We start from the raw sequence: 72,089 nt of genomic DNA, 5'->3' as shown, positions 1-72,089 counted from the left end.
ATTCAAAATGTTAAATGCATCTTGGAGTATTATCTTCCCAATGCATACAAATTGTCACAATTCAAAGCAAGTTTGGATTATGTAGCAGCCTTTTAATGTTGCAGCTGGTTGAAGGAGAATAAATGTTAAACTTTTGGGTTGTTGAGTGCTGTGGTGGGAGAAGTACTTTGATCTTTTAACTAAGTAAAAGTACCACAGTGAAGAAATACTGTTTGTCCTGCATTAAATATCTACAAATACACACACAGTACAAGAAAAAGTCACACATTCAATATTATTGCTTAAATAAAGGTATGAAAGTATTAATAATAAAATATACCAGAAGTAAAAGTATCAGAATATTTGTATTTCTATGGAAAGTTGTTTGGTTAATAGTATTACTAATTTTAGTGCATATTAACTGGTAGACTAACTAATAAAAATAAATGCAGTGGAGTAGAAGTATAATGTATGATAGGTAAAATACAAGTACCTGAATATTGTACAGTACGTAGGAGGAGGTACTCGTTACATTCAACCACTGAGGCTCTAATAGCCTGTGAAGTGTAATCTGCCCGTTGACCGGTAGGGGGCAGCAGCGCTGCAACACGTTCGTTGGAGCTCACACTTAAGAAGTAGAAGTAGAACCACTTCCTGGGCAGAACAAAAATAAACAAGAGAAATGGACGCCGTAGACGAAATAAAACGTCTCGAGTATTTATCGTTGGTGTCTAAGGTGTGCACGGAGTTGGAGAATCATCTGGGAATAAGCGAGAAAGATCTGGGTAACGTTACGACACTTAATGATGTGCTAGTGTAGCAGTGAGTTAGCGCGAGTAACGTTAACTTAACACCAGTTGATGTTTTACAGCTGAATTCATCATCAGTTTGGCCGAAAAACACCCAACATTTGAGGGGTTCAAAGCGACTCTGTTCAAAAATGGAGCAGACTTCACAGTAAGTGACGAAAAAAATCCTTAACAAATGTATATCTGTCTATCTAACTGTCTATCTAACTGCCTGTCCTCTCTCTGTCTCTGTCTCTGTCTCTCTGCCTCTCTGCTGTTGCTTTGTGTTAAAATCCACGTGTCTTGTTTCAGGACACCTTTATTGGTAATCTACTACGACTTATTCATACGATGCGACCCTCACCATCCACAAGTACAGGTACAGAACCTTTCTAAAGTATTTGATGTAGTAGTACCTCGTGTTTTACAGCTATATGAATACTGTTAAACTACATCTTCTCTGTTGTGAATGACAGGTCCTCAGTCAGACGTGAAGGCAAAGAGTGATGAGGACAACCTGAAGGTGAAATACCCAGCTTTATGTAAACCAGATGCTGCTGTGTGGATAGTAAGGCTCTTTATCTCTATAAAGGAAAATTAAACTCTTTCCAGCACGAATAACACATTTCAGAGGCAGCTGCGGTTTATAATATTTAAGTTCTGAACCCTCCTTCAGATTCCACCACGTCACGCAGTCAAAGATGACGAGCAGGTGGCAGAAGCGGCCATGAAGGAGCTAGAGATGCTCATGCCTAACTTCTGTGGAACAAGCTCTGATACTGGGTAAACGCTTTGGACTAAGAGTGTGACTGTCATTTGGAAAAGGAGCTGATAAAACATGACATGAAGTTAAAAAAAAATGTGTTCCCGTCTTTCTTTCTCATTTGCTCCTCAGGTCAGTCGGGAACACAGACGGACAAATCAGACGTCAGAGGAGTCCAGGCCGTGACGGAGACGCAAACCCCAAGCGCAAAAGGAAACGGGTGTGGAGCGACCATCCGCCGAGCCCCCTCAGAGACGACGAGGACAACAACAAGAAGAAGAAGGACGACGACAGAGACGCTGACCGCTGGCGTGATCGACTTGTGGATCGGCCTCCGCCTGAAGAGCCGGTTGTGGGCGACGTCTACAACGGCAAAATCAGCAGTTTAATGCAGTTTGGCTGTTTCGTGCAGCTGGAGGGCCTCAGGTCAGTCAGCTGAGTGGTGTCTTTACCGCCGTGCACACCAATACACTGACAGGTTCTCTTTGTTCTCCTGGATTTTACTGTTGCACGTTTGTGTTAGCCGACTTCTTCTTTGTGGCTTTATTAGTACAGCTGGATACTTCTGATGGATAAAGAGAGAGAGGGGGGGGACGACATGTTCTGTTGCATTCAGCGTCTGCCTGTAATGTTCTGTAACGGCCTCTTGGTCCTAACCTGTAGCGTGAAACTGTCTGCAGGAAACGCTTTGAGGGCCTCGTGCACATCTCTGAGTTACGCAAAGAAGGACGCATCGCCAACGTGGCTGACGTGGTCACCAAAGGCCAGAAGGTGAAGGTGAAAGTTCTGTCATTCACCGGAACCAAAGCCAGCCTCAGCATGAAGGTGAGTCACCTTTTAAAAGATCAGAAGAAGAGCTGGCGTGTACATTAAACCTTAAGGAGTCAGTAAACTATATTACATGACTGAGTGAAAACACCAGTACTGGTTTGAAGTATTGTAGCTGCTGTTGATTAGTTAGTAACCGTGTTGCCAGGATGTCGACCAGGAGACGGGGGAGGACCTGAACCCCAACCGGAGAAGAAACCTGGACACCGGAGTCGGAGACGAAGCCATGAGGAACCCGGACCGCCCGGTGGAAGCCAGCATGGTGGAAATGGAGGAGAACCCAACGGAACGCAAACGGCTCTCCAAGATAACTGACCTGGAAAAATGGGAAATCAAACAGGTATTCATCCGACACACTCGTGTGAAACAGAATAAGTGTTAAATCTGTCGTCGCTGGCTGTTTTTTAACCATCGAGTTAAACAAATCTGTTCAGATGATTGCCGCCAACGTACTTCCTAAAGAAGAGTTCCCAGAATTTGACGAGGAGACGGGAATCCTTCCCAAAATAGATGACGATGAAGGTAAAACTCTGCCTTTTGTTCTCTAGTTTTCGCTAAATGAAAGTCCTCCTGTGTAACAACGTCTCCTCTGTAACTGTTCCCTCCACAGATGAAGAATTAGAGATTGATCTGGTGGAAGAGGAACCACCATTCCTGAGGGGACAGACTAAATTTAGCACGAACCTGAGCCCAGTCAAGATAGTAAAGGTATGTTCCAGACTGTTTGTTTGTGGTTTAGTTAAATCTAGGCTGAGCATACTGAATATTCATCGTGTGTGTGTGTGGGTGGCATCACAGCAACTTCCAGTGGATATAAATACATATAAAGACTTATTATAGGAGCTACGGTTGAACTTCCAAAATACGAAAAAAACTTCAGTTTTGTTGGAATTGAAAATTATAATTTTATAAAAATAAAAATAAATAACGCCAACACAGCTAAAATGATCCAAACATGTCGCGAGTGATGCATTAGGTTTAAATAAAGTACCGTAGATATAGAAGAACATCTGTGCTGTAACTACGTAACTTCCACTCCGTCATCATTCCAACAACTGTTTTCACTTCGTCACATCAGAATCCAGACGGCTCCCTCTCCCAGGCAGCCATGATGCAGAGCGCTCTCTCCAAGGAGCGGAGGGAGCTGAAGCAGGCGGCTCGTGCTGCAGAGATGGACTCCATCCCTACCGGCATCCACAAGAACTGGATCGACCCGATGCCCGATTGTAAGGACCCGATCCGGCGAACTCTTTATGAGCGAGGCTGCAGATGTAAATGTGTGCAGCACTGACTCTGTGTGTGGGTTTCAAAGCATCAGTGGAACAAACTTTCAACCGGAAAAATCAATCTATGTTGCGTCTGTCTTGTGCCAGGCCTATTACACTGTTACATTGTTACCGTGGCATGGCTGGAGATGGTTATCTAGCTTCCCCATGAGTTGACTCATAATGCGCTGGGACTGTATCCTCCGCAGCCCGAGGGCGACATCAGAGGTTTAACAAGTTCCTTCCAGCCCCGGCCTCTACCTCTGACTCGCAGTTTAATACAAGAACAGCTTGTTAGGATATCGAGTTATCGTTGCAGTTCATCTTGATTAAACAAAAGAGTGGGATCTTGCCGGTGCTTAACGTTAGTCCTGTTCCTCTCCCGTGCAGATGAAGGAAGGCAGATCGCTGCCAACTTGAGGGGCATCGGCGCGATGCCCATCGATCTTCCAGCGTGGAAAAGATACGCCTTCGGAGGGAACCAGGTGTCGTACGGCAAGAAGACCGAGCTTTCCATCCTGCAGCAGAGAGAGGGTCTGCCCATCTTCAAGCTCAAGGAACAGCTTGTTCAGGTACAGTCAGTGCTGGGATGGGCACAGGGATTAAGGGGACACTGGTCAGTTTTGAAAATGTGGAATATTTTGCTTTCATAACGTGTCTTCTTTAAGACTAGTGTGGGGAAAAAGAACAGCCAAAATACACATTTAGGTGTTTACTGCTTTGTAGATTTATAGATAGATGACCCATGTTACAACATTTACATCGTCTCACATCCGTCAACATCTCTTTATTACCGTAGCCATGAATTATCTCTCTTCACAGGCGGTCCACGATAATCAGATCCTGATTGTCGTTGGAGAGACGGGGTCCGGTAAGACCACCCAGATCACTCAGTACCTGGCGGAGGCGGGCTACACCTCCAGGGGGAAGATCGGCTGTACGCAGCCCCGCCGCGTGGCCGCCATGTCCGTGGCCAAGAGGGTCTCTGAGGAGTACGGCTGTCGTCTGGGACAAGAGGCGAGCGATCTTCATCTGTTACAAGAAGAGTCATAGAGAGCCTCTCCTTCCTTCCTGTGTCATTCATCCCTGTCAATATGTATGTCACCTTAACTTTAGGTGGGTTACACCATTCGATTTGAGGACTGCACCAGCACAGAGACGGTGATCAAGTACATGACGCACGGTATGCTGCAGAGGGAGTGTCTGCTGGACGCAGACATGAGTCTGTATTCCCTCATCATGCTCGACGAGGCCCACGAGAGAACAATCCACACCGACGTGCTCTTCGGACTTCTCAAGAAGGTTTCTTTTTTTACATTCTGCAAACCACACAATAAAGAATACCAGCAGTGCTGTTTCACATGCATCCTCTGCCCCCTTTTTAGACGATAAAGAAGCGCAAAGACATGAAGCTGATCGTGTCCTCGGCCACACTGGACGCTGTCAAGTTCTCCCAGTATTTCTTTGAGGCGCCCATCTTCACCATCCCAGGAAGAACGTATCCGGTGGAGGTTCTCTACTGCAAAGAGCCCGAGACGGACTACCTGGACGCCGGCCTCATCACGGTCATGCAGATTCACCTGATGGAGCCTCCAGGTACGGTTGTGTCAGGAATTTAAAACTGCTCTGTATATAAGAAGCCTAACCGTGTCTCTGTGGGACACAAATGATTTGAATTATGAAAAAATGTGTCTGTCCAGGTGACGTCCTGGTGTTTCTGACCGGACAGGAGGAGATCGACACCGCCTGTGAGATCCTGTATGACAGGATGAAGTCTCTGGGGCCGGATGTTCCTGAACTGATTATTCTGCCGGTTTACTCTGCGCTGCCCAGTGAGATGCAGACCAGGATCTTTGACCCGGCACCGCTCGGCAGCAGAAAGGTGACACACACACTGCACTGGATACCATTAAAGCTGTGAGGTGATATGAAACAGAACACCTGTGTTTGCTGAAGAAGCACATTTTATTATGTGATAAAAAAGCCTTTCTTTGATAGAATTTGACTTTCAATTAGTTTGATTTTTATCTAAAGCTCAGCACAGAGTGATTCATCGCTGATCCTCTCCTTTCTATTTGCGTCCCACCAGGTCATCATCGCCACCAACATCGCTGAGACGTCTCTCACCATCGATGGAGTCTACTACGTGGTGGATCCCGGCTTTGTGAAACAGATCGTGTATAATTCAAAGTCGGGGATCGACCAGCTTGTGGTGACTCCCATATCACAGGTACAGCCAATGTTAACACGACCCTCATAATGTGGAAGTAAACATTTTACATTTGGCCCGACTTGGAAACCTCAGTGGTTTTTATCGTTTGCTGAAAACAAAAAGCGATTTGATGTCTTTGCTACAAGATAAGATAAGACAGGCTTTATTGTCTTAGACACAAGAAACAAGACAGTATCTGCTCTTTAGATGATACTATGTATCATAATGTATTCATACAACACATACACAGTACCTAAAATGTATGCATAGACTGCCATCAACCAACAAATTGCACACTGCCCATCGTACGACCCACCGGTAGTGATCATCATCCTAATGTGCGTACGTTTGCGGTTCCTCGCTCATCGTCTTTTTCAGGCCCAGGCCAAGCAGAGGGCCGGTCGAGCCGGCCGAACGGGCCCCGGGAAGTGTTACCGGCTCTACACAGAGAGAGCCTACAGAGACGAGATGCTCACCACCAACGTGCCCGAGATCCAGAGAACCAACTTGGCCAGCACTGTGCTGTCTCTGAAGGTGATGTTCTGACCTTTTCGTGAATCCCTTTCCATCTTTTTTTTTAACTGTTTTTTGGGGTTTTGATGATACAAAGCAAGGGCATCGCCCTGTGACATGATGCATGACATTAGAGATTTGAATCATGACTTTGTTGCTCAGTTATTGTCGTGTCTCAGGCGTTATCGTCAGTGTGATTTGTTTTTTTTATTTCCCAGGCGATGGGCATCAATGACCTGCTGTCTTTTGACTTCATGGACGCTCCTCCCATGGAGACTCTGATCACAGCCATGGAGCAGCTCTACACGCTGGGCGGTCTGGATGATGAAGGCTTACTCACCCGGCTGGGGAGACGGGTGAGTAGAAGAGAAAAGTCTACTGCATGTACTCAGTCACATTGTTGCATTATAACCGATGATACGGCTCTATTTACTTGTATAATCTGTGCAGGATGTGCTTGAATGACCAAGTGAGTAACACCTAGAATAGATTTGTCCTCTTTGTTCCATCTCAAATCTTCATTCTGCATCCTCTCCGTGTCTGATTTACACCCGTCTTCGTGCTTCTAGATGGCTGAGTTTCCTCTGGAGCCCATGTTGTGTAAGATGTTGATCATGTCCGTCCATCTGGGCTGCAGTGAAGAGATGCTCACCATCGTGTCCATGCTGTCTGTGCAGAACATCTTTTACAGACCGAAGGTTTGTGGCTAACACCCGACTCGTACTGACCGCATCAGACGTGACTTACTTCAATAACATGCACACACTTTACGTGTTTGTCTCAAATCTTTGATTGGAAAACACGAATAAAGCATTTTCAAGGCAACAACATGCTTAAAACCTTTGTGAAATAACACAAAATTCAATGCTTCCTTCCGTTTTCAGGACAAGCAGGCCTTGGCTGACCAGAAAAAGACAAAGTTCTTCCAGCTAGAGGGAGACCACCTGACCCTGCTGGCGGTCTACAACTCCTGGAAGAACAACAAGTTCTCCAACCCCTGGTGCTTCGAGAACTTCATCCAGGCCCGTTCCTTGAAGAGAGCTCAGGACATCCGCAAGCAGATGCTGAGCATCATGGACAGGTTGGTCAAACTGTGTTTCAATGATTAGTTTGAGTTATTGTATTTCAGGGTTTGTTGTATCGTTGAGAATGGAAACATCTGTAACACTGACCTCATTAGTGTGGAATGCAGAAATGACTGTAGACATACAAATATGCAGCGCTGTGTTTAAACAAGAGCTTAAAGAAAAACACACCCACAGCATTTAACGTAAATACAATTTGAATATAAGTAAACCATTTTGATTGCAGTATACAAATATTTAGCAACACTAAATATTCCTCAGACACAAGCTGGACGTGGTGTCTTGTGGAACTGCTACGATGCGAGTCCAGAAAGCCATCTGCAGCGGCTACTTCAGGAACTCTGCCAGGAAGCACCCCCATGATGGGTACCGTACCCTGATAGACCAGCAGGTGGTGTACCTCCACCCCTCCAGCACGCTCTTCAACCGCCAGCCAGAATGGTTAGTCCTCGTTGTCCTGCTGCAGGAACAGACTTATGTGACATTAGATTTGAATATTTACCACACAAACATGAGTTCAGCCTCACTCAGAGCTGCACAATGAGTGTTTGAATTGTATGGATTTCTATGGAGCAATCACTATTATTGCAAAAATAATTTGAGCATTAGATTTTATTTTTTATCATTGTAATTATAATATATTTGGGTTTTGGACTGTGAGGAACTTTTTACTATTTTATGATTTTTAAATTCGGGGGTCTCGGGATCACCTCTCTGCTATTTGCAGACGATGTGGTCCTGTTGGCCTCCTCGGATCGTGAGCTCCAGCATTCATTGGGGCGGTTTGCAGCCGAGTGTGAAGCGGCGGGGATGAGAGTTAGCACCTCCATCCGAGGCCATGGTGCTCTGCCGGAAACCGGTGGATTGCTCCCTCCAGGTGGGGACGGAGTGCCTACCTCAAGTGAAGGAGTTTAAGTATCTCGGGGTCTTGTTCACGAGTGAGGGTAAGATGGAGCGGGAGATCGACAGGCGGATCGGTGCGGCTGCAGCAGTAAAGCAGGCGCTGCACCGGACCGTCTTGGTGAAGAGAGAGCTGAGCCGGAAGGCAAAGCTCTCAATTTACTGGTCGGTCTAGGTTCCTACCCTCACCTATGGTCACGAACTTTGGGTCGTGACCGAAAGGACAAGGTCGCGGGTACAAGCGGCCGAAATGAGTTTCCTCCGTAGGGTGGCCGGGCTCAGCCTTAGAGAGAGGGTAAGGAGCTCGGACATCAGGAGGGAACTTGGAGTCGAGCCGCTACTCCTTTGCATCGAAAGGAGTCAGCTGAGGTGGTTCGGGCATCTAATTAGGATGCCTCCTGGACGCCTCCCATTGGAGGTTTTCCGGGCACGCCCAACTGGGAGGAGACCCCGGGGAAGACCCAGAACACGCTGGAGGGATTATATCTCCCAGCTGGCCTGGGAACGCCTCGGGATCCCCCAGTATGAGCTGGAACATGTTGCGGGCGAGAGGGAAGTCTGGGTCAGCCTGCTTGGCCTGCTGCCACCGCGACCCGACCCCGGATAAGCGGAGGAAAATGGATGGATGGATGGATGGATGGATTTTTAAATTATTAATCTGGAAAGTAATTTGTAACTAGTACTGCAACTACTGATTGTTTTAATTACTGATTATTCTAAATCAAATCATTGTTTTGTCTATACTTACTTTGTCTTACTTTTAAAGTTACTTTTTTAGTTACTTTACTTTTTTAGTTACTTTTAAAGTTACTTTACTTTTAAAGTTACTTTTTTAGTTACTTTACTTTTAAAGTTACTTTTTTAGTTACTTTACTTTTTTAGTTACTTTTAAAGTTACTTTACTTTTAAAGTTACTTTTTTAGTTACTTTACTTTTAAAGTTACTTTTTTAGTTACTTTACTTTTAAAGTTACTTTTTTAGTTACTTTACTTTTTAGTTACTTTTTTAGTTACTTTACTTTTAAAGTTACTTTTTTAGTTACTTTACTTTTAAAGTTACTTTTTTAGTTACTTTACTTTTAAAGTTACTTTTTTAGTTACTTTACTTTTTTAGTTACTTTTAAAGTTACTTTACTTTTAAAGTTACTTTTTTAGTTACTTTACTTTTAAAGTTACTTTTTTAGTTACTTTACTTTTTTAGTTACTTTTAAAGTTACTTTACTTTTAAAGTTACTTTTTTAGTTACTTTACTTTTAAAGTTACTTTTTTAGTTACTTTACTTTTAAAGTTACTTTTTTAGTTACTTTACTTTTTTAGTTACTTTTAAAGTTACTTTACTTTTAAAGTATTTTTTTTAGTTACTTTACTTTTAAAGTTACTTTTTTAGTTACTTTACTTTTAAAGTTACTTTTTTAGTTACTTTACTTTTAAAGTTACTTTTTTAGTTACTTTACTTTTAAAGTTACTTTTAAAGTTACTTTTTTAGTTACTTTACTTTTAAAGTTACTTTTTTAGTTACTTTACTTTTTTAGTTACTTTTAAAGTTACTTTACTTTTAAAGTTACTTACTTTTTACTGATTATTCTAAATCAAATCATTGTTTTGTCTATAAAAGAAAATACCAAAAAATGCAAAGATATTTAGTTTCATGTAGGACATAGAAAAGCTTAAAATGCTCACATTTTAGAAGCTGGAACCACCAAATTTTTGTCGCTCGTGCTTGAAAACCAGTTTCTGTGGAAGCCCATACCCGCCAGCAAAAAGAAATAAAAAATCCACCCAAAAAAAAAATTAAAAATAAAATATCCACCCAAAAAAAATAATAATATATATCCACCCAGAAAAAAAAAAAAAAAGATTGTTTTTTTTCTTTCTTTTTTTTTGTAGCCATACATGAAAACGACATGCAATTCTACATATTAATACTTATGATATATAACATCTAACATTTACAAAAGTCACCAGTAATAGTTACCTTGTGTAGAATTGCATGTCGTATTTTTTCCAGCAAAAAAAAAAAAAAAAAAAATCATAATCTTTTTTTTCTTCTTTTTTTCCGGAACAAATACGACATGCAAAAAAAAAAAAAGAAACCTTTTTTTTTCTGGGTGGATATATATATAATTTTTTTTGGGTGGATTTCTTATTTTAATTTGCTGGCGGAAATGGGCTTCCATAAGTTTCCTATTTGTTGAAGCTCTTTTAATGTCATTGGTTGCAAACAGCCCTGATCATCATTATTAACTGTCTTTTTGTCCTCGTCACGCTTCCTGCAGGCTCGTGTACCACGAGTTGGTGCTGACCACCAAGGAGTACATGCGGGAGGTGACCACCATCGACCCTCGCTGGCTGGTGGAGTTTGCACCGGCTTTCTACCGAGTCGGCGACCCGACGCGCCTCAGCCGGCAGAAGAGGCAACAGAAACTGGAACCTCTCTACAACCGCTACGAGGAACCGAACGCCTGGAGGATCTCGCGAGCGTTCAGACGCCGCTGATGAGCTGCTGTGCCTCGTGCTGGTGAACCTGGTGGACAGACTGTGAAGTGCAGAACAACTGAACCTGAGACATTTAGTTTAGTTCTTTGCCAAACCTGGACAGTCTGCTAAATAAATAAATGAATCAGTTGTAAACACGTTTGACAATATGTGATGGTCTATACATGTATACAGAATAATCCATATGTTTTGTAAAAAAATGTTTTTCGTAATTGCCGATAAACACTTGATGCACGTTTAGTCGTTGCTGCCTCTTAATCATCCGTCTTTTCTGCATGTTCTGGTTAAAGAAATAGTAATTTATGGGAAACATGCTTCTTTTCTATCAATCAAGTATCAATCTTCTCATTTAATTTAAGCCAGAAAGCAAATAAGCACATTTCCTAATAACTGTTCCTTTAAAAGGTGCTGAATTCAATATTCTGATTAGAATCTATTAGAAGAGGAATTATGAGCGGTTTTCCTTTACTTTTAAAGTTACTTTTTTAGTTACTTTACTTTTTTAGTTACTTTTAAAGTTACTTTACTTTTAAAGTTACTTTTTTAGTTACTTTACTTTTTTAGTTACTTTTAAAGTTACTTTACTTTTTTAGTTACTTTTTTAGTTACTTTACTTTTAGAGTTACTTCTTTAGTTACTTTACTTTTAAAGTTACTGTTTTAGTTACTTTACTTTTAAAGTTACTTTACTTTTAAAGTTACTTTTTTAGTTACTTTACTTTTAAAGTTACTTTTAAAGTTACTTTACTTTTTTAGTTACTTTTAAAGTTACTTTACTTTTAAAGTTACTTTTTTAGTTACTTTACTTTTTTAGTTACTTTTAAAGTTACTTTACTTTTAAAGTTACTTTTTTAGTTACTTTACTTTTAAAGTTACTTTTTTAGTTACTTTACTTTTTTAGTTACTTTTAAAGTTACTTTACTTTTAAAGTTACTTTTTTAGTTACTTTACTTTTAAAGTTACTTTTTTAGTTACTTTACTTTTAAAGTTACTTTTTTAGTTACTTTACTTTTAAAGTTACTTTTTTAGTTACTTTACTTTTAAAGTTACTTTTTTAGTTACTTTACTTTTTAGTTACTTTTTTAGTTACTTTACTTTTAAAGTTACTTTTTTAGTTACTTTACTTTTAAAGTTACTTTTTTAGTTACTTTACTTTTAAAGTTACTTTTTTAGTTACTTTACTTTTTTAGCTACTTTTAAAGTTACTTTACTTTTAAAGTTACTTTTTTAGTTACTTTACTTTTAAAGTTACTTTTTTAGTTACTTTACTTTTTTAGTTACTTTTAAAGTTACTTTACTTTTAAAGTTACTTTTTTAGTTACTTTACTTTTAAAGTTACTTTTTTAGTTACTTTACTTTTAAAGTTACTTTTTTAGTTACTTTACTTTTAAAGTTACTTTTTTAGTTACTTTACTTTTTTAGTTACTTTTAAAGTTACTTTACTTTTAAAGTATTTTTTTTAGTTACTTTACTTTTAAAGTTACTTTTTTAGTTACTTTACTTTTAAAGTTACTTTTTTAGTTACTTTACTTTTAAAGTTACTTTTTTAGTTACTTTACTTTTAAAGTTACTTTTTTAGTTACTTTACTTTTTTAGTTACTTTTAAAGTTACTTTACTTTTAAAGTTACTTACTTTTTACTGATTATTCTAAATCAAATCATTGTTTTGTCTATAAAAGAAAATACCAAAAAATGCAAAGATATTTAGTTTCATGTAGGACATAGAAAAGCTTAAAATGCTCACATTTTAGAAGCTGGAACCACCAAATTTTTGTCGCTCGTGCTTGAAAACCAGTTTCTGTGGAAGCCCATACCCGCCAGCAAAAAGAAATAAAAAATCCACCCAAAAAAAAAATTAAAAATAAAATATCCACCCAAAAAAAATAATAATATATATCCACCCAGAAAAAAAAAAAAAAGATTGTTTTTTTTCTTTCTTTTTTTTTGTAGCCATACATGAAAACGACATGCAATTCTACATATTAATACTTATGATATATAACATCTAACATTTACAAAAGTCACCAGTAATAGTTACCTTGTGTAGAATTGCATGTCGTATTTTTTCCAGCAAAAAAAAAAAAAAAAAAATCATAATCTTTTTTTTCTTCTTTTTTTCCGGAACAAATACGACATGCAAAAAAAAAAAAAGAAACCTTTTTTTTTCTGGGTGGATATATATATAATTTTTTTTGGGTGGATTTCTTATTTTAATTTGCTGGCGGAAATGGGCTTCCATAAGTTTCCTATTTGTTGAAGCTCTTTTAATGTCATTGGTTGCAAACAGCCCTGATCATCATTATTAACTGTCTTTTTGTCCTCGTCACGCTTCCTGCAGGCTCGTGTACCACGAGTTGGTGCTGACCACCAAGGAGTACATGCGGGAGGTGACCACCATCGACCCTCGCTGGCTGGTGGAGTTTGCACCGGCTTTCTACCGAGTCCGAGACCCGACGCGCCTCAGCCGGCAGAAGAGGCAACAGAAACTGGAACCTCTCTACAACCGCTACGAGGAACCGAACGCCTGGAGGATCTCGCGAGCGTTCAGACGCCGCTGATGAGCTGCTGTGCCTCGTGCTGGTGAACCTGGTGGACAGACTGTGAAGTGCAGAACGACTGAACCTGAGACATTTAGTTTAGTTCTTTGCCAAACCTGGACAGTCTGCTAAATAAATAAATGAATCAGTTGTAAACACGTTTGACAATATGTGATGGTCTATACATGTATACAGAATAATCCATATGTTTTGTAAAAAAATGTTTTTCGTAATTGCCGATAAACACTTGATGCACGTTTAGTCGTTGCTGCCTCTTAATCATCAGTCTTTTCTGCATGTTCTGGTTAAAGAAATAGTAATTTATGGGAAACATGCTTCTTTTCTATCAATCAAGTATCAATCTTCTCATTTAATTTAAGCCAGAAAGCAAATAAGCACATTTCCTAATAACTGTTCCTTTAAAAGGTGCTGAATTCAATATTCTGATTAGAATCTATTAGAAGAGGAATTATGAGCGGTTTTACTTTACTTTTAAAGTTACTTTTTTAGTTACTTTACTTTTTAGTTACTTTTAAAGTTACTTTACTTTTAAAGTTACTTTTTTAGTTACTCTTATTCCGTATCCCTGTAGTGTTGATTCAGAGTAAGCACTGCATTAATTACAACACCTTGCACATTTGGAAAACCAAAACTACACATATCTTTAATTTCAACCAACATATAAACAGTACAGTACACTACCTTACAGGTTTGGCGAATAGAAGTCTGTGTTCAGTGCATAATGTGCATGGCATGGGAGAAGATACATTCATCACCAGGTTGACCACAGCTGGCCGCTTCACTCCTCTGTGTCGGAGCTGTCTGCTGCGTCGGTGTTGTGGGTCAGCATGTAATTGTCGATGGAGGGACATTTGTGGATGGAGTAACGCAGATGCTCAGCGAGGATGGCCTGGCTCGTGTAAGGGGGCAGGCGAAACAGGAAGAAGCAGGTCTGTGCAGTAGGGAGGCCGTTGACGGGCTGTAGGACATGATAGGGGGAAAAAGTTTAGTAGTTTGTACTATTGATATGTTTGCCCTCGTCAACAGGCTCGTTATTTCCGTTAGCGATGACCTCACCCTATCATCCTTGATGATTTGGAACTTCTGTGTGATATCAGCTGGGTTGGAAGGCAACCTGGACCGGCCAGAGACGAAACGGAGGAAAAGCACTCGCTCCTCTAGGCTACCTAATGTTCATCAGGCCTTATCCCGCCTTTCTGTCCTGCTGAAAAACTGTCACCTTACTCTCCTGATATCAAAGCCTTTTTGTACTACTGCACCTGACCTGCATATAGTTTGATTTATTTTAGGTACTGAAGTTGTAAAAGTTCCTTTTAAAAGAAAAGGCCTTTTGTAAATAGTAATTACTGCAATTTAAATATTTTCCTTTATTGTTTTTATATTATGCATATAAGAACATGAAAGTGTATTTTATTACAGACGTATTGTTTTTACCTTGTTTTCATCGGTCAGTTTATGTATTGGATGCTTCTGGACTTCCGTGTGTTCAGTGAATTATGTGCAAATGCAGTAAAGAAAAGAATTTAATGATGAAACCCAATTGTGTTTTTTCAGTTTGTTCTACTGGGGTTAAAGTCGAAAAACAGTCCAAAAAGTCATTCAATCAGGAGAGACTTCATTAGAATTTCACAATAATTTATTACACATTGTACAAATGTGAATAGTGCAACGTCTTTGGCGATTGGACTCCATCCTGAAGGAAGACAATCGATGTTGATGAAGGGAGTTGCTGCAGAGTTATAAACAGCATAGTATAGGATGTCGAAAAAAGTCATGAAAAAGTCAGTGTACCATGTCGAAAAGTCATAACTTTACTTAAGTTACTTTACTTTTAAAGTTGCTTTTTTAGTTACTTTACTTTTAAAGTTACTTTTTTAGTTACTTTACTTTTAAAGTTGCTTTTTTAGTTACTTTACTTTTAAAGTTGCTTTTTTAGTTACTTTACTTTTAAAGTTACTTTTTTAGTTACTTTACTTTTTAGTTACTTTTAAAGTTACTTTACTTTTAAAGTTACTTTTTTAGTTACTTTACTTTTAAAGTTACTTTTTTAGTTACTTTACTTTTTTAGTTACTTTTAAAGTTACTTTACTTTTAAAGTTACTTTTTTAGTTACTTTACTTTTAAAGTTACTTTTTTAGTTACTTTACTTTTAAAGTTACTTTTTTAGTTACTTTACTTTTTTAGTTACTTTTAAAGTTACTTTACTTTTAAAGTTACTTTTTTAGTTACTTTACTTTTAAAGTTACTTTTTTAGTTACTTTACTTTTTTAGTTACTTTTAAAGTTACTTTACTTTTAAAGTTACTTTTTTAGTTACTTTACTTTTAAAGTTACTTTTTTAGTTACTTTACTTTTAAAGTTACTTTTTTAGTTACTTTACTTTTAAAGTTACTTTTTTAGTTACTTTACTTTTTAGTTACTTTTTTAGTTACTTTACTTTTAAAGTTACTTTTTTAGTTACTTTACTTTTAAAGTTACTTTTTTAGTTACTTTACTTTTAAAGTTACTTTTTTAGTTACTTTACTTTTAAAGTTACTTTTTTAGTTACTTTACTTTTAAAGTTACTTTTTTAGTTACTTTACTTTTAAAGTTACTTTTTTAGTTACTTTACTTTTAAAGTTACTTTTTTAGTTACTTTACTTTTTAGTTACTTTTAAAGTTACTTTACTTTTAAAGTTACTTTTTTAGTTACTTTACTTTTAAAGTTACTTTTTTAGTTACTTTACTTTTTTAGTTACTTTTAAAGTTACTTTACTTTTAAAGTTACTTTTTTAGTTACTTTACTTTTAAAGTTACTTTTTTAGTTACTTTACTTTTAAAGTTACTTTTTTAGTTACTTTACTTTTTTAGTTACTTACTTTTTACTGATTATTCTAAATCAAATCATTGTTTTGTCTATAAAAGAAAATACCAAAAAATGCAAAGATTTTTAGTTTCATGTAGGACATAGAAAAGCTTAAAATGCTCACATTTTAGAAGCTGGAACCACCAAATTTTTGTCGCTTGTGCTTGAAAACCAGTTTCTGTGGAAGCCCATTCCCGCCAGCAAAAAGAAATAAAATATCCACCCAAAAAAAAATAATAATATATATCCACCCAGAAAAAAAAAAAAAAGATTGTTTTTTTTCTTTCTTTTTTTTTGTAGCCATACATGAAAACGACATGCAATTCTACATATTAATACTTATGATATATAACATCTAACATTTACAAAAGTCACCAGTAATAGTTACCTTGTCTAGAATTGCATGTCGTATTTTTTCCAGCAAAAAAAAAAAAAAAAAAAAATCATAATCTTTTTTTTCTTCTTTTTTTCCGGAACAAATACGACATGCAAAAAAAAAAAAAAAAACTTTTTTTTTCTGGGTGGATATATATATAATTTTTTTTGGGTGGATTTCTTATTTTAATTTGCTGGCGGAAATGGGCTTCCATAAGTTTCCTATTCGTTGAAGCTCTTTTAATGTCATTGGTTGCAAACAGCCCTGATCATCATTATTAACTGTCTTTTTGTCCTCGTCACGCTTCCTGCAGGCTCGTGTACCACGAGTTGGTGCTGACCACCAAGGAGTACATGCGGGAGGTGACCACCATCGACCCTCGCTGGCTGGTGGAGTTTGCACCGGCTTTCTACCGAGTCCGAGACCCGACGCGCCTCAGCCGGCAGAAGAGGCAACAGAAACTGGAACCTCTCTACAACCGCGACGAGGAACCGAACGCCTGGAGGATCTCGCGAGCGTTCAGACGCTGCTGATGAGCTGCTGTGCCTCGTGCTGGTGAACCTGGTGGACAGACTGTGAAGTGCAGAACAACTGAACCTGAGACATTTAGTTTAGTTCTTTGCCAAACCTGGACAGTCTGCTAAATAAATAAATGAATCAGTTGTAAACACGTTTGACAATATGTGATGGTCTATACATATATACAGAATAATCCATATGTTTTGTAAAAAAATGTTTTTCGTAATTGCCGATAAACACTTGATGCACGTTTAGTCTTTGCTGCCTCTTAATCATCCGTCTTTTCTGCATGTTCTGGTTAAAGAAATAGTAATTTATGGGAAACATGCTTCTTTTCTATCAATCAAGTATCAATCTTCTCATTTAATTTAAGCCAGAAAGCAAATAAGCACATTTCCTAATAACTGTTCCTTTAAAAGGTGCTGAATTCAATATTCTGATTAGAATCTATTAGAAGAGGAATTATGAGCGGTTTTACTTTACTTTTAAAGTTACTTTTTTAGTTACTTTACTTTTTTAGTTACTTTTAAAGTTACTTTACTTTTTTAGTTACTTTTTTAGTTACTTTACTTTTAGAGTTACTTCTTTAGTTACTTTACTTTTAAAGTTACTGTTTTAGTTACTTTACTTTTAAAGTTACTTTACTTTTAAAGTTACTTTTTTAGTTACTTTACTTTTAAAGTTACTTTTAAAGTTACTTTACTTTTTTAGTTACTTTTAAAGTTACTTTACTTTTAAAGTTACTTTTTTAGTTACTTTACTTTTTTAGTTACTTTTTTAGTTACTTTACTTTTAAAGTTACTTTTTTAGTTAGGATGTCGAAAAAAGTCATGAAAAAGTCAGTGTACCATGTCGAAAAGTCATAACTTTACTTAAGCTACTTTATTTTCAGGGCCCGAGCACCGACAACGTCGGGTCCGCGAGGTCCCTATTGTATCTGTAGGAATTATTATTATACCCTATGATGAAAAACTGTTTAAGGGTATCTGACATGTCCCCAACCTCCCCATATTTGGCGAGCATATCAGGACTGCGGGAAATTTTGATATTTTATGGGTCCAATGCTCGAGCATACAAAATTACTCGCTAGCGCCACCTAGATAATGGAAAGGCAAGCCCCGACAGCCCGTATGTCCAAATTACTTAAGATTTTACAGACATGAGCAACTGAATGAGTTCTACAAAAAATCCTCTTGGGACCCTAAGCTCCGCCTACCAACATTTTCCACCATTTTGAATTTTGTAAAAAAAAAAAAAAAATCACTTCTCCTAGACCCTGGGTCTGATTGGTACCAAACTTGCAGCTTTAATTTTTTATTAATTTTTTCGAAATACTATAATATTACTTTTTTTCTACAAACTATACTATGACTTTTCTGAAATTTTCATAGCATGAAAAACAAAAACAGACACGTCATAGAATACCTCAATGTGCCTCATCACAAAAAAAAAAAACAGGAAAGAAAAGTCTCGACTTCAAATTGGGTATTATTATGGGTATTTATTACGCAATCTCTCCAACCACAGTCATGTTTATGGATTGAATAGGCCTCAGATGTGAGAAGAATGCAGCTCTTTAAAAACATAACAAAAAAAAAATCCCGAATGAGATTAATTTAAAACAAAAACGCCATAGCCTTATATACAAGTGGATGGGGTGGGCATGTGCAAGAGGTGCGTGGGATTTCGGGGGGGTGTGTATGATGATGGGTCAGTACAACAGGAAGATTTCTGAAGGTGGGGAGAAAGGAGGGGAGGGTGTGGGCTGGCTTTAGTACATGTAGCCTTTGGAGTAGGGCTGTGGGCCCATGTTTTGGGGGGCTTGTTCCGTGGCGTAGGGCACGCCCTCATCCAGGTGGGACAGGGGCACCGTGTCCTCCTCGTTGACGTAGCGCTCGAACTCGGCCTTCAGGCTGGGCCGCTGATTGTCGGGAAAGGCCAGGGAGATGAGGGCCTCGGGCTCACACACAAACTTGTAAACATAGCGCTCCCCTGCCACCTGGAGAGGGAGAGGGAACGGCTTGAGTCACGAAGGAATATATATATACAAAGTGCATTTAACGCTTCTTTTCCAGCTGTACAGACTTTTCAGTTGCTTCTAGGTACTTTACTATGAAATATTACACTAAGACTTTTATGAAATACTATACTATGACTTTTTTAATCTTATATTTTTATGACATATGACTTATTGTGACATTTCTGTGGCATGCTATGCTGCTTAATTTGCTATTTCATTTTAACAGAAAGACCCTTTCCAATCAATCATTTGGCCACTTCACTTCTGGATCTTTTAACGGTTTATTAACAATCACAACCGCATTCATGGTGGATTGTGCCGAATGGAATATTTACAACCAGGAAACCCAAAAGTCATTCTCATTTATCAGTTTATAACTGATAAAAAAAAACATGATTAAAAGCCACTTATAAAGCCTTTATAAAAGCACGTTATAATAAAGTGGTACCATCATTTGATCAAGGTGGACGGGTTCTAGTTATCCTACTATGAATACATACGGAAGGAAACTTTAGCAAGCTTAAGGTTTTAGGAAGAGTAAAAAAGAAAAATGTCTAAAAGCTGTTTAACGTCAAAATAAGGACAAATTATAAAAAAAGTGTGTTTTGTACCTTCTGCATGATTCCCTTCTCGTAGTAGTAGCGCAGAGAGCGACTGAGCTTGTCGTAGTTCATGGCCGGACGGTTCTTCTGCATGCCCCACAGCCTGGCAACCTGAGACGGAGAGAGAGGACGGAAGAAAAGGAAATGGCTGTGGTTACACTCCTGGCTCAGTTCAGCTTCGGTGAGGTTCATTTAAAAAAGGCGAGTGGTTATTTGCATGCTTTTGAAGGGCTTAAGAATACAGCCCTTCTCAAATGACACGACAACAAAAAGAAAATCGTTGGCGTCAGCATTTTTCTTCCTGAATTGAATATTCCCAAAAATCATAATTAGACGCAGTTGTGTGTATTTCCATTCTGTGACCACTAGGGGTCCTCTGTGACAAGCCAAAGCCTCCTCTTGCTCTTTAACTCAACAGCGTCAACATGCAAAGGCCAGGGCGAGTCCCCACATGTGGATTCACTTCCTTTTTATGTAACCCATTACCACTTGAATGCAACCAGAGTCCCACAGTGTTCACAGTGAAATAAGAGTCATGGCTGGTTGTCACAGGCAGCCCAATGAAATACACTCGCAACCCAAAATTGAACCCTCAGCTGACGAGGGACCTCTAACTCTTGATAGAGAATGAGTGTCTCACAGCCCCACGCAGACAACGGGGAAGTAAATCAAATCATTTCACATCAGCGAACAAGCTTAATGTTGACAAACATCCGAGATAGTGGAAGAAAGTGTAAAGCTGGGGGGGGAGGGAGACGCTGAGATTCATGACTCAGGGAGAGGCAGGTTGTATCCCACAGTGGCCATCCAGCCAGCAGCCCTGTTTGATCTCTAAGTGTGCTCTCAGCCCTAATTGCTCTTGTAAAACTCTTACCCCATTCATTTTTAATGTACAGTGAAAAGATAATGGAAAACACAGTATTAGGACCCACCCAAACGGACGCTGTCCGATTCGTCCAATCAAATTGCAGATTTAAAACGTCGCAAAAAATGTCTCGACTAAAGCAACGTGAAGAGGTGAGAGACGACAGGGGGGGGTGTTGGATGATTCTGTGATAGCGCTTGTCCTTCATTTATCAATCCAGCGTTTCATGTGTTGAATAATGAATGGGGGACTAATGGAAGATGGATAAGAGCATAAGACCTGTGAGGAAAAGCGGCCAAATCTCACCTCTAATCGCTCTGATCTCGGTGGCACTTTAAAAACACCGCTAACATAAATTCATTCAAAGAAGAACTCGAGCCGTCTTTATCAGATTCATATTAGCATTGTGATCCCTATCGACGCTTCTCCAGTATTTGTGGATACGGGCAAACAAAAACAAAAATAGTGCTGATGCATATTAAACAGCATCTGATGAGATAAGGTGATATTTATACAGTTTTGATAGAAACAGGCTAAGGCCTAAAGAACCTCAAGATCCCTTTTTACTATCCGAGTAAACACAACACAAACGCATAAAGATGCTGTACCATAAATGGCAGCTAGATGCTTGCTTCAAAAGAAAAACCTCAGACTATATGGAAGTCAAATCAAAAAGTTACACCGTCTCTCTCAGAGCTAAATTCAATACTGTGATTAATCGAAGGAGTTCTACAAAACTGCACCTCTACTCTTAGCGTTTAGACAAACCATTTTCCTGTTTATGTTGTCTCAAAAGAAAAATGCTAATTTTTTGATGAAAAGAAAAGATAGTTTCACACGAACCTCTTCAGGTTCAATGAGCTTGAACTCCATGCCGCGGCCCGTCCAGGCGATGAAGTGGGAGTTGCCCGGGTCGTCCAGCAGGGCCACCAGGAACTGCCAGAGCTGCAAAGAGCCCCGGCGCTGGTAAGGTGTGCCCTCGCGAAAAACACCACCCCCCTCCTGCTTCACCTCACCTGGGGACGAGGAGAGAAGAGACCGGACGTCAGCGCGTTTATGGGCATATGATCAGAAATGTCGAAATGCTTTTCTTTGAGTTACAAATGCACCGGGAGTCACTGAATCTGACCAGCTTATGATGCAACTCAAACATCTCTGTAGCTTCAGTTGTACTTTACACCCAGACAAGTTTATTTGATACATTTTCTGCACTTTAATCTGCATCAGGCCATTAAATTAGGGACTCAAATATACAAACAAGGACATTTTGACCAGCCAAACCGCTGGAAGAAGTCTCTGAATTGTAGTGGGGCCAGTACATCATTAGGTCATCTAATCTCGATGTTTCATGTTTGCATACTGACGTAAACTGAATCAAATGCTCATTAACTACGGCTTATCAAACTGCCCGCTAAAAAAGGGGCAGCAGTGCGTTTAGTTGAGACGGGAATAGGAAGAATTGTATGTGACGGCGAGAAAAAGCTGAAAGTAAAACAAATAATTGATAATACTGGGTTAAGCAATATGTAGGTAAGTGGACACTGATTAGTTCTTGGTTGTTTACCGGTTACTGGATATGTTGTACACAAGTGACAGAACATGAGAAGCTCAGCTAAGTTACTGCTGTTGTTGTTTCTCAATGAACTTGCACACTTCACTGGTTCAACCAGTGCCGAAACCCCGAGGCTCTCCACTCAATCTGCTTTAGCGTCAATCACCGACAACGCCATGGGAAACTGCTCGTCTCTCTCTTTTACCTTGACAGAGGAGCCCCACATCGTGTGTGCAGGGAAACCGAACCCCTAACTAAGCTTCTGAGTACACCAAGACCCGTGTACCTCTCACATGAGGATCCCTGACGTCTACACGAGAGGATGGTCGGGTATATAGAGTTTCTCTCCGATACCTGCTGTCATCCAACTAACACCTCACCAAGTGGATTGCGGTGGGCAAATTAAATTCTGTGTGAATGCAAGGGGGGGGGGATTATGGGTGCAGCTGGCTCACCTTCAAACTTCTCTGGAACCACACGGGAGTCGTTTTCAAACAGATAGCCTGGGAGACAAAGGGAGAATTGTGTTAGAGGTTCAAGGGGCCGAGATCGTAGCACAACTCGGTTGTTCATTTGGGACCCGTGCCAAGCTTTGAATACCATCCCCAACCAAATACAAGGATCCATTCACGCATGAATAACATTAAGTCAATAAGTGTGTACTCTGCTTTTACAAAAGTAGAAAAGAACACTTCAGTAGCAGGGAGAGGAGTTCATGTTGGAAACATTTAAAAACAGACTTGGATCCTTCGCTCCCATTTGCAGGACCAGTGAACCTATTGTAACGTTTTTAAGAGCCATTCTAAGTCTGTTGTTGAATAAGAATTTGAAAAACACAAAATGGTGTAACAATCAGAGTGAAGGGAAAGATAGTTTTCCTTTTTTTTTGCTGGGAAAATACTGTGTTTTTTCCAGGAGTAATGTTTATTCAGGGATTCTTGAGGCAGGAGTGAGGCCAGAGCCTCTGCCAATGGAAACACCGACACACCGCTGGTTAGCCAACGGAAACACGGACACGCCGCTGGTTAGCCAATGGAAACACGGACAAACCGCTGGTTAGCCAACGGAAACACGGACACGCCGCTGGTTAGCCAACGGAAACACGGACAAACCGCTGGTTAGCCAACGGAAACACGGACACGCCGCTGGTTAGCCAACGGAAACACGGACAAGCCGCTGGTTAGCCAACGGAAACACGGACAAACCGCTGGTTAGCCAACGGAAACACGGACACGCCGCTGGTTAGCCAACGGAAACACGGACACGCCGCTGGTTAGCCAACGGAAACACGGACACGCCGCTGGTTAGCCAACGGAAACACGGACACGCCGCTGGTTAGCCAACGGAAACACGGACACACCGCTGGTTAGCCAATGGAAACACGGACACGCCGCTGGTTAGCCAATGGAAACACGGACACGCCGCTGGTTAGCCAATGACCGCAGAGCTCTAACCAGCGGCGGCTCAATGAAGATAAAGCGTTGCAGAGGAGATTGGAAACATGCAATTGAAATATTGACATCACTACGATTCCCACAACTGAAAAACAACATACTTTGGCAGAGGTCTCTAAAAGGGGGTCAAATATGATTGTTTTCACAATAAACGTTGCGTTACCTTCATTGCTGTGCTGGGGGTTTGGGTAGCCCTCATTATGGTGGTATATAGAGGGACATCCAGGCACATCTGTAACACAACACAAAAAGCTATAGGTCAACATTTTTGTTTATTTAAATCAGTTAAAAAAGGGATAAACACGTGCACAATTATGGGATGAATGTCCATCTATCCATCCACTTTCACTATTTCCCCATTGAAAGAAAATTGGACTTTTTAGCCTTTGTGTCCAAAACTGAGTTTTATCAACCATCAAATAAGTAAAGAATGGAAATTGCTCACAAGGGGTTGATCATCACTTTGAGAGATTTTACATTCAAGTAAATAAAAACCCAAATGTACTGCTTACTAAGCCAAAACTGGCTTGAGAAAGCGAGTATATTAAATGGAGATTTTGTGTGGTCACCTTTGAGCATTGCAAGGACAAACGCTGCATTTATCATATCGCTGCTCTTGTCTCGGTGGTATTTTTAGGCCATGAGCAAGCACCTTCACCAGACCAGAAAAGTGCTACAGTATACAGTGTCTGCACTGTATCTGGGTACTATTGACTGACTCAAATAGGTACATTTACCGAAATACATTTTATACTCATCCTCATAACCCTTTCAGCAAAACTCTTTGCAAGTCGGAACACGTATTTATGTTATGAGCAAAGTTCTTTGTGGTCTCTATATCCTGAGATTGCTCTGCTCACCTTTGGTATCTTTTGCTTTGGCTGTCAGTGAATAACAAAATAAAAGGTGTAACATTAATCCTTTTATATACATTTGTCCTTTTTTATGTGTCGCCTGTCAACTGTACGAACGAGAGCATGAAAACAGAAAGGTGCAGCTCTTTGCCTCTGGCTCTGGACGTGACTCACTCTCTGGGAATGCAGCTGCAGCACTGTGACTGTGATAAGATGCCACTGGGGGGGGGGAATAAAAAACCTCAAACCCTCCATTCTGGGGCAGCAGCACTCGATCATACTGTAAATAATACGTCTGCCAGCTACGGCAGACTCCCACTAGGGAGAGATCGGTAGATTGGGTGTGAGAGCGGCGGGGTTAATTGTGTACTGAGTGCCGTGACCATTTTGTGTCTTTCATGCAACACAATAGCTGTGATTAAGTGAAAGAATGAAAGAAAGAAAGAATGGCAATTTGTGTGTGAAACTAGTCTCGGTCTCTAGCCCGCTTTCTAAATGGGACAGTAGACTTGTGGCATTTGGCTTTCATTGTTCACATTAAAAAGAAAACACTGTGCTGTTGTCTTTACACGCTATTTACATCAATCCACCTCTTTTGTATGCAAGTACAATTTTCCCATTACATGCCCATACGGCTTGGGACAGGTTTTCTTTTTTATTAAATTTTCAAAATAACATTAAAAATCGGAAAGCAAATAATCAACAGTCATTTACGCCAATTTGGTAATCTGTTTTTATCAACCAATTCAATGTTGTGTTTGCCGGCTGCATTCTTTTAAAAGCTCTTTAAAAACACAAATAATCCAAACATTCTCTACTCAGACTGAAAACCAGATTTACATAACGAAATATGATTTTGATGACGGTTGAGGTTTCCTGTTTTCACTACACGTGTTTTCACTAAAAAATACATGTTTTTATACATGCTTTCTTCTTGCGTCACTCTTTTTCCCAGCACAGAATTCCACACATTGTTTTTTGAGGGATCCAGCGCTTGTTTGCATTCTCCAGAGTCCGATTCATTTGACAACATTATCTCCAGCTTAAGGCTCCCGTCGCTGTATTATCTCATGAGAAGTGTGGTGTATTGTATAACTGTCTGCAAAACGAATGATAAACTGATCTTCTACGTCTGCTGTCGGCCAAACTCGTATCTGAGACACTTCGGAGGAAACTCCACCAAATCCAACTTTCTCCTCCTCCCGGCCGTTATCCACAGAAAAAACATCCTTTTGTACTTTCCCTTTTCTTTCTCAAGGTTGTTCGATTCCTTGTCAGTGCTATCCGGTCCCCTTATCAAAAAGGTGCAGGTATAAAAACACAAGAGTGAAAAGAATTAGGTCGCTTTTCTTTTGCGTTTTTTTATTATGCATACAGTATTCTGGCTTCAGCGCTGGGAGGCATGCTTTGTAGGCATCCACAAATGTGCATGTGGGACCTGAGGGAATCTCAACAATAGCTTTCAGGTCCTATAGCGGCTTTGATTCAGGTGAACGAGGACACGATGTATGGTGAGAGTGATGTTTCTCTCCTTGTTGTTTTAAATTCAGAGAGGCGAGCAGAGGAGCTGCTTTCTGTGCTCTCCAGTGGTTCAGCTCGTTGTTAAAGCGCCTGTGCTGGCTACCCCACCCTGTACCCCCCCCCCCACAACCTCCCCTCACCCTCTCTCCCAAAGCCCAGCCAGTGAGAGGTTCGGGTTACTGCGGCCACGCTCATTTTTCCATTATGAGTTCATCTGCCTGCAGAAAAAGGAAGCTGCTGGTGCAACCTGAGATCCTGGAGCACTCCACCAGGGACTCTAGTCTTTCCAGTGCCCTCCATTTTCTCAATGAAATTCCTCAGCCTCTCTCTCTCTCTCTCTCTCTCTCTCAGAGAGAGGGGGGGGAGTGAAAGGGGTAAGGAAGGAGGTAGGAGTGTAGCTGCAGGAGAAAAAAATATATTTTTGTTCCTTTTCTTTGCTAAGTGTCAGAGAGTTGAAAGGAGGAGTTTTGGAGGCGGGGGGGGGGGGGGGGGGGGGGGGGGGGGGGCGGGTGTAGATACAGTGAAGAAGTTTGTTTGCCTTTTGGACATTTTGTTCTTGAGTTCGCTTCACACACTGGGGAGGGTTTGTCTTCAAAGGGGACTTTTTTTTTTTTTTTTTTTTTAGACAGTTTATAATCCCAAAGTCGCCTTATAAATCATTTCAACCTTTGTCAAGATTCAAGCTTTAGCGCACACACACGCTGCATTTGATGTTATGTACACAAACGAGCTGAAACCGATCCGTCCATTTTTCTCTGTCGCTCTACAAAACAACCCAAAACACACAAATCGCTGTGAGTTTGTAGCAGCAAACCTTCAGTAACCTCACAAGTTAATTGAATATCCCTCCATAATGCTGAAACAATTAGATAAATCTATCTCTCGATCTACAGAATATGATATGTTAGTAATTTAATAAACAAACATTTGCTGGTTCTACCCTCTAGAATGTGAGAATTTGCTGCATTTGTCCGTCTTCAATTCTAATTATTAATGTCTTTGGGTTTTGGACTTGCTTTTGAGAAGCCTGCGTCATCATTTTAAAATATACTTTAGTGACATTAGTCTGAATCACTCACCAGGTTCGTAGGTGTAGTCTGTGGGCTCCTGCTTAACCATCATGTGGGCTGGTGGGAACCTGTGTGGGTGTGAGTGTGGGTGTGGATGTTGATGTTGATGATGTGGGTGTGGGTGGGTCTGGGGGTGAGGTCCACTCCCGTGTCCAGGTCCTGCCATGTGAGCCGCCCGCTCATACAACGGGTCTAGGTATTCTTGCTTAAAGCTCTGCTGCAGGTAGGGCATGCAGGGGTCGGAGTGCTGCCGATGATAACCGCCACCTCCGCCTCCGCCTCCGCCTCCACCCCCCGGACCTCCGCCAGCTCCACTGCTGCCATGACCCGCCGGGGCAGAAGGCATGCGCTGAAAGGCCTGGCCTGGTGGCGGGAACTGGGGACACATGGGGTCTCCTGAGGGGCCCTGGTACCTGGAGCTGAGAAAAGAGAAACAGCAGCTCATTTCAGGGTCTCGTGCAACTTTGCAAAATAGAATCCTGGTGTTATTGTTTTGGTCGGAACTAAACAACAGATTCATACAGCTGTTAAAAGTCTTTAACAGCTCTGGATAATGTTATGCTGCCAAAGACGTTTGTGTTGTGTCACCTGGCGTTGATGGGGTAGCTGTTGCTGGGCAGTGGCTGGGAGGTGGCAGCAGGGTTCATGTAGCCAGCATCGGGCCGTCCGGCCGTGGCAGGTTTTGGGGAGTAATGCTGCTGCATAGGAGACATGGGGGTCCCTGGGCAGGAGCTCTTGGCTCCTCCTGCAACCCTCTTCTGCTCATAGGCACTGAAAAAACACGGACACACTCGTGAGTACATGCATAAAGGCACATGTACCAGCAGGGTCATGCTAGGGAGGGTCAATACAACACACGGAGCTAATGGGAGCTCTCTGGTGGGGGGGGGGGGGGGGGGGGGGGGGGATGTTGGTGGTCAATAGCATGTGGTAAAGTGTTCTAGCTGTTCTGACAGTGACTGTGCCAGTGACTGTGCCTGACAGCTGAGCAGTGCTGTGTCATTGGAGAACGGTCGTTATTGAGAAAATAAAGTAGTTATTGTTTCATTTGTTCTGCACTCGGTAACAAAAAGGATGTCAGTAAATATGCAGAGAGACAATAAATCAGCCTTTGTATTAGTGCCCAAATAAAATTAAAAAAATGTTCTAAATAAGAGCTAAAAAAGCACAAAGGAAGTCTGGTAGAGACTAAGAGGAGGAAATGAGAAACGTCTTCTTTAAGCTTATCTAGGAAGCAAAACTGGGAGAATGGATGACAAAAGATATCACTCTAAAACATGTGTTTGGGTACACTGGCAAACACATCAAACGTTTGAGGACAAAATACTACAAAACAACATGTACTTTATTAGGGAAACCTGGAGGTACCTGGCATAAAGGCACTGCTCTCCACTGGGGTAGCTGAAGCTCTGCTTGTGGCTACAGGACTGGCTGGGGTCGGAGCCCGGGCTCTGCGGTTCCTTCTTGATAGTGACTGGAGGGCTGTGAAACGCCACCGCTACAAGAGACAGCAAACAGAAAGCAGACATAAAGGTTGGCACACACACACACATATATCAGCCTTTGTATATTCTCTTCTCATTCAGCCCTGCCCCGATACTATTGTCGTTAAGCTCAAATGCAAAAGCAAAAGCAAATACTTCTGTCTGCACAGGAATCTCTTTTATGTGCCAGCCAAAATGCTTAAGTGACTGTCAGACACGTATAAACACACACACGCACTGAGGAGGACAGGCACGCACACAAAAAAGCACACGCTCACACACGACTGCATTCCAGCAGTCATTTGGAAACCCAAAAGTGTCCTCGCCCACTTTTCTTCACTCTTCCAGACACAACAGCAGACAAAAACTTCCTCAGTCAAAGTCGAAGCTTAAAGCTAAACAAGTCCACGGGACTGATGAAAGCAAACGTCACACCTCTGTTAGAGCAGCATATACACCGATTCTAAATCTCTGCATTCTTTCCTATTGGTATCCAGATGTTAGCCATCCCTTCGAGTTAAGACGGTAACACGGATAACCCGACAATGCCACGTATACCCTCAAAGTCCAAAATATTAGGCAACATTTCTGCCATTTCATGTTTCCCCCCAAAAAGGCATCCATTCAAATCGCCAGCACACCGAACTGTCCATCAAGCTGCACTGCTGGAGGGGACCTTTGCCTTGATGGCCACAAAAACCACCCAAAGTGGAGCTTCAAACTGTGCCGAGGGCTCGTGTTTATTATGTGAGGGGAGGTTTTCACCCGGAGAACTGTACAGGATGTTTTTCTGGTCCCGACAGGGTAAACAGCAGCAGCTGTGCACTTCCAGCTGGGGAGGCCTGTATTTATGTGTGCGTGCGCGAATGTGTGTGTGTGTGTGTATTAGAAATCTCGGCAAGTCTGAATCTGTGTGTGCTTGTGAATGCGTGTGTGTGTGTGTGCGGTTAAACGTCTATCTGTGTGTGCAGTGGGTGTGGAACTGACGGAGCAGGCCACACTGAAAGCTCAGCCCAGGTAATTACATACAGACACCCATTCATAAAAAAAAAAGGAGGAGAAAAAAAATGTCTGGCTGAATGAATGAGGCCAGAGACGACTGCTTCACGAGGGCGAGAGATAGAAAGTGGAAAACAAAAAAACAAAAAAAGGACAAACGGAGTAACCAAAAGGTGAGAAGAGATTATAGAGACATAAAACATGAACCGCCTCGAGGATCTGCAGTCGGGTGGAGTTAGTTGTTAAAAACTAGACTAAAAAGCAAAGATTCAAACGGTTTTATTTAGTGCCGACTTGATTAATCGATCAACAAAAAGTTAAAATCACGACAATGTATTCATGGTTCAAACGATTCATTAAAACAAAAACGTAAAAATGCGGTCACATGATTCCTGCTTCATTTGTTGTTTAATTAAATGTAAATGGAATCATTTGAGTTGTTATATACAAGATGTCCCTGAGGGTTCTTTGATGGCCATTTTTCAGTAGTAATAATTAATTTAAGTGGTTAGTAAAAAGTTAAATAGTTTACTGCAGCCCTAGTTTCATTTTACTACTTCTTTTTGCATTTGAATTGGTATTCGAAATGAGTAAGTGGTGTATACGGGACGATCAAACCGCTCAGGTGGGTTCATGAACACCGACATAAAGTTTTCACATTGAAGGATTCTCCTCTTTCTGCCTTCCTGTTGCTGTCCAGGTGTTTTATTTCACCGCTCGATTCTCGTTCGTCCTCGACGTGGAAACACGCGTGAAGTGAGAAACCGAGTCGAACGATCAAAAACAGCGCCGAGAGCTCATCATCATCACAACCTTCCTATTTTTGGTCTGTACTCACTCTCCCATGGCAGGCGGGCAGGTGAGGAAGTGTTGGCTTAAGTGGAGGATCAACGGGATTAGAGAGCATTTAAACCAGATTTCCCAGACAGACGCGATGGGATTCCAGCCTCCTTTAAGTCTCCGACAGCTCGTCTGCTAGTACGCGGAGGGTGGCACATGACTGCCGCTCTAATAATACTAGTGTGTTTGTCTATTGACATCCCCCCCCCCCCCCCTTTCTCTGCCATGGTCATGAACTGCAAACAATCCTCAGAGAGTGTACACTCACGGTGCAGCCGAGTGGAGCCACTAATGCGATTGGCAGGAATATTTCCCTTGATGTGGTTCTCGGTTTATGAGGATGTTCCATTTCAAAACAGTCCTGCCTGGGAACGGCGTCAGCTGTGTGCGTGTGTGTGTGTGTGAGCTATTTGTGTGTGACCTTTCTGGAATATTAATTAATCTGGTAAATGAGCTTCGGGCAGCGTTTAGTGTTTGTGTGTTTGCCTGTGATTGTAATTGTTGTCTGGTGCATCGCTTGCGTTTCCAATTAGACAGAGATGGCTGATGTTCCCATTCAGGTGTAGGAATTAGTGGGAACTAAACAAAAACTAACATATATTTAGTTATTTAGATTCCGAATTACCTTAAGATTTTGATTAAAAACATATTTGAACAACACTTGGGAGTCCACAGACATGCTGGCGCCTCTTTGAGGCTTTACTTCTGCATTTTGACGAGACGAACATGCTGATGTTTCGCAGCTGAAATGTTTACCATGTTCACCTTCATACAGCCGAGGCTAAGAGGAATATTCATTGCAAATATTGCGTCATAACCCAAAGTCAGGGGATGTCCAACGTTATTTAAATTCATCCTCTTGCTCAAATCATCCGTTAGGCTCATGACTCTGCACTAATCTTAATTCTGCTCTTACACATTGGTGCGCTCCTAAAAAAGGTCAACTTGCAGACAGAATAGCGATCAGAATTAGTTTTGTGCAATCTCTAATTATTTGTAATCAATATGCTTCCATGGACACGAATGACTGAACCAAATTTCATGGCAATCCATCCAACAGCTGTTGATTTTACTCAAAAACACAAACGTGAAACTTATGATGTGCTAAAAAAAACACATTTTGGAATTAATCTGACATCCAGTTCCATGAATAGTCCTTAAATAAATACAATTTTAAAAAAAAACTCTGGTCTCCACCAACTTTTACAAACTCTCTGGCATATCGCAGTTAATCTAACTTCCCCAAATGATAAAGTTTATACGCTGGTGGCAGTCGTGTAAACGGATCCAGGGAGAGTTATGTTCTTCAGGTTCCCGTCTCTTCCTGCTGTTATTTGGGGCAATAAGACCTTCTTTCTCTAACGGCTGTGTTAAATGTTACATCACCCTCTCACAGTGATCCTCATATTTCATAGTGTCTTTCCTACACACACTTGTGTGTGTGTGTGTGAGGGGGGGGGGGTTCATGAACTTAAGAACAGAGTGTGAAGAACCTGGAAGCTGTTTGGAAGTGAAAAGACAGATACTGTACACAATAGCCGATGCCTTTTTAAAACAGACACTTTTTGAGATAACACAGACGGGTGTACAGTGAAGAACACGAGTGTGTTCATGCGTGTGGCTGGACGTGCACGCTCCGATGTACTTGGCAGATTCCCAGCACCTCCTAAACCGATAAGGTCAAAGGCCTCTTCCTCACGCCAAACTTCGTTCTCTTATCTCCTCCTTCCTTATTATGGTGCTATTCTTTGCCGTCTTCCCTTTCACTCCTTATTTTGAGTGCTGGGTACAGAGATGGCCCCCCCAGCTAAAGGCGGGGTGGAGATGGACTTTTACATATGTAAATGTTGGTTCTTAGAGGGGGGAGGACGCAGGGTGAAAGGTGATGGTCATGGTTGAGTGCTTTAGGAAGTAGAGGGATCATTACATAGGGGGGGGTCCCATTCAGACAGACACCCACCACAAACAAATCGCAGGAGCAGGGATGGCACCCCACGCACACACACACACACTCTCACACATATACTCCTCTCTACATAATGGGCCCCTCAGCTGAGCCATACGGAGGGAGTGTTATCATGTCAGGATTCCTCAGGGATTCCTAAAAAACACAAATAGTGCGGACAAAGGGATGAACTATAACAACTGGTGCAAAAAAGATTTGGTTTGCACACGAATAATGACGGTGGTGATTAAGATTACAATATTACAAAAAGTGATTAATATACTATGAAAATGAATAATGTTGATGCTTTTTCGTAAGAAGCTAGATTGATATTGAAAGAGACAAAAATCAAGGGATTAAACTCTCCAGCAGAGCAAAGAAAACACTTTAAAATCACTTGTGAATGAGCCGTTTCAAGCGGTTTGACGAGACCTCACTATGAACTCCCCCATCGGAGAGTATTTCCTACCATTAAAGGCACTTGTGTAGGGAAATCCAATCTGAAGACAGCAGTGGATCTGGAGAGTCTTACATTGGATGTTTATGTGCGACATGGCCAAGTCTTAAGCCTCTGGAAGTCTGCAGTATATGACAGCCTCGCTCACAATAACTCATTGGACATCAGCCCCGGTGTCAAACAGGGTGACTGGATCTCGCTAAACCGAAAAACACTGCGAGCGTAACGTAAATACTCACTTAATGGGTCCAAATCACACAAATACAATTCAAGTTGTACTCTTACAGGAACCGTCTCAGGGCTATCTGGAGGTCTGGTTCGTCTCTCACGTCATATGCATCGTACATGTGCAGTGCAAGCGGCTCAAGGCCTCAGTATGTTGCACACACACACACACTAAAAAGCAAGCTGGAAGCGTGCGACAGGCTACACCTGGTTCCACTACTCGTGCCAATTGATCCCTCATGTGGCGGCGGATCAATAAAAACAAAAGGACGCCAATTATGCCACAATGGTTTTAAAAAGGTTAAAAGGGAAGCTATTGATTCACACGTGGCTTGCAAATGACATTAGTTGCATAGCTGCATACATGGCTCCACTGTGGTGAGAGGGAGGCGTAATAGGGAGAAGCAACAGTGTAATTTAAGTGTTTGACTGTCAAAACATGCATGAAAAGTTAGATGTGCTTTCATTGTAATTTTAGAGTCTTGCACGCAGGGCTGTGTTTTACTTTCTCAGGCCAAGTTTGGGTGTAATTTCTAAAGTTTCCAGCTTTGTTTTTATGGGCACTAAACGTTTGGATGGAAAGTAAAAGCCGCCAGTACACGACCGATGATAACTTCACAAGAAGAAGAAAAGGGATTTTTGAAAAAGTGTTAAGTTTTTAGCCTGACAAACCGAGAAATATATTATTTCATGCTATTTTCGGGCCGATTATTTTACCCCAAAATCAGTGATATACATTAAAAAGAGATCAATATAATAAATAAAAATAAGATTGAATACATTCAGCGTTGGATGTGTGATTCAAAAGTAACGTTAACTTCACGAAACAAAGTCACGTGAATTCCACCGGAGGCCAGAATATTACATAACTTGACTACTGAAAAAGACACCGGAGATCCCCAACATCTGATTTTGACCAAGTAAAAACACACAGTTTGTCTTCATTAAACAGACTTTGTGCAGTAGAAGATACTCCACGACGTTCACGGAGAACACTGCTGCCATCTTTTTTTAGGGGCTTCTGCAAACTACGAGCGAGTGACGACAACAGGTACGCGTCTAATAGCCAATCAAATCGCTGCTGGACACCGCGTAATCAGCCAAATTGGCATCCAGTTTGAACCATCCGCTGTCATTGGAAAATGCGCATTGTGGTTTCCCCCCCAACACATATTCAGTTACTGACCTTAAATTGTAGAATAATGATAATTAACAGCAGCAACCTGTGATTTTCATTTCATTCTTAACTAGTCAGTTCCACTAAAACCACACGTTTCTTTTGTTGCCAGTAGGTGGGGCTTTACCCCACCGGCCACATATGACCCACGACCTTTAATTATGTCTAAAGTGGGGTCAAGGATAACATTGTCTACTGGGCAACATTTGAAATGCATCTCCATTCACCTCAGTACCAAAGCACAGCGAATATATTGTATAACAAATGGCAGATTCAGGTGTTCGCTCTATATTTTAATGAAATATGCATTCATGTGTTTTGGCTTTGTGGGTTATAGTTCAGTGGAAAAATTCAGAGCGAGAGAGCGAGAGAGACTAGAGTGAGAGAGGGAGGGAAGGGAAGCGAGGTGATACAATACGATCCAGGCCGCTTTGACTGCAGAGTGTATCCAGTCATTCCACTGATGCATGGAAACATGTGCTGGACATGTGTGTGTGTTCGCTTCTCAGGTCACTGCACAATCAGGAAGACACAGATAAAGAGAGAGAGAGAGAGAAAAGCAGCCCGGCCAGTACTGACAAACTCATCCTCCTCTCTGTAAGAGACAACAGGCCCAAGAGTGGCTTCAGTATCTGTCTGCTCAGGGAGCCCAGGAGTGTTGGATCCATTAGTGTCCGCTCTATCTGATTTACAGGTCGTCCTCTCCCATCTGATAATGGTTCAGGCTCCTTGAATATTTAAAGAATGGTTGTCAGATACCTGCCAAACAAGCCGAACGAGATTGTTGGAAAGTACAATCAGCGAGACAGATGATTGGCCGAGACAGCACCGTGGCACTTCTCACAAATGGGATTAAAAAAATATATATATATATATACATATACATTATTGGACGTTAAAACGTTTTGTGATGCATCATTGTGTTGGCTAACAGGATGTAGAGCTGCATGACACCCACTGTGGGAAAACCAGTGGCACAGTACATTTTTCTGCCGACGTAAAGGTTTCACTTCCCTTTTTTTCCAACTGGAAATCGATTGCAGTATTTATCTGAAGTGATGTGGATGTTCTTGTTTTAACAAGAGCTCTCAGCTTTTATTTTCTTTCTCAGGAGAAGCGCTGCACTTTGAGTCTTCTCGATTGAACTGGATATCAGTCGGCGCTGGGTGTGGGACGTCAGCCATGGACAAAGAATACTAATCCTCCCCCGTTAAGAGTGCTGGAGATACTGAAGTTGTGCTTTCTGAAGGAGATGAGGATTCATCCTCAAGCAAGGATGTGATTGAGAAGGAAACTAATTATATTTCCAAGCACAAATGAGAGTTCAGTGTATTTACACAACCGTGATATTGTAAAAAGATTTTTTTTTTACAATAAACGGAATATTTCCAAGGTCTTAGTAGCATCAAGGGATCTCGATTTTAATCGGTAAATGTTCTGACATCTCACGTTTTCCCTGTTGTCCACTTCCCTTTCAATTGTGCCGCGTTGGCTTTTTATAAATGGCCATTGACCAGCCATAAATCTCCCCGCTCCACTGCTATTTAGTGGAGCCGATACAATACATCCCTGTCCCGGGACATGTGCAGCGAGAGGGACATCCCGTCACAGGCGAGGGGTGGATGTAATTAATCTGGCACAATATTGACTCCTCTCTCTCAATCCCTCAGCCCCCAATATAGCTGTCCCCTCTTAATGCTTAATGTAGCGATCGATCCACCCCCCACACTGTTACTGAAATGATATAATGAGTTCCCGCTGCCCACCAGGGTATCGTGGACGTGAGGGAGGAGAGTGTGTGTGCGCGTGTGTGTGCAGTGTTTCATTTGTTTGTTCTCCTTTGTGGCAATGCATGCCCGTACGTGGTGTTTCCAGCAGGCGTTTCAAGGCGAAATCTGCCTTATCAGAAGGAGATAACACACACACACACACACACACACACACACACACACACACACACACACACACAGAAAGGCCGGGACACCTTGCTTGAAATTATCGGCGCAAATGCCACATCCACAGTTCTTCCTGCCCCCCCACCCCATCACCCTCCCTTTCACCCTCTCTCCGTTTCTTGATCAGGATCTCGACCGTAATTCTTGACGGCGCGTTTGACCCGCTCTTACCCCGCTCCTTCCCCTATCTGCCTTCATGCTGATTTATCTGCGCTTTATCTCTATCCAGTCATCTATCAACCCCCCCCCTCCATCTCCTCTCGCTCCTCTCCGGGATCGATACACGGCCGTACGCTGGCTCTCAAGCTCGCTCTACACACCTACCAGGTCTGTGTCAGCAAGTTACTGCAAGGTCCACGCTCTGCAGCCTCCTCCTCCTCCACTCACACGCAGTGTGCGTTTCGGGATCGTCAAGCATATGAAAGTGAAAAACTGTGTGAGATCTGAGGATGATCGTTGGCCAAGAAAGGAGAGCAAAAACCGCTCTTAAAATTATATTTTCATAGTTTTGGCCATAATCTTTTAGGGTTATGAAGACACTTAAAATCTTTAAAAGTAACGGATAAGTTCTGGGAACATGGTGGCACAGCGACAACACACTCTGACGGGTGAGAAACAGGATTTAGGGGTAATAGCCGACTAGAACGAGGTGGAAAGTCCGTCACCATGGAGTCAAATGGGGATAAGAACACACACTCTCAGACAGTCTTTGCTCACGAATGAAAAGTGAAATGACCCAAAAATTCAAATCTGCTTAGAACATTGGTGGCCAAACTCAGGTGAATTTAAGAATAAACTAGAGAAAACATTCCAGCTGCAGAGGGCAGAGCCGTCCTGCTGCAGAGAAAACACACCAACACTAACGTAGAAATACGTACGAGCATCACAGGGATGTACTGACACACACACACACACACACACATCTCCCCTCACTCTCCTGTAATAAAACACACACACTGCCGTCCATTCACAAAGCTATGCCGCTGACACTCGGGTTGTGCTGCCTGGCTCAAATCCCTGCGGCCCCCAGGCTTTGACAGGGCTGTTCTGAATCAACACGCAGAAGTACAGCTTTTACTTCCCCACTGGAAGCTGTTAAACGCCTATTACTCGACATGCCTGGCCTTTACAAACCACATTTTCATTGGATTGGATCGGCTAAAGATGACCGAATAATGTTGTAAACTAGCAGTAACGTTTGTGTTGTTTTTAAGGATCCTTAATGGAAAACAAATTTGAAAGAAACTCTCTAAAATGTGCACGATCGCTACAAAACCCAAAGACAAAAGTGAAAGCATGAAGTTGCATTCTCCCCCCAAAAAGGCTAGATCTAGAAAAACTAGGCCTGCACCTCTCATAGGTGTTGTTAGCGGTGGAATAACCCCCCCACCAATGCCATGAATGAAGGTTCACTCCCCTTAACTCAATGTGCTGCCTCAGCCAGTCTTTCACAACCAACCCATTCATAAAACTGCAGGGCTGAAGTTTTTTGTGTGTGTGTGTGTGTGTGTGTGTGTGTGTGTGTGTGTGTGTGTGTGTGTGTGTGTGTGTGTACCAGGCCAACTGTGTTTATGTGTGCGCATGAGTAAGTGGATGAGAGGCTGTCAAAAGAAATCATCGGTTCACATAAGAGAAATCAACCATTTTACTAGTAAGCAAAACAAAGAACGCCACAACAAACACAGACACCTCGTCTCCCTAAAGAGAGAGAGAGAGAGAGAGAGAGAGAGAGAGAGAGAGAGAGAGAGAGAGAGAGAGAGAGAGAGAGAGAGAGAGAGAGAGAGAGAGAGAGAGAGATCCATGCAGGCACTTGGCTGTTTTTTAGCGCATTTTGTTGCATAGCAGCTGTATTTTGGAAAGCGGAGAACACAGAGCTGCATGTTTCTCCTTCGGGGGGGGGGGGGGGGGGGGGGAGAGAGACTCGCCCATCGCCCCATGCTCAGAAATCAGAGCCTGATTGGGCCGGTTCTGATCCCAGAAAAACAACCCAAAGACAAGAGGAAGGCTGTGAATTCATGACAAAGCAGAACACACTGAGCCAGAGAGACGCACTGCTGCGAGGAGTTGGTTGGAGCCGAGTTACTGGAACCTGGAATCTCCTTCTTTGTTCCTTTCTTTTCTCTTTTTGTTCATGCAACTTTTTGCTGTTTTTCTGTGGTCTTATGTGAGAGTGAACTTAATATCTCTGTATATTAGTGAGATACAATGAAAATCAAAGGGAAGAGGAAGACTTTGGAGTTCAGCTTCTATTCTCTTTCCTCTCCTCTGTTCTCTCCTCTCTTTTCCTCTTCTCTCCTTTTTTGCTAAACTTGCTTTCTGAAAAACACTGTAACGGCATTCTATAGCCACAACTTCCTATATAATTACTGCAAGGCACAAAACTAAACAATCGTCCCACACAGCTCCGAAATCGCTGGATTAGTTCACATCTTGGAACACTCAATGTGTGTGTAGAGAGAGAGAGAGAGAGAGAGAGAGAGAGAGAGAGAGAGAGAGAGAGAGAGAGAGAGAGAGAGAGAGAGAGAGAGAGAGAGAGAGAGAGAGAGAGAGAGAGAGTCGTCCAGATTTTTTAATTTGACTTAGTTTGTACAGACACAGGAAGGGAGGGAGGGGTTTGGAGTATCCACTTGGAGAGGAGGGGGGTGTCAGAGAGGGGGGGTCTGTAGTACTGTAGGGCTTTTTATGAATGAAGACTGAAGGAGAGAGCAGCAGAGGAGCGAGAGAGAGAGGGAGAGAGAGAGAGAGAGAGGGGGGGGGGGAGGGAGAGGCACACTTCCTCTTACGCACACGGGGAAGAAAATTTATGAATGGGTCACATCTCTCGAGCTGCTCCGAGTGTAAACAACATACTTGGGACAAAGAGGAACGAGCTCTCGGAGCAGGCGGCGCCTCGGCAAACGCTCCAAAACGTCGGCCTTTATTAAAGCAGCGAACATGTTCAAACTATTTTACTGAAGTATCTTCACCATAGATTTGAGTGACACCTCCATGTGTTTCTCCCCCTGCAGGCAAAGTGAACAGACAAAGGAATCACTCTGACAGCCCAGCGTCAGGGCGAGGGTAGTAACCCCCCCCGAAGGTGTTGTCAACGCCAAAAAATGAAACATTAATCCTCATCTCCTCTCGATGAGCGCCAGATAAAAAAATGTTTTAAAAAAAAATCACATCCTCCTTCTTAAGGCTGTGGTGCGAGGCCAAATCACGTTCAATAGGAAAACTTGGTGAACTGTTATCACCAATGACTCAATTACCTTTAAACACAAACACACACACACACACACACACACACACACACACACACACACACAGGCAGGTCAGCAAGTACATAAAAGTTGCATGTTTGCATAACCTTCCCTCAATGGCAGCCTGCAGACAGAGCACGCTTGTTAGCTGTGAACCGAGGGGAGAATGGACCAGATGAGATAGATTTACCAGATGTGCAGGTATTGCACAATCCCTCATTTACCCGCCCCCCCCCACGCCCCCCCCTTCTTTTCCCCAATCTAGCATTCCTCCATGTCGCAGTGTTTTTCGCTTCTCTTCTTCTGCTGTTTCTCTGGCTCCCTCTCTCTCCGTCTAAACACCACACCCATGCAGGTAACAACCTGACTCAGTAAACAACAATGTTTAATTTTTTTACCAGGGTGCCGTTTTTTTCAACGCAAGCCTCAATTATATTCCGGTCAACTGGGATTAGGGCTTTGCTTTGTGCTCGAAGTTTTCAAAAACAGGTGAGTCACTTGTTTTTAGAAGTACACCAGACTCTGAGAATGTAGCTCAGCATGGGGAAAAATATGAGCCTCTCTTTTAGTTTTAATAAACCACATGCACAATCTAGAACAAACACAAAAGATGAATACGTTTATAGTCGCTTGTCAGCTTGAATTTTCCCCGAGATGAAAGCTGAATGGAGACGCTACAGAGTTGACTCTGCGGCTATTGACTGTGACCAGCAGGGACACTGTCTGTCAACGCGGGAGTGTCTCCGCAGCGTATAAGTGAGCTGCCCGTCAAGCCGAAGCCCCCCGTGACCCTGCAAATCATACCCTGGTCAACCGTTAGCAGAGGCCTGACAGCTGATTGGCTGACAGGTCACGAGGGGTTAAGTAGACACGACCCCTGCGCGCCCTCTGGGTTCATCTGCACTTCCTGCTCCGCATTGTTGGTCCAACAGACAGCGACAATGTCGCACAGGGCATGTGTGTCACCGAGGGGGCCGAGCACTTGCGACTCGGGAGCTGGTTAAATCCCACGATGTTTACACACAAAAAGAGACGAGAGGAAGTGCCTTTGACTGGGACTGAAAGCTGTCAGTTTCACTTTGGGGATGAGATTATTCTTGACGCTTTTTCCCCCCAAGTTCTTTATTTCAGTGTCATCGCGAGAGATGGCGACGCCTGCAGTGCGTTGAATGGAACAGAAAAGAAAAGAAAAAACACTGTTTGCAGAGCGACACGTATTCCCACCCCTGATCCTGAACCGCCCATTGTTAAGACACACAACAAGAAAGGGAAACTCATTCAAATAGCCGGCTCAGTTGTGCGGCCAAGGAATTTGCTTTTCCATTTTACACCTTCCGATGTGCACAAAGGGCCATCTTTGTACCTGGGCCCTGATTCATTTTTTTTGTTTTCTTTACTGGTTTCCTGGGCCGTACCCATTCAGCTTTTCAAAGGCATGCAAATGGGCGCCGGCAGCACGTAATGCCGGCACCCAAATTCACCCCGCGGTGGCCCGGCTCATTAGGCCTTCTGTTTCTGCATAGCTTTGTCTGCCAGAGAGATTACCGTAACATCAGCGAGTTACAGTATCCCCCACCTAAGCCTCTGGGCGGTTTCACAGCCCAAATTTGACCGCTGGTTTCGTCCTCGCTGTCTCATGACATGCATACTTCAGCTGCAATTACACGAGCAGGCCCGACTGGACGGATCTGGTCCAGTCGGGCGTGAAGACAGTCAAATGTGCACAGCTACATATGTTGCACAGATCGATGCCTGATTGAATAAACAATAATAAATAAATAAAAAAAAGATCTGTCTCTGCAATATATCGTCAGAAGATCTGATTTTGGACATTTAGAGGACACAGAAATTGAAAGTACTCACAGTTCTCAGAATGGAAATCAGGAACAAACTGCTCATCGCTGTCAGGAACCTGAGCTGAAATTACACAGGAAAAGAAGAGCAACCGAAAATGTAACATTATTATTTTTATTATTATTATACTTCTTCGTCACTCCTTCGGTCTTATTCTCTTGAAATCTGAGTCTGGCTGGGCTTCATTCGGGCAGGGTTTTTGCAGCATGTCAGCACTTTGCTCATCACATGGATCAATACGCAAGAACATGGAGCTCCTGAATGGCATGATGTTAACCCGCCAGCCTGGTTTCCTTCGAGTTACGATCGTGGCCTTTATGCAAAGTGCTCAATATGTGATGAATAAACACAAATAAAACCATGACATTTTGAAATAATCCAATATTCTTAAATCTAATTTAAAAATAAAAGCGTTTATTGCAGGTCATTAAATGTCCTTTTCCCCCAATGACCATTTTATTAACTAATACATCCTGTTCAAGGACAACAACCCAAACTAGTCAAAGATCGTTTTTAACCACCAGCTGATCACCAGTTTCTTTCCATTTCCATTGTAGAGATCCAGACAGACTAAACAGGCTGTTCCGGCTCAACGAGTGAGGAAATCTGTCAAGCGGTGCGACGAACCAGCTATTTAGATTCACCTTGTCCCAAAGTGTTGGGGGACTCTGCCTGACAATCTGGAGGTGGTCTGGATCTCATCTGCTGCTTAGATGAGGCATCGCTCCGAATGGGAAACAAGGAAACCAGACTAAGATCCAGAAGAAGTCAAGGTTGAAGCTCAAACAGCTACACTCATATTCAATCACACCGTCATCGTATTGTTTGCAGCGCTGAGACAATTTACAGCCAGCTCACAATGATTTGTAAAAATAGAAAAGTCAATACAGTGATGTGTTATGTGTGATATCTCCATCTGATCTATAATCACTTGCGGTGGTGTACAATTTCAGTTTGAATGAGACACTCTCTGATGATGAATCTCATTGAGGAGCTAATTATTTAAAAAAAAAAACAGTCAGGGATGCCAAACCCAGGTGTGGCAGAGCTAGACAGACACTATTGTACCGCAAACCCATTCACAATAATCCCTTTGGAGCTTCAGTCACACACAAACAGCTCAAATCATTTGACTGCCAACACCCTGGTAGGGGTGAGGAGGTCAAATTCACCCACTTAACCGTGAGCGTGATGGCATTTTCTGTTCTCCTCACTCCACATTAATGATCTCGCCCCCCCAAAAAAACGAGGAACAGAACCAGGGCTAATCTGGCAACGCTCCAGCGCCCCGATTTTTCTGTAAAGTGTTTCCATCGCTCCTCACACTTACGTCACGGTACGAGCTAACTGGTAGGGAAAAGTTGATGGCTATCATTAAATATCATGGACTCAATCAGGGGCGTAATGGTCTGCAAAACAAAGTGGTACCATGTTGCGGGTACTTCAGAGCCACTCGCTCACTAGAAATGAAACAAAGAGCCATAAATAATAGAATTTCCTTGTGGATCTCTTTTTTTTCCTCCCCTTAAAAGTAGACAATTGCGGGATCCACCGTGACTCTGCACCGAGGGGTGTGAATGTAATCTCACTCGAGAGCCTAAATCTGAGCCAGCGTTCAACCTCAACAGCCTCTTCTCTATCACTTCACCCGCCATTATGGTTTCCAGACAATGACACACAACACAGAAACCAAAACTCAAAAGAGAGAGAGAGAGAGAGAGAGAGAGAGCGAGAGAGCAACAGAGACAGAGGACAAAAAGAGGAAAGAAGAAATTCAAATCCACTTTCTTGTCCTCACACTCCTCCTTCCTGTTCAGAGGAAACCGGATGATGATGGCATCTCGGAGCATGTTCAGATAAATTAAATCGATTTCTTATACAACGCCGCATCCTGTGGCTTACTATATACCATAATAATATTACCCCCCTTTTAAATTTTTCAGTCTGTCGCCCTCGGGGGGGGGGGGGGGGGGAAATAAAGCTGCTGTGTGAGACAGAGCAGGGGCCAATATTTGGTTCTGCAGAGCCAACAATCAATCATGTCCACTGGTTTCAACATGTCCACAGCGGAACATGCTGGACCTCATAAAGAGGCAGGAGGAAGAGGAACGCGGGAGGACGAGCACCAGACATTGACGGTAGCCCCGGCGCGTGCGCTTCCCCTGCGTGTGCGCGAGCGCCTCGCATCTGATTCGTTTCCAGGAACACCTCGTCAGGGGCTTTGAGATGCAAGTCAGCACAAGAAGGAAAAGTGTGTTTATACGAGCTGCAGACGCATGTTCTCCCCGATGCTTCCAGGCACCTTGAATGACTTTTTTCTCTCTCTCTCTCTCTCTCTCTCTCTCTCAGTGGGAGATCCTGGGAGGAGCTAAGCAGCCTCAGTCATATAAACCTAAAGGCCAAAATGAGACAAGATGTGACAAGCTCCTGAACTCCTGCCATTCAGTACTTCACCCTCTCTGTCTCTCGCTCGTTTCCGCTCTGCTTTGGCTAAAAAAAAAAAAAAAAAAAGAAAAAGGAGAGAAAAAAGGAAAACTCCCTCCAGCTATGCAGCTTTTTACAGTCTTGGTGAATCCCTCACAACTGCAATCAGTCATGATAAGGTCTTTAATTAATGCAACAGGAAAGGAGAGGTCTTAGCCGGGGAAGCAGAAAACAAGCCAGTACTTAGGCTTAAATATCACTTTGATAAAGTTACACTTCCATCTTTCTGTCTTGCTTTCTTTCCATGACTCTACGATAAGCTATCGCCCAATTTGTACATGAAGTGATGTTAGTAACAACACTCACTTCTCATTTTTTTTTACAGTGGTATCTAGTCATACAGATAATGTTGGTTTAATCTGCACACGTTTTTAAATATAAGTTTCTGAGATTTCTGCTGCCACCTCAAGACAATGTTGGGGAATATAATGTTTAAAACTAACACTTATAAATATCAACAGCCAGCTCTTTCCTTTACTATTTCAAATCACTCACAGGACTTGTTGTCATCAGTTTTCAGAAGAAAAGTACTTCCAGTGAACTCTGATCACAAAGGAGCTTCTGAAAAGACACGTTTTGATCCGTTTTGTTAAAGTTTAGAGCACCACAAACTAAATTTCGACTCCATTGTGGTGAGGAGGTGGCATGAACCTCAGAGGCTGATATCTCAGCCTGAGCAAATAAACCCAAACCAAAGACTATACACCACTATGAGGTAAGTGAGAAAACCTGACCCTTTAAAGGGTGGCCTTTTACAGTGAAACCTGTGAATACAAATAAGGCTCCAACTTTGAAGCGACACCCATTGTTGCGGTTTTATGGGCTCTGGCTCTGGTCTTTGTCTGCGTGAGACGCTGGTGTGAAGTGAACTTTTTCTTTAATGAGAAAAGGTGAGAAAGCTAACGTAGGATACAGCATTGTTTCCCATAAACAGTAGCAGGGCTCTATTTAAATGTCTGGTCCTCCGCTTCCACAGTGTCTCTGATTGGAGCCGCTCTACTTCCCCTCAGTTGTTTGCTGATCTGCTTCGTACTGTGTATGACTCACAGTCAACACTGGGACTTCTCGTGCTGCTTTGAAGTGGCACAATATTTCTCAGAAATATGAGAAAACACTGTCGAAATTCTGCTTCATCCATAAAAACAGAGCACCCTACTGTATACATCGTATACAATCTTTTTTATGTCGTTCTTATTGTATTGATTGGTTTTATTGTTTCACCTGTTGTACTGTTATTAGAGTTTACATTTGACTTTAGTTTGTTCTGCTTTTGTTGGACTTTCTATTGTTATACTGCTTCACTTTTGCTTTTTCTGTCAAAGCACTTTATAAACTCTGTCTTTAAAAGGTGTAAATAAAGTTATTATTATAAGAATTACACGATTCATTAGCAACGCATTTACACAAAATATGCAATCTTCTATAACTTAAAGAATCCCTCCAGACATAGAAAACGTACGTTGCTTTGAATAAAAATGTGTCTGATATGTTTTATTTACTCAAAAGAAAGTTAAATTACTTTGTTGGAAATTCTAAATATTACATATAGACAACTTAACTACAAGACACAACATGTCCATTCTCATGAATGGAGGCTTCAACCCTCCACCTCACACTTGAATAAGTTGCATATTAGACTGTGATTGATTTCCAATCAGAGCTGAAAGTTAAAACCGCCTCTTCTGCACAAACACCATTCTGCACAGTGAAGCTGAAACAAAGTGACAATGAGCAACTAAAAACAGGTTTTATCAGGTTGATGTGGATCACGTTAAAAGTAGCGTTCCCTCTTTAAACCTCCACATTAAAGCAATAACTGACTGCACACCTCGTGGTGCAGTTCTCATTCTTTCTTGCAGCTTTAAGCAGATTTAAACTCACAAAAACAGGCCCAGTGACTCACGGCTTGTGTTGTTTTTTTTCTCTCTCTTGACATACATTATAATTACTCTATTAGCGCTCACATCATCATTGCACTTATTAAGTCTACTAGCTGACAATTGCCTCTGGCTGGGCCTCATTTCATCGCTATGTGCCTTTGAGTGACACAAGCCAAATAGCCTGTTTGTTTGCTTTGGCTGCTGGCTGGCACGCATGCCACATGGCCAAAATAGGACATGCTCAAAGCTAATAATGTCCCATCTGTGTTCTCTCTGGCCTTTTTCCTTTTCTTTTTCTTTTTTCAAGTGTTGTATGGTTTATGAGCATGTGTGTTGCATCAGACAGTTCGGGACGGCACTTAAAGGCAGCTAAGAGGGCTGTCTTTTTCAAAGTTTTATGAAAACATTTCAATAAAAAGTGCATTAATACGTGTTTGTTGTAGCGCTGCTGGACTGACAGAAAAACCCTGGAAGCAACCTCTGATGAAAATGCTTTTAACGGACGATATAATCCCTAAAGAGTTGAATAACATGGAAAAGTATGCATGTTGTTGTGGTCATTTTAGGTCTCGGTGTTGCACCAATGTTTCCTGACAGACACGTCGTCAACCCTCTTGACTGTCATTAATGAGGGACTCGTCACAGAAAAGAACAAATTAAGAAGAAAAGCAGCCTGCAGGCAAATCTCACCTTCTGTGAGCCATGTCTCTTGGAGCTGGCTTAAATCCTGGAAGAGGTCTGGACAGAAAGATAAAAAAAGAAAGAGTGAATAATGAGCACACTACAGAAGGTCAAGCCACCAGCTACACTACAGGATTTTTCTTATCCATATGATATTTAAATGCAGTAACTGAGCCTCAGACTGACATTGCCTGTCTGGGGTTGATATGATGTCAACATGCCGTCATGTAAAGAGAGACTTCCACTACTTTACCTTCAGATTCCTGAGGGGGTAATTCTGTGTCCATGTATTTCCTTTTCGCTGCCATCAACAGTCTATTTAGGGGCCCATTTCCATGCGACTTCTGCAAAAACCCACACATGTTAACAGAGAAGTGAGACTCTCAACGGGGCACATCAGTGTCAAAATGCTGTGTTTTAAAGTGTCATGCAAGGGAAGCCAAGGAGACACGTTTGAAGAAAAGAAAAGAAAGAAAGAAGTAATTAATAATAATAATAATAATAATTCATAATGAGCTACGAATTAGAGCCTACTGCAGCTATAGGTGAAGCTCCTCAGAAAACAACACATTTCTCAGTTGTGGAGGCGATCTGGGGAAAAACAAACGCGCTGTTTGCGTCTGAAGAAAGTGACCATTTGGCACGCTTTGACGCGCTCTTCAACCGAAGTATCCCACGTAAGAACCCCGCTGACAAACATCACCAAAAGCAGCACTTGTTATGCTCAAGTTTGTGGAGAGATTTTTTTTGTTTTTTGTATTAGTTTTAAGCGGGGTGAGAAGTAGTTTTTTTTTTTTTGTATCGCGCGCACACAGCTGCTTCAGCCAAAAACTCGTGCAGACGCGAGACGGAGAGAGCGAGATAAAGCCCGGTAGCAGAGTCAAAAAACAAGAGCATTAACATCAACAGAAAGACTTCATCCATACGTACATTTGCTAAAGTGTAAGGCACTTGCTGGTCCAAATATCCATCCATCTTATAATCCATCCGTTAACCGTTTGTGGTCATTTAGGCTGAGTTGAGTGAGATCCACGCAGCCTGCAGAGAGAGGAGGGAGCGCTGCTTGTGAATGGAGCTGCGTGGAGGCTGCATGCATAATGAGCTCCATTCACAAAAAATGCCGAGGGGAAGTGATGGCGAGTGATTACCCAGCGGGCTGCAGTCCTCTTTACAAATCTCTTTTTTTTGTGTGTGCGTGCGTGCGTGTGACAGACAGCACGTCACGTTACCTTTAAGTTAAGGTAAAGTTCATTTTACACCTCAAGCAGCTCTTTCTACACATTTTTTTAAATAAAAATTGCTGAAAAAAGCAGTTTTGTGTTGGTGTATTTGTGTTGTAAGTGATTTAAAAGCATGTCGGACGAGTCGTACAGCGTGCATGAATTGTGCGTGTTATTTAGGAGCCTGTTTCTCGGGCTCTTTGCCACGTCTGCCCAGATCACCGGGCAGGCTCCAGTTTCTTTAGGAAACAGTCCAGAGCTGAAACTGTGACGGGAAACAGATGTGTGTGTTTTTTTTTAGTGGAGTCTAAGCAACAAAACAAAACAATTTCGACGGGAAATAACTACTAAAAGCATCTAGAGTGAGTTTAAAAACCTTTGTGTTGAAGCGAGGGGACTTTTGAGCGCCAGCTGTGCTGTCATTTCTGTACCAGACATGATTTGGGGAGAATGGGGGAGACTTGCTTTTCTCGCTGGGGCCAGACGAGGCTCGTGATTGGCGCATTTCCTCTTTCAGGGGCTCGAATTTCTTGCCTTTGTCCGCTTGAATACACTGACTTATGAATGAAGCCTCGGTTCCCCCACGTGAGCCAATCGGAAGCCTGGCAGCCAGGGTTCCTAGCAACCGTGGGCGGAGCTTGCGCCACAGCAGCCAATCACCTGCCGGCAAACTGCGGGCTTTTTATACTGGATTTTCCAGTTGTTTTTCATTCACAAAAAGAGAGAGAGGGAAAGTTAGGAGGAAAAAAAACTTCCATTCATAAAAACCTGCCCTGGCACGAAAGTCCTGACATGTTTTTTTCTTTTTCTGCCAGCACAAACTCAAAGAAGCTGACTTTGTTTACTTCATGTTTCTACTCCTCCACCTTTGACAAGAGGTGATCACAGCCAGGCAACAAGAAGTGGCCACCACCTCTGCAGGAGCCCTGTGCATTAAAATGAGCATTAACAACTGAAAATCAGTTCAGGGACGAGCATTCTGGCATTCTTGTGGTTTTTAAGTCTGCGCCACAAGAAGACCACAGGATTTAAAGCTCTCCTCTGGAAGCTTTGTACACAGAATGGTGAAATGCTCGCTGCTTATTGAAACTAAACTGCCAAACTGAAGCCACAAAAAGCTGTTTTTAAAAAACAAAAAAAAAGGAGTTTGGCAGCCAGGAGACAGGAAACAAAGTTCTGATGGGATTTGAGTTTTAGTTTCAGCGGTGAACGAGATTCAGAGTTTAAGAGCATTCCTCTTCCTCCCCTCTCCCTCTCCCCTGTTGATATCTAATTCAATCTCCATAACAGGTGATACTACATGCTATTTCCTGCTTAATGACATTTAGATGCACATTTAGATGAGCACAACAGGCTATAAATGTTGCATCAGCCCTGCTGCGTGCAGCTTCACCACAGCCTCCAGGATATTACAGAAGTAAACATTATGGTTGTTTAGTAGTTGTTGTATTCAATTTAAGCCACTCTATAAACTCTCCAGTAACCATATAGGCTAGAACAGCGGCTCCCAGACCACAGTCTCTCAGTGGATCTAAAGGATTAAAGCGAGACACCCGAGGCACAGACGAGGGCTCAGTTTTGAGATTTTGAGCTATTCTGCTTCCGTAATGTGTCTTCTTTCAGAATAGTGGAGAGAAAATATTCGAAATACACATTTGGGTGTTTATTTAACCTCTTTTTCCATTAGATTTCTCCTAAATTCACCAAATGTTACCATTAGATATAATGCCTCACTTTGTTATTTAAACATAATGTCTCTTTAAAGGCTATTTTCTCTAAATGAGTTTGTTCTCAGACTCTGATCCAGAAATCTCCACTTCAGCAGCTTCTATACGCCAAACCTCACAGTTTCATTCCTCTCTAGATTCTGATACTGAGGGGTTTGTTCACAGATCATTCAGAGACTCATTTATACTACATTTTATTACTAAAAACATGAAGAAAATAGTTTTATAGCTGTTCTGATCTATGGAGAGAAGAGATATCCAAAAACATTGACTCCAATAACTCAACAAAATGAAACTGTTCAGGAATCACACAATTAATACAATAATGTACCATTTGCATATTTAAACCTGACAAAATATTTGTATACTAATAACTAATTGTCTTAGTGTAAGTAATCACCTGGAGAAGTTTCATGGTGGTATTCATTACCTGAAAATCTCACTCTTTTCACCTCCAAATGTCTCCCTTCAAAATGAAAAGGATTCGGGTAAAATAGGTCACAAAATGTAGCTTCTTTCTTACTTTGGTTGACTATAGTTTCACCTCTTCTCCTCCCGAAAGAAAACCAAGCTTCAAATGAAAGAAGCAGATTGAGTTGAACTCCACTAACCTGTCATGTGGGGTCACAACTGGACCAAGACTTCCATCTAGTATGAACTGAAAGAAAAACCGCTTTGTGCTGATGGTTAGACTTCGTTTTTTTAATCCCGTGACTAAACATTATTCCGTTGTTACCAACAATGAAAACCCACATGACCACACGACCTCAAAGCATGTGAACTTCGGAAACAAAACTTCCCATTGTGTAAGTGAAAATGAACATTTTAGCCACACTAGTGAGGTGTCTCTAGAGACGGGCATGTCGGTCACCACTTTGGTGCAGACTGAGATATCTCACACACCTTTACGTGAATTGTAATGAGGTTAATATTTTCTGTGGAAAAGGCACAAAAAAAAGATCGGTAACAGGTAAACATCAGCGTGTCATTGTGAGCATGTTAGCACGCTGATGTTAGCATTTAGCTCAAAGTGCCCACATTGCTGAAAAACAGCCTCAAAGAGCAGCCAGCGTAGCCGGAGACACATCGGACACTTTTACCTCTTCAGACCTCCAGAAATCTTTCAAATGAAAGTCATCATTTTGTCCCAGATATTACAGCATGACTCAACATTATTGTGTTGTTAGTTACCACAACACTATTGGCAAATTCCTGCCCTTGCAAAAAAAAAGTTGCACGTGAAAACCCCCATGTGACATCAAAGCATGTGAGCTCGTTAGACACGAAATTTCGCTTTTTCTTTTTTTAAATGTCTTCTCTTTTTTTGTGGCTTGTCGTGAATAATTCATCATTTTTTTTTTTTACGAAGTGAATGAAATAAAAGTTGTTTCCTGAAATGTTTCATGTGTTTGAAAAGCAAGTGTATTTAATTCAGATGTAGTTATGACATCCTTAAAAACTTCAAAAACACACAGAGATTAATTTACTATTGATACAGTCAGAGGATTTACTACTTCTTTAGATCCTTTAGGATGAATTTAAATTGTAAAGAACACAGGCAGCTGCCATGGATCACCTCTGTCTAGTTCATTTACAGCACACACACACACACACACACACACACACACACACACACACAACGCTGTGCTGAAATGCATTGTGAAATCTACTGTAATACTCATCCACCCCTGAGTGTAATATAGCTTTGTCAGCAGAGAGATAAGTACTGACAGAGACAGAGGGGAGACATTTTAAGTTCAGTGCGGTGCTGTGGAGTGGACTCAGAGTGCTTATTGATCAAAGCTGGCTGTTGCTTGATGGATGGGTGAAATGTTATTATAGCCTCAGCTGTTCTAGTCATTGAGAGGCAGAGCGATAGTGGAGGTGGACGGACGGAGTGAAAGACATTCAAGAGAGATGTCAAAAGGAAATTTTAATGAATGAACGGAGAGAAAAAACGAGGAAGCAAGACGGAGTGAAAGAAAAAAAAAAGAGGATGTGGAGAGACGGAGAAAGACAGAAGGAGTAGGCGTCTGTGGGGGGAAGGTGCTCGTCAACAACACCTCTCCGTCTCTTCCTCTCTCTGGAGCTTCGTCTTCCTCCCTCGTCCCTCCTGCTCCTCCCTCGGTCCTGATAAGGCTGATGGTGACTGATAACAAGTGAAGATCCTCGGGTAAAACAAGGACATCACACACAGGAAGCGTGCTGCACCATCAAAAAAACGTCCAGGCTTCCTCAACTCTCAATTTTGCCTGCATGAAAATACTGCAAATATTATTTTTTATTTATGTTGATGCAACCTTATCACACTGTAATCCAAATGATTGTGGCATTAAAGAGTTGTTCTGGAGCTTTTGATCATATCACCTGAGCTTTATCCGCACATGAAGGGCGTCTGGTTGTCACGGAATAAAAGTTAACATTTTTGTGTTTCTTTAGGAGGAAAAATTAAAATTGGCAAATCAATTAATTAATTGAATAAATAATAACCTGAATAAAAGAAATTGTGAAAGTGTATCACTTGTATCATTCTTCTGGGTTAGTTGGTGCTAAGTTTAATCGTTTTTGATCACCCGATAAAAATGATAAAAAATCCCTTCAAAATACCAAATCAAGACACAATCCTTTCACATAGTGGAAGTATTCATGGGATCTGTTCTCAGTACAAACATGTTCACTAGCTGCTTTAATTCATATTTAAAAGTGCAATATATGGCATTCAGAGCATTGAGAAGTCACTCTGTGTGTTGCTATAAGAGCTTCTCTTTGCTTTATTGACATAGCCGGCCGATAATATAAGTGCATGTTAGTGCATGTGAGCGTGCCCCAGTGGTTAGCTCACGCTCTGCTCTCATACGCCGGTTACAGCTGACCCACCCTCCGGTTCCCCCTCACGTATAATCGCTGTTAGCTCTCTCTCCACTTTTGCTATAGTTTCCATTGTTAGCGCCGTTAGCTGCGAGCCGCTGCCATGTTGAGAACTGTCGAGAGGCAACAGAAAGGCTCCCAAATCTACGTATATTGCACGATCCAAAAAAGAAAAGAGATACAACAGGAACTTCCCCCGTAAATGGGCGACATTAGCTCTCATTGTGAACGCCGGGCATTAAAACAAACAGGACTTACTCTCAGGCTGGAGGCCGTCAGGGAGCCCCGGTTTGTTTGGAGTGTGGATCGGGCTTCCGAGGACGAGCGGCCTCTCTCACGTGCCATGCCAACTGAAAAATGATTCCCAATGCAAACACTCCTCGTGTGAAACACAGGGCAGTCTGTGTGTGTGTGTGTGTGTGTGTGTGTGTGTGTGTGTGTGTGTGTGTTTCTCATGGCCTTGTTACTTGCTTGCATGTCGGTGCCCAGAGACGAACCATATCCTCCAGTTTCTCTTCCATGGTGACCAAAAATAAAATAAGTTTCCTGATTCATCTCACATCCTTACTATACCACCTTGCCAAATCTGGACCCCCCCCCCCCCCCCCCCCCCTTCGTGTCCTGCTTGTGCGAAAGCGCCTGATTTACATCCAGGAGAATATTTCCTCAGCAAACAATACATAACGGAAGATAACTCCAGACAAAACAGAGCCAGCTATGTTTGTTGCATGTTTTTTTTTCTTTTTTAAGCAAACAGCACTTCCTTTTAAAAAGGTCAAGCTGGATTCTTTGAACTTGCAACCTTCCTGGAAAGATCCCGTTCTTTGGGGCATTAAAGTAGTCTATATCTGTGCACAGACACACATCAGTGCCATAGCCCGTATATAGGTGTATAGTGATGTCACACATTGGTTTGTGGACTACAGTTTTTAAGCCTTGAGTTCGGCCATCTTGTTTTTTGCAACCAGTGAATGGAAGTTATCATATTTGGACAGAGTGATGTGGATATGGCTCTGGTAGAGACCTGTCAATCATGACTGTAGCCCCACTTATACAGGCCATTGCACTGACGCAAGAGCACCATGATACAGACTACTTTAATGCCCCAAACAACAGGATCTTTCCAGGAAGGTTGCAAGTTCAAAGGATGCAAGTTTAAGGCACTTCAGCATTGGCTTCCCTTTTTCGGAACCGGAGGTGAGCATGCTGTACATCTAAAAAGCTAAAAGTTGATTTGTGAGTCATTTCGGTTGACGGTGTTTTGGTTGTCGGAGTGGAAATGTTACGTCCTCCTGACGTTGTGCTCTTGTGCAGGGGGGGGATTGTCACTGCCTCTGCCGGGGTTCAGACCCTGGGAGGCCCGCCGAATGATTTCCCAACCGTGCACCACCCCTGTAGAATTCCCGGCAGTGATGTTCAGTCAGCAGACAGGCTTCGCTCTCCTCAGTTGAGACCCGGCCTCTCTCTCCACAACAGATGTGCTTCAGTGGAGGTGTGTGTGTGTGTGTGTGTGTGTGTGTGTGTGTGTGTGTGTTTGAGTAGAAAGAGACAGAAAGAGATCTTTATTAGTGCGTTTATGAGAAAGTGCGTCATGTTTAATGCATATGCTCCCATACATCTCCCTCCTCCCCTTTTTTTGCTCGTGTGTGTGCTGTAAAATCCACCCCTGTCCTCCATTCCCCGCAGGACGCCGCGCCGTTGCTGGGATGCCTGCTTGTGTATAGCCATAGTCAGGAAATGTCACTGTTGGCATCTGACGAGGGCCAGTGCGCCAACCCAAGCGTGCCTCCTAGCCACCTGCGGCCCAACCTCCTCCGCCGCAAGACACTGGCTCGCTTGTTTGTTTCGTCGACCATTCCTCGGCCATTCCCCTCCAAAGTCAGCCTGTCTGGCCTCGCTCTGGGCCTGTGAAAGATCAATCAGGTGAGCACAATAGCATTTATAGGGGTGTTTTTTTGGGACTGGCAGCCTCCGAAGAGAAGTAGCTGCCATGCAGCTGCACCGGTCCAGCTGAGCTGCCAGATATACAACACAAAGCCGAGTCTAAACGCTCCCCAACAGCGATACGCAGACGCTGCAGAACAAGAGACGATATATCACAACTTCAACATCTTAGCATGTTCAAAAGGTTTCATTTTAATCTTTATGTTTGCATGGTTTGTTCTTTTACTGGGTCTATTAAGTCAGTTGACAAGTGCTAGAATAATCCCAGCCTTTGTCAAATTTCATGAAAAGACCAAAACCAACGACGTGTTTGTGTCCCTCAGCCCACCCAGTTACATCTCAGCTGTGGACCGAGACACATTCGATGCATTAGTGAGTATTCGTGGCAGCGGGATGGTTAATGTGGGATTGCCTCAAAATAAACTCTGTGTTAATTGCAATAAAGGAACATTTTATCCAGCGTAACCGTGTTGCTGACTGATGTGTTTTTAATGGCTCAGAGGAATAACACATGGGTTTGGCTAATAGTTAATAGGATCATTAACTTGTTTGATTTTGGTCTTTTCATGAGAATAATATAAATATAGAACATCACAGTCCTTATCCTGAGTAGATATCACCATGAAACTTCCCCAGTTGATTACTTACATTATTAAAATCATTCTTTGTATTACAAGTTTTATGAAAATAGACAAAGTAGTAAAATAAACACCTAAATGTGTATTTTGGATGTTTTCATTCCACTAGTCTGAAAGAAGAAATAGCCCAAAATATCAATACTGACCACTACATGAAAAATGATGTTTTTGCCTGGAGTGTCTCACCCAAAGTTACCAAGAATCTATTTATAAACATCTATTTTTAAATACATTTTTTGGAGTTTGCTCTGTTAAATTATCTATTCAAATGGAGTTAACATTGTAAAAGACACATGCAAATATGCACGCATTCACATTCATGTGTATTCACACGTTCAGGCTATAAAAGCGGCTCTCTATTACCAGCCAGAGGCACATGGTGGAGACCAAAGAGTGTTGTGGGAGACATTGTTTTGTTCTAAAAGCAGGATGACTTTAAGGAGACACAGAGGAGCCTTGTTGATGTTCGCTGCCCACATAACGCTGGTTTTGTGTCAACCCTCCTATTGTTGCCACCAGCCCCCTCTTCACCCACATTTCCATTTATATCCCATGTTCCACTTCATTTCCATGCTAATTTGTGGGGGAATAAAATCCCATGTCATGTCATTTATAGTGATGCAGCTGGTTTATCTGTCCATACAAGTGGGGAAAACCATGCGGGCCCGGCCTCGGGGCCCAGCTTCATCAAAACTGCCTCTGTCGAATCAAAGGCAGGATATGTAGATGGTGGGACTGTTTGGCAAACCGACAATAAAGACGTCTCGTATGAATTCAACATAATGGGACACTCACTACTGAGTTGGAAAATCAAACAAAAGCCAGATTAATAGCAAGTTATTTGAGCTTTTCTGAGCTCTGCTCCACATTTTCTTCAGGGGGGGTTTTTCATGGTTTAGCAATCCCATATTGTCAGTGTTTTCACAAGGCAGCTTGTCTAATTTTGTTGGATTCCTGCTTGTAATGACTCTAAATCCTTGTAAACTCTGTGGTGTAAACAATGCCTCCAGATCTTTCCACAAAAACAACACACAGGCCTGTTTGGAGGCCTGAGCGAGTGGGCGGTTGTGTTTGGTTTGGGTTTATCCGGTACTAGGAGACCTGATAACACAAGGTCGCTCAGCTTGACCGCAGATGTCCCACCATGGGCGACGCTGACTTTAATAGGATGTGAAGGTGATAGATAAATTCACCGTAACAGCTTTAAAGGACTATGAGCTGCTGTTTTTTGTTTGTGAAGAAATGTTTTTTTGATTTAGTTTGTTTTTGTAATCTTTCAACAGCAACAGAGAAAAAGAGTTGCAGAGCAGTGAACACAAAGTACGACTGAGGCTGATGGGAACGCCAGGTTTGTAAATGTTATGAGCCAAAGTATTGGATGATTAGAAATTGTTAGATTAGATTAAAAGAAAACAGGCGATAACCTACGTTGTTCATCCTCTGGGAACCATGAATATCTGTGATCAAGTTTCTGCCATGATGTGGAGGGAGATGTAGAGGATCACCAAAGTCATTAAAGCCTTGTTCAGACCGCCAGCTCAAATCAGTTTTTTGGGTATTCCCACATTGATTGAAGAAAGTCTGGACAGCCAAAAAAAAACATGAAAATGCAATTTTAGCAAATCGGATCGAAACTAAGGTTGGAAACGGTTTGAAATGCGATTCCAATCGGATTTCTAAAGGTGCGTCAAATTGGATTTTTGAGTGTGGAAGCTCCAAAAAGAATCCATTCTAGCAGAGCGCTACGGAGGACAACATGGGGGAGAACAACAGTCTGTGGGCCGATAATAATCCAATAAGTTGTCCGCTGGGATTTTCCCTCTGCTTTTACTTTCTGCTGCTTCCCCTCTAACGTGGCAACGTATAGCAGCCAGTTTGTAGACCATCGAACCAGAAAAACCAGACTGTTATCCACCCAATAATTGTTAAGACATTTCACTCAAAACTGAAAACACTTGTAAACAATGAAGAAGATCTCAGTGTATAATAAATGGATTTAAAGATGGTGGGTGTTATTACAGTGAAAATCATGGAACACATGCTGTACATACCAACATGTCATCTGAATAAATCTACTGTCACCACCACACGAGGCGGCCCCTCCTCAACCGCACAAACACACACAATCAAAACAAGCAAACCAACAGATGAAAGGTGACCTTCTGCACCTGTAAGCACCAGCTAATGCCCAACATGCACCAAATGCCTGGCACCCCACACTGTCTTTTGAAGTGAGCCAACGGGGGGGGAGGTATGTGAGACCGACACCCATGCCCATCCTGTGACATCTGGGGCTTCACCAGGCCAGGAATGCGCAGGATCGACCCTTTGATGGAGGTGCGTTCACTGTACGTGGGACTGATGGCGAACGAGGACGCGGTTTAAGGGCTATTAGCGTAAGCTGTGTCCTTGTGGGTGCAAATGCCAGTGGGTCTCTGCGATGTGGCCCTAATGAATGGCATCCTTTGACAGACACTGGATGCCTCTCAGGGATATTAGCGCTACATTTGTGGTAATTGCGGATTCCTTTTAGCGGAGGCTGGCACCTCGATATGAGCACGTACTTGTGTGCAGAGCTGTGTGTTCTTTGAAAGTCTCATCACAGCAGCTTGGACAACAAGCTCTCACTTTGAAAATGTAGAAATCTATACCCACTGGTGGAGGAAGTATTCAGATCCTTCACTTAAATACATGTAGTACATCGCCGTAATATATGCTGTATTGCTGGACCCGCTGAAGGGAAGGGAAGGTATTCTGGTGCTCAGAAACACTACCACTTTTGTCCACAGGGACCGCCAAAACCAACACAAAATGAAAGTTTCTCATAGTAGCTTTAAGTAAAACTATGAAGTAGCAAATTGTGCTTAAATTATGAAAAGTAAAACTAACTGTGCAGTAAAATGTTTCCTGACAGTTACTATTATATAGGATGTTTATGGATTAATATAAAGCATTAATGCGTATGTTGCATGTTAACTCCTTTACATATTGTTGGCTAGTTTAATCTACGTCAATGCATCATATTCTATAAAATCAACATATGTTTGTTCTGTGAGAACCATGTTTCTCTAAAAGGCCTTTTTAATACTTTATTTCACTTAAGAAGTAGGAGGATTTTCTCAATACATAAAGGAAACACAGGTTTGTGGTTTGACAGGAAGTACCTTGATTTTGTACTTAAGTACAGTACATGAGTAGTACTTAGTTACATTCCACCACTGACTCTACCAAAGATAATTGATGTAACACTTTTGATTATTTTGAAAAACCAAAAGCAACATCAGCTCTGTAAGTTTACAATGAAGTGTCACATCAACACGTGTCACACTCGCAGAACTTTGGACTTTCCTCGTCATGAACACAATGAAGCTACGAATTATGGGTAATTGCCTCTTGCATAAATTGTACACGAAGAGCCCCGAAACACAAAGAAGGAGCCCTCAGGCACTTGTCGATTTCACAGTGGGAGGGCCCTGAGCTGTCACGGACTGAACGTGATGACTTTTAAATGGGGGGGGGGGATTCTGTACTACCTTAATATAAACAATAAACAAGTACTGTGTATTCACGAAATGTGTTTACAACACATTGCTGAAGTAGTGAAAGAGTTCCTGGAAATACGTGTCTATAACTTATAAAGTGTTTTTTTAAAGACAGGCTGGATAAAACTTGAAATCTAGTATTTATCAACACATGCCAACTGATGCGATGAACCCTTCTACGTTAAAGGGCAATTTTGTTTTATTACATATGGGACTCAATTCCGATAACGTTGTGAAGTTGTGAACCTGAAACCACTGACAAGAAACAGGACGAGTGATCAGATGATCCCACAGGTTAATAGAAATATATACATATATATATATATATATATGTATTCACAGGAGAAAAAAAAAGCAAATCGTGAATTCATTATCAAAAGTCAGTTGAAAACATGCATCACAGTTTGCTATTTCTTGGTTTAATTTGGACCTTCTGGCTTACCGTAGCTGTGTATGCACATCCATTGGCTGTGGTGGAAAGTAACTTTACTCAAGTACTGTGTACTGTACACATTTGAGGTACTTGTACTTTAGTACGAGTATTTACTTCTAATGCCTCTTTATACTTCTAACAACTCCGAGGGAAATATTTTACTTTTTACTCCACTACATTTATTTGACTTCTACGTTTGTAACATTTCAGGTTGTTCTTAATACACTGTTTGTACGTATAGTTATGAACTACGCACTATTATTCATAACTAACCCACGTAATCAATTTGTATGTAACCCGTGAAATCAGGGACAGGTGACGTAGCACAATCAGTGATAAAGTCTGAGGAGGTCGTAGTGACCGGTGGGTCCTAAAACATATGACTTTCACTCAGGTAACAGCTGTTCATGTCCCAAGTTGACGTATTTGTTACGTAACTTCAGTACTAAGTAACTCCACTTCCCCAGTTACTTTAACCCCCCAAAAAAACTCTTTCCTAAATCTATTGTAGTAGTTTTGTTTCCTAAACAGGTTTTTCACTGCAGGGGGCTTGGAAAATGTACAAAAAATAACAAAATAACTTTCCGTAAGATATCATATGAAACGTTGTGTGAGGATATGTTGGAGGCCCTTTACTTGTGATTGAGTATTTTTACAGTATTGGTATTAGTACTTTTACTTAAATAAAGTATCTAAATGCTTCCTTCACCACTGCACATTAGACTTCTATTTTTGCAATATTGCTGTGTTTCCAGATCTCAGTAATTACTCGTGTTATCTTAACAGAAAGATAGAACTAAGAAAATAAAACCCAAGTTGAAATAAACTGAAATGGCTGCCTGGCTCAGATGTTAGAGAAGTAGAAACAGGGTGTGAGCAGTTTCATGCCACCTTGTTTTCTTCCTCCTCGGCACATGTTTTGAGGGTACAGCGCCATGCACGGCATGACGTAATAAAAACAATATTCCATTGAGAAAACTTGGACCCGTACTGCAGGGCAACGCTGAGCTAAACACTCCCTTCTGGTGTCGTGCTGCATTCGCTCTGCTCAGGTGAAGCTGCACTGATGTCAGCCCTCCGAACACCAGGGGGATGAAGTCAGTGGTGTTTGAAAGGGGTGAGATCATTTTTCCATTGCCTGCAGAGTGGGGCAGTGTAAGGGACACCTCTTGTGGGGCAATCAGGGAGATGTTGCTTGTCTGCCTGCTCGCCTGTCTATCGACCTGCCTGTCTATCTGCTTTTATACTGGAAACGCTTGTCTCTCTGTGTGCGCATCAACACTCTTTATTTCTATTATTTGTTTCTACTGTTGCCCTTGTATCATTCCATATTCAGTAGAGAGACTCAATACAAACAAGATGCCTAAACTTATACTGGGAATCTAAATAAAACCACATATAATATGAATTTCAATGCAAAGGGTCTGACAAATGAAACTCAGGTGCACAAATCAATGGCCTTTACTGCACAGCGTATTGTTTTTATCGTGATTATCACTAATAAATAAGGCAGTCGACTGAGCGTCCTTGCCGTACGAACTCCAGTAACACCAAGGTAAACAGTACGACCTTAATATTTAGATATTACTGTAACTTGTACAGTTAAGTAACGTAAAGTTAAGCTGCAAATAACTAAACGTATGAGTTTGCTAGCTATGCTAACGTCAGTAGCAAACTAAGTTCAAGTTATTTGCTGCTTAACGTTACGTTAACTAACTTTATAAGATGTTACATTTCCGTTTGTGTACAGATTAAACAATTCTTTTTTGGAATAATCATGAAGATATTAGCTGTTTGTACTTTAATGTTAGTAAAGGATCTAAATACTTCCCCCAACGCTGCCTATTCAGACTTCCTTTTTGCAATGTTTCTGCATTTCCAGGTCTCATAAATTATACTACACAACAGTTATAAATATTATATAATGTTACAAATATTAGCTGTCCCCCCCCCCCCCGTTTCTAGTCTTTATGCTAAGCTAATCGCCTCATGGCTCCAGCTCTGCACATAACGCACAAATACGGGCGCGGTACAGATCTAACGGCAAGAAAGCAAATGAGCACGTCTCCCAAAATGTCAAAAAGTATTTTATCATATTCTAACTGTCTCGTCTAGCAGTTATTTTAAGATATATCATGATATATTATGGTTGTAGTATTCTGACCTACATCCACTGAAAAGATCCCTTACTGGTTTTACTACTGCTACACACAGTTACCGTTAAGTGCATTCTTTGTCACACACAAACACACACACACACACACACACACACACACACACACACACACACACACACAGGACATGCATATATGTAAGTGTACAAGACTCATGTAGTAACTGACATACTCTTACTGGAGCACAGAGGAGCAATGCACAGGCACAGTACACCTCTGAGAGCTCACTGTAACAAACAACATGAAACACAACACTCACACTGGTTCCCACAAACAAACAGGACTACACACACACACACACACACTCACACACACACACACACACATCTCTCTCCTCCGCCCTTTTACCCATCTCAGCATGACATCAGCTCGTCCTGGGTTACTCGGCCTCCCGAGTGTCCTGATGGCAAAGATAAGGCAGGAAAGTCACTGATTAGCTGGGAATCTCGTTACACAGGGAGCAACGGATCACCCCTTCCTCCTCCTCCTCCTCCTCTCTTCAACTCCTCCATCACTGATGCCACCCATGGGCAATTCTGAGGACAAATGATGAGCAGATGAAGCGGAAACAAACGATAAAAAGATCAAAAATAAACACCTCATTACAGATGTTGACTCAAAAACATCCTGTTTTGTGGCGAATCACTGTGTTGGATTAGCATCACATTGTCTTCATGTATTTATGGCCCCCAGAAGATTAATTTTAAAGCCTTTGACGATCTTCTGACTTTTCTTTTTGCTGGTAAACGTTTTCACTTATCCAGTAAAATATTTACATACAATTTTTTAGAGGCGTCCATGGATCTCAGACGTATTCACATGACTTTTATGATCCTTTAACTTTCATCTCGCGCCATCAATTTATAATTTGTCCTTTACTTTGGTTTATGACCAAATACCTGCAAAACTAATGACATCCCATCAGCCTCAGCTGAGCTTTGTTTAGTTCTTATCTGCAAATGTTAGCATGCTAACACGCTAAATCGAGTTGATGAACACGGTAAACATCATAGTGTTAGCATTGTCATCACATCACATTAGCATTTAGCTCAAAGTATCGCAGATTAGCTTCACAGAGCCGCTAGCATGGCTGTAGACTCTTAAGTTGCCTTTTTCGATGTTTAGAAGTTCGCCATTATTCTCACATTTAAGCCATATTGCATTTCCATCTTTCTGTGATGGCTGACTTTTCACTTTTTAATCATTTGGAATGACTATAAACCTTTTGAATTATGTCCTACAAATCACTTCTTTTCTCGCATAAACCCGGCTCATGATAATCTTGTGTTTTGTTGTTTTGTCGACGAGTCGGCCTCGCTCCTTCAGGCCAAAGAAACTCCCCCAAAATGATAATAATGAACGCAAAACAATGAACATGGTTATTGTCAGTGCTCACAGCTGTTAGCTAGCAGCTTGTGGCGGACTCCAGTGACGACCACCGAGTGGACGTGCAGCATACGCACAGATAGACGGGATCCGGTCCAGTCCTGTTGTATTCAAATTAACAGTTATTCATTTTACACTCATCCATTTATTTGAATTTTCTGTATTTTAATAATTAAATATTGTGAAAAATAGATTTTGCTTGTTAACCACATCACAGACTGTCTTCAACAACAACAACAAACATTTAAATGAAACAACAATCCTTCATTTTTAATAAAAATCAACTAGCAGGATTCAGACAGTGGTGGTATTTCTTCTAACCTTTCGACTGTAAAGCCTGTCTGTGACGGACGTGTTGTTGACTGAAGCGCTCTATTCTTCTGATGTTACAACATTTCCCAGTAACGTTGCGAGGGCGTTGCCGCTTTGCTTTGCTGCCGTTGGGCTCATTGTCTCGGGTACAAGGGGAGCAGACGTATGCTTGAAGGAGCCCCGTTTAAGACTCAATCAGTCCTTTGGTGGGGTCCACTGACCCAGAAAATGGGTTTCCACAGCCAGAGGAAATGATACTCAGTAATCACCTTGCTGGCAACACTGGGGAAGGAATGCACAGAGATCTCACACACAGTCACAGAATACAGTCTGTTTACAAGTTGAACCTTTAACCTTAACACGCCTGAGAAGGTGAAATGTCTCGTCAGCTGACGTCATTAATTGACAACATTTTCAAACCGGTTTCTTTCTTGGCAGGTAATCCACACATTTGGTTGTTGTATTGTTTATAGCTTTGGCGGATACATGTTTCCCACACATTCCTGTCGTATACGTATCATACGAGAGGATTCTGTGGAGCTGAGAGCAGGTGTATCGTGTGTCCCTCGTGTTACTTTCTCATGGGAGACGTGGTTGAGATGCAGCATTGGGAGGGTTAATTTAAAGAGGTATTCCAAAAAAACAATATTAGTTACCTGTTAAACGATGTAGTGAGTAACCTGATCCAAGCGTCGCAATATTAAAGTAACATAACATGTTCACTCTCCGTTCCTTTTGGATTACCTCAATATCAAATATGCAAATAAAGACGAGAGAAAAGAAAAATGGTGAAGTTATCGGCATTATTTTGTATTAAAGCAGAAAAGTACAGTTCTGCCTTCCAGCTGTTCAAATACAGTCATCATGTGAGGACTCGAATCATTTGGCACATTAGTGTTACCGGATTTTAAACTTGGAGCAGTAGCAGTACCCGTATCAATTCAATTGACCTCACGCTGGGGTGACTGTTGGCAAATAGAATCATTTTGATGAACTGGAAAGTATGCAAACTATCCTGCTTTGCAGCGAACTTGAACTGAACTTGTTGCTCTTTTCTGCTTTACATACAGAATAATGAGGAGATTTCCATCCAGTGGAAGCATTTTTTCCCCGCTAACGTTAGCGGCCGTTGTGTGAGACCTGTGTTGTAATGTGTTCACATGTTATCGTTCTACCGGCTAAAATACTGCTAATAATCCCCATTTTACTAAATATATCAGTAATCAGTAAAACCGTAGTTTTTTTAAAGCTAATGCAAGCATGCTAACACACTATTCTGAGCTTATGAACATGGTAAACATTATACCTGTATCAGCATGTTAGCATGCTGATGTTAGCATTTAGCTCAAAAGGTGCAGCCTGACAGAGCTGCCGGCTGTAGACTCTCTTGTTAAAACACATATGATACATAATAGATGCATTCCTGCACAGAGAAATTGAAATGAAAGAGTAATGCACATGTCACTCAAACATACAGAAGCCTGCTCCCTAATGCAAAAGGCTCAACAACCAAAGCCACGAGGCAAGTGACCTTTCTTGCTCAAATCCAGTGCACTGCAATAAAAAAAAATAAAAAAAACCTTGTTTCCTGAAGCTAAAAACGCCGTATTATGACACAGAGCACATCTGATACGGGCGGGTCTGATTCAGTGAAAACATTTTCCCTGCAGTATTCAGTTACACATACCATTGCATAATCACAAGCGACCCTAAATAGGTCATCCAGCCACTTGTTATTTAAGATCTTTGGAGGAGCTGTTTTGACCGTCACACTGATTGATCTAACTCGGGAGTCTAGTTTCACGTGGGAATTGATTGTGAGATAAAGATAGAAAGATAGATTGACTTGAATCAGGAAGCTTTGAATGCAACATACAAAAATAGCTTAATAAATCTAAGAGATATATTTTACTTTTGTGGTCTGTAATAGAATATAATTCACAGTAAATGAATTATTGTTCAATGGTACCAATGTGTCTGGTAAGGGTCGTGACGGGGTCAAGATGTGTTTGTGCTAAGCTAAGCTAACTTCTCCTGAATTTAGCTTCGTATTTATTAAAGTCCCTGTGAGGAACTTTTAACTGGTTATGAAACCGTCTCAGTTTAATCCTGATCCTCTATATGACTTTCATAAGTAAAGGAGACCATCAGAGAGAAGATGTTCTATTTCTATAGAGTTATTCTTAAACGCTCGTCATCGGCGCCACCGGGTCCGATTCCTCCTTCAGCTCAGACTCCAGCGGGGCCTCCAGCAGAGACCGGTCCACCGGGGACAGACCCAGATCCTCCAGCAGAGACCGGTCCACCGTGGACAGACCCAGATCCGACTTCTACGCAGTCTTGGACCTGCAGTCAGAGCTCCGGAGGGAGGAGGAGAGCTCAGCTCCCGGCAGCAGCAGCGTCTCCTCCTCCTCCTCCTCCTCCAGGAGCAGAGCTTCTCCTGGTCCCCGCTGGGAGCCAAACACCGACACCACCACCCAGGACGTATTGCTGGACCCGCTGGAGAGAAGGGGGGCACGGGAGAACCAGAACCAGGACTGAGAGGGGCAGACTGTCAGACCCTGCTGCAGTAGAATGAGAGGTTTCCTAAAGAGACTCCGGTGCTCGGAGACACTACCACTTTAGTCCACAGGGGCCGACAAAATCAACACAAAATGAAAGTTCCTCGTAGTAGCTTTAATGGAAGTAGTTGAATTAAGCGCATTCCCAAACATTTGAATTGTTCCTTTAAAAAGAAACTTTTCTTGATGCCCGATCGTGTTACATTTAATTCAAATACAAGTTGTAAAAAGGCTTGTTCGTAAAAGACGCTCAGCTGTTGTTGATCTGTGTTAACTTTTTACTTTTATTGCTCAGCTCAGAATAGAGCAGAGTGTGACAAAGGAAGAGAGAGAGAAGTGGAAAGCGTGTGGATAAAACAACACTGTGATTGCTTCCATCCCCTCCGCGACCGCGTATCTACCTGAGCGAGCGGCCGACCGTGAGTGTGAGCAGATGGCCGAGGTGATGAACTGAGAGAGGACGATAAGGTTTATGGTGACGTCCCCGGGCAACGCCGCGCAGGTGACACACAATTTCTGGTGCCGTGTTTGGTTTGAGTAAATATTTTGGAAAGGTGGACGGCAGCAAACCGTGTGACTCGTCCGTCATATCAAGAGCCACCGGTCACGGATGAGAGAAAATATGTATTCAGCACCTCGATAATGTTTTATTGTGGTTAGTGTTTCCAGTTGTGACCTCTTGAAATGGAAGGAGGGGAGGTTAAAGACCTGGACATGTGATCCAGTGGTCATGTTTTAGTCCCAGACGCCACCATGAGGTCACTTCTGGTAGAGCGGAATATCTTCACCGGCCTATTGATGCAATGTTTTGTCTAATGTTGAGAGCAAAGGTCAACCAATTGGAGGCTCCTTTATGAATCACAAATAAATATGAAACATTCAAACCTGTTGCAGCTTAAAACGTAATATGTGATTAAACCCAAAATAACAGGGCATGTGCTCTCATAAGTGGAGAGAAAAACAGTCCGTCGGGCTGTTTTGGGTGCAGCAGTGAGTCACGGATACTAAAGTGCTCGTGTGTCGCTGTTTGTTGGCATGCGGCTGTGTTTGCACTTCTGTGACTGTGCAGCAAAAACAAACAGCTCTCTTGTGGTAAAGTCACTGCCAGCTAAAAGAAAATAACTCAATAACACAGGGCTGTGTTCACGCAGAAGGAAGTGAAATAAAGGTAACTGTTCATGCAAGGCAACTTCAGGCAAACTGTTTATATGGATTTTATGGAAATTGCATAAGTTCAAGACAACGCCTCTTAGTGTGTGGCTCAGTTATGTGTTGTATTTAGGCCTTTATCACAGGTAAAACGGTATCATTGTTACTGGTGAGCAGAAGTAAAGCTCATGTTTCTGCAAACCTAAGCAGTGTTATAAAATGTGTGGGTATGCACGGCCTTTATGCTATAATCATGTTTTGTATAAAAATCAAAGAAGTGGAGCAAAAAGTACAATCTTTCTCTTTGAAATGCAGTGGAGTGGAAGTTTAAAGTTCTATAATTCAGACAAAAGTCAAGTAAATACCTTAAATATACTTCCCACCACTGACTCACTGACTCACTGTCACGTCTTACTGCGGCACCTTAAGAACGGATCCATCGTTAACGTTATCAGCAACACCTGTGCTGTGAAAAAGGCTTTTTGTAAATTGAATATTGTTTTTAACTTTTCTTTTTCTTAATCACACAATTAGGATCACATAAAGTTACATGTTTGTATTGCAACAACTAAAACACAGACTGTTCTCAGATCAGGTGGATAGTTTAGTTGTTCTTCCGGTCACGTGAAGAGCAGAGAGCTGTAACTGAACACTAGGTGGCGCCAATCACCAGCTGTTGTAATGTTAAAGTCAGCTCTAAACCCACCGGTGGAGTAGCACAGCAGATCTATAATGTTATAAAACCATTTAAAAGGTAAGAATTAAATATCTCAGCAATCAATTTAAAGAAGAATGTTAAAATGTTGTTGTGACTAAAACAAAATGTAAACTGATGATTATTAATCAGTTAAAATGTGCAGCCAGGTTTTAAAGAAACACGCTAACAGACATTTAAACAACAACAATCCAGGTTTTACAGTGTTTATAGTAAATAATACACACTAAAAATCACCAGGTTAAAAAAGATTAGTGCTATTTATTATGTTGCTGTTTAACTGAAATGTAGTTACATCTTGAAACACAGCATTTTATCGTTCATCTTAATGTTAAAACATCAAAGGAGACGCATGTTTCTTTGTTTTTATTTTACGTTTTAACGCCCACATTTTGACCCAGTGATTGTTTAGTATGTATAAAACAATAATGTGTGGATTAGTGTTGGTCACTGACCCGTCACTGGAATATTCATATTATTGAGGCCATTGAAGGACGCGGTCTGATGAGATGATCTCCTGTAAATATAGACGAGGAACGTTTATTAGTAGAGCAGCTTCAACAACATCAATCCAACGAGCTTTAAATGAACCAGTCTAAAAAGCCTCCCTATTTACCTTCTCTTTTAAATTTGAACCATGTCAATTATTATCTCTGTTTTCAGGACCTTTTTACGTTTAGTTTCTTCCACTCAAATCGATGTGCTTTTATGGTAATAGTTATGTTCATTTAATTTATGTTGCTACTGTTCTTGGTCTGGTGTCTCCTGTAGAAGAGATCATTGGATATCAATGGGACAAACTTGGTAAATAAAAGCTAAATTACATAAGTAAAACAGTAAAAAAGGAAAACATAAAGAGATAAATAAATGTAAAAAATATAAAAAGAGCAATTAAAATAGCAGAACAAACGACAATTGAATCAAAAGAAGAAGAAAAGTTGAAAGAAGTAAGAGTTGCAGCCGACGTAAAGTTTTCTGGGTTCCCAAAAGAGCAGCCGATCAGAATCTTTAAATCTTTAAATAGTTGTGTATTAAAGTCACAGGAAACCAGTGTAAAGATGTGATCCACCTCCCAGGTCTTACTGGAGACTATCTTTGCTTACAATGATCACCAGCCGGCAACAACATGATGCTTTAATCCATTTATATGTTGTCACATCAAGATGATGTCCTCAACATTCAGCTGGAGATCAAACAGAAGCTGAGCTCGCTGCCTCGCTCTACTTCTTGTCTTTCACGTGTTTTAGGTTACTCTTTTATTTTGAAGATATTTCTAAAAAAGAAATAAGTACTACTCTGTGGAGGTTGAAGATTAAAACAACTGAAATGCAATAAGTACGTCTCCCAGTCCTCCGCCGTGTCAGTTACATTCACCGGTGATGGAGTTATCATGGTGGCAGTGGAGAGCACATATCTGTTGCCTCGTGGATCTGTTTCCTTCACCGCATCCCCGGAGCCGTATTTCAATCTTGCCCACTGGTTTGACCTCTGGGGGGGGAAATCCAGACAATCTGGTTATGATGTCACTTTTCCGAGCCCATCAAGACCAATCAGCGTGCGACGCGAGGACACGTGCACACGGCTGCAGACAGACACACGTAAACACACGCTAAAAGCACACATTCGCACACTATAATTAAGAAATAAGACTTGAATAAACAGAAGTAATACAATATCTTAAAACCCATTTAGAGGGAGCAATGAAACAAACCTTTGGCTTATTGCATTTGTCAGCTCTTTTCAAACTGATTGGACCTTTTTTTTTCTTTTCTGCAGACGGATGAAATATTGCGCAGGAGATGAGTGAAATCCTGCCTGCTCTGACACACAGAGAGGTCTGGAAGGACGTCTACGGGCCGTGCAGAGGAGAGGAGAAGCAGGTAATAATTGGAGGGCTTTTTGTGGAGCAGGTTTCACCGAGGTCCTCTCTTTTTTCCTTTCTCCTCAGAGTCTGTGGGTGTAGAATAACACCAGCGCTGTGACCCGGTGTCTCGTCCACATGACAGATTGACAGAAACAGTATTTCTCTCCGTCTTTTTTTTTTTTGTCTACAGCCGAATACAAATCTCTCAAGCGTTCTTTTTTCTTTTTAATGAGAAAGTGAGTATGAAGTATGAAAGGGACCCAGACAAGGAAAAGATCTGGTGGGATTGAAGCCAACAGAGTAGAGTTAACAGGGAAACACTGGAGAGCACATTTCATTCACATCAAATAAGCTCAATATTTGTGGTTAAGAGTTTTTGGAGAACAGAATTTCCCATTAATAAATAAAACAGACTCAACGTTTTGTCTGCAGCGTATCATAATAATCACTGCTAAGCAGACGGAGATGAATGTAAATATATGAACACACAATAGTATATTTCATGTACTGACTGGAGTTTTGGAAACTGCCAAGTAGACGACATTGAATGTCTGATCGGATTCTTAGACTGCGTCTGCAATTATGTCGGATTATGAGACAGTGGACAGACACTAGCTCCCCTATAGGAGGGAGACTCGTGGACTTTATGTGTGGTCATGTGTCTCTTTGTAGTCATTTTGTTTAACTTTTTAATAGTTTTGATCTTTTTGTAGTTTATTTGTGTCTATGTAGTAATTTTGTATCTCTTTGTGGTAGTTTTTGTCTATTTGTAGCTAATTTGTATCTCTTTGTAGTTGTTTTTGTCTATTTGTAGCTAATTTGTATCTCTCTGTGGTTGTTTTTGTCTATTTGTAGCTAATTTGTATCTCTTTGTAATCATTTTGTATCTCTTTGTAGTTGTTGTCTGTCTCTTTGAAGTCATTTTTGTTTCTTTGTGGTAATTGAGTAACTGAGTGTAGATTAAAGTAGTGTCCACAGCATGTACAGTACTCACTGCCAGAGTTGTGGACTCAACATTTTTCACAAATTGAGGCTTACCGCGACATTGTTTGTGAAACCAAAAGACAACGCTGACTTTTTAAAAGTTATGTAACGTTTAGTTACTACGTCGCTTACGTCGAGTAGCCCACTTCACTACGTAGGGAACATACCTATTTTCTATTATCAAAAGTCACTAAGCATGTAACAAGCTTAAATTGACACACGGAAAACTATCAGTGATACTCAGAGCGTCATAGTTTGGAGCGAAGGGCCGCTGACCAAGCTGCTGTGTTGGGATTGAGAATGTGTTGTCTCAAGAGGAAAACGTGCCGATCCGTGCTCATGAACGTGCACACAAACTCAGCATCATCTTTTAAAATGCACAACACGGTCTAAAAAAAAAAAATGGCTTTTGGGTTCATGCGCTCTGTTTGCATCCGGCCAGACAAAGAATGTAGATTTACAAGCCCGTGCAGCCATGCAGATGTGGAACCAAAGAGCAAGTGTTATGGTGTATCCCCTGGAGTGCGAGTCCACCGTCTCCTCTCCTCGCGCCCCTCTGGCCTTTCCACATACCCCACCACACCTCCTCCTTTCCCTCCACCACCGTCCACCTCTCCTCTGTCCCTTCCCCCCACCAGCGGCAGGAGCTGCAGCATCCCTGCTGGGCCTTGCCTGTTTATCTCTTCCGAAGCAGCCATGATTAATGAGGCCCTGAACACATCCTCTCTTTCCCTTGGACCTGGGGAGCCCCACAGCTGAGTAAACAGGCCCAGCCGCTGTTCCACCCCGCTGCCACGGTCCTGGGCCTGAGGTGGGTCGACAGGGAACCCCCACCGCAGGTAGCAACTCACGAGATCTGTCAGACCTTTGCTGCGCTGCTCGTATCACTAAAACGTCTAGATATATCACGGCCTGTGTAAGAGATCCAACGAAAAGTCATCTGGGCGTCAGTAGTTTGAGGGAGAAAGCATCCTCACATTCAAACGTCAAGAAAACCCTCCTAATACTCATGCTTTCCCAAAACTTGTGTGGCACACACAACATGCACACACACACATTGGCTCCTTGTGGTCCAGCAGTTCATGAGAGACTTTAAAAAACATGCTGCGGCTGCAGATTTATGACTTTCTTACACGTTCTTTAAAATGCATGCAATGAGAAAGTAGAGAGAGAATTCTGCAAAAAAATAAATAGTAAAAAGTTATTGTCTGAGGGCGATGTAACATGTGATGTAGTGAACATAAAACTTAAAAGAAGCTGTGCAGTGCCATGCTAGCAAAGACTAAATCCTTTTTAAGCATCTGTTGCAGCAGTTACATAAACATGCTTTGTCTCAATCCGACTTTAGTGCGATTATAAATATATTTCCGAGTCAAGACGAAAGCATTTGGTAAATAGAAGTAATAAGCACAAACCATAAATAACCAGTGCTTTCTCTTAAAAAACATTCTTAAAATCTCATAAACTTCATGTGGAGGTTTATGTAAGCCATATGAATTTTTTGGGGGATGAATATTGTCTGGTTATTTCTGCAAAGATCTCCACCATGAGCAATGCCAGATTCTCGCAAAGATTTTCTTTTTTTTTGGCAGCAGGTTGGGAGATTGATCTGTTGATCCCCGCGCACTGACAGGACGGCTAATCAAAACAGATACCTAGACGACAAAGGCATTGCTTGCGGGTAGAAAACAACATAATTGCCAGCAGCATATGGAATCCAGAACAGCTTTATTTAGTTGCTCCCAGAACCACCAGAACACAAAATACTTTTCCGCGGCTAGGAATACCGTGTGTGTCAAATACAATCTGCGATAAAGACAAATTCCTCCTGACTTGTATTCTGTTTTCTGTTACTCGTCATGAATTTGCCTCCACGTGTGTCCAGCCGAGCTCCCCAGTTTGCTTAGGACGGACCCCGGTGCCAAAAGTTTGTTTCTCATGTCAGGCCGCGGTGTCAAATGTTATGTTCCAGACACGGCAGGGGAGCTTTCTCCACTAACAGCCCCGAGCTGGTTTTAACAACTCTTAACGCCCCCACCGTCGTCCACTATTTCACAGGTGAAGTGACGCTATAAAGCGCTCACTTCACTTTTGGGGCCATTTGTTGATCGGCATTTCCTCTTTTGGGTGTGTTTGTCTTTGGAAGTGTGGAACGTAACACCCTGCACCCCTCACAACAATGTGTGCAGCAGTTGGACGGCGGTGAAACAAACAGCTTCATTACACCTTTTGACAGCATTTAATCGTGTCATTTGTTGTAATTCCATTATTGCTACAGAATATTTAC

At 41.8% G+C, this 72,089-nt stretch overlaps 2 protein-coding genes across 2 annotated transcripts; one reads left to right on the top strand and one right to left on the bottom strand.

Annotated features, from left to right (window-relative positions):
- The first annotated feature begins 641 nt into the window (after positions 1-641).
- LOC306712897 (ATP-dependent RNA helicase DHX8-like) lies at positions 642-11,075 on the top strand. Its single transcript, XM_079182371.1, has 23 exons — positions 642-764; positions 851-936; positions 1,080-1,146; positions 1,244-1,335; positions 1,444-1,550; positions 1,663-1,956; positions 2,211-2,355; positions 2,507-2,698; positions 2,793-2,880; positions 2,969-3,066; positions 3,437-3,584; positions 4,014-4,195; positions 4,446-4,640; positions 4,740-4,925; positions 5,009-5,219; positions 5,324-5,505; positions 5,713-5,853; positions 6,214-6,369; positions 6,567-6,704; positions 6,918-7,046; positions 7,233-7,429; positions 7,695-7,874; positions 10,609-11,075. The coding sequence occupies exons 1-23, from the start codon at positions 662-664 to the stop codon at positions 10,826-10,828; spliced, it is 3,537 nt and encodes a 1,178-aa protein (XP_079038497.1). The 5' UTR covers positions 642-661; the 3' UTR covers positions 10,829-11,075.
- Positions 11,076-18,628: 7,553 nt separating this feature from the next.
- etv4 (ETS variant transcription factor 4) lies at positions 18,629-47,324 on the bottom strand. The gene is made up of 12 exons (XM_079182372.1): positions 47,216-47,324; positions 46,539-46,629; positions 46,295-46,342; positions 41,250-41,303; positions 28,431-28,560; positions 27,651-27,833; positions 27,072-27,481; positions 23,781-23,849; positions 22,619-22,666; positions 21,455-21,627; positions 19,756-19,857; positions 18,629-19,123 (listed from the first exon to the last, which is right to left on the bottom strand). The coding sequence occupies exons 1-12, from the start codon at positions 47,270-47,272 to the stop codon at positions 18,896-18,898; spliced, it is 1,593 nt and encodes a 530-aa protein (XP_079038498.1). The 5' UTR covers positions 47,273-47,324; the 3' UTR covers positions 18,629-18,895.
- Positions 47,325-72,089: the final 24,765 nt, after the last annotated feature.

Source organism: Pholis gunnellus, assembly GCF_910591455.1.
Source record: "Pholis gunnellus genome assembly, chromosome: 21".
Classification (NCBI taxonomy): domain Eukaryota; kingdom Metazoa; phylum Chordata; class Actinopteri; order Perciformes; family Pholidae; genus Pholis; species Pholis gunnellus.
Note: the sequence above shows the minus strand (reverse complement) of the source record. Positions and strands in the feature narration are given on the sequence as shown.

Bases quoted from the DNA above. Each gene is read 5' to 3' on its own strand.
- LOC306712897 (XM_079182371.1), top strand. From the start codon at position 662: ATGGACGCCGTAGACGAAATAAAACGTCTCGAGTATTTATCGTTGGTG. The intron at 1,336-1,443 runs GTAAGGCTCTTT...ACCCTCCTTCAG, and splicing joins CAGATGCTGCTGTGTGGATA to ATTCCACCACGTCACGCAGT. The intron at 7,430-7,694 runs GTTGGTCAAACT...AATATTCCTCAG, and splicing joins ATGCTGAGCATCATGGACAG to ACACAAGCTGGACGTGGTGT.
- etv4 (XM_079182372.1), bottom strand. From the start codon at position 47,272: ATGGATTATAAGATGGATGGATATTTGGACCAGCAAGTGCCTTACACT. The intron at 46,343-46,538 runs GTAAAGTAGTGG...CTTTCTGTCCAG, and splicing joins ACCCCCTCAGGAATCTGAAG to ACCTCTTCCAGGATTTAAGC. The intron at 19,858-21,454 runs GTTCGTGTGAAA...TCTCCGTCTCAG, and splicing joins AGCTCATTGAACCTGAAGAG to GTTGCCAGGCTGTGGGGCAT.